Source organism: Urtica dioica, chromosome 10 (genome assembly GCF_054948205.1).
Source record: "Urtica dioica subsp. dioica isolate 48M chromosome 10, U.dioica_male_clone48M_v1_H2, whole genome shotgun sequence".
In the NCBI taxonomy this organism is placed as follows: Eukaryota; Viridiplantae; Streptophyta; class Magnoliopsida; order Rosales; family Urticaceae; genus Urtica; species Urtica dioica.
Genome location: NC_142765.1, coordinates 3,145,793 through 3,217,881, shown reverse-complemented (window position 1 = coordinate 3,217,881; position 72,089 = coordinate 3,145,793). Strand labels below are relative to the sequence as shown.

Sequence of the window (72,089 nt, the reverse complement as noted above, 5' to 3'; positions counted from 1 at the left end):
AACTTAAGTTTTTGCAAAATAAGTTTGCCAACTATAAGCAAAATAGCCATAGTAAGATTAATTCAGACTGGATTAAAATTAATTCTACCTTAAACTTATGAAAATATGAATTAAACTATTATGAACACATGATTAAAATTAGTGAAGGCATGATTAAATTTAATCCCAACGAACTATAAAGACAGAATGTAAGCTTTATGAAGGCTGGATTAAAATTAATCGAGGCAAGATTAAATTTAATAAAAACCTGGAAATCCAATTCATGAATGCAGAATACAAAACACCGTAAAATGCACAAATTCGGATAATCGAAAACCTCAATCCAGTCCATCCATGGCTTCCACTTTCGCTCTCCTCCTCTCCGCCCCTATCATCATCATCTCCTCTCCCCATCGCCGCCTCAGTCGCCGGAGGCCTCATTGCTCCCAATCTCTCTCCGCCGCTTCGGACCGAACCCTCAGTCTCCGGAGCTCCGTTTCTCTCGGCTCCGAGCCACATAGGTTCCTTCATCGTCTCCGCTCTCCTTCGTTCGAGATGCGCGCCGGGAGCTCCGTCAAAAGCTACGACAGCTCGCCGCCGTCGACCGTCGTCGGCGAAAACTCGACAGCGTTTGAATTTTGAATCGGAAGAGTGAAGAAGGAAGGGACGAAATTTTAGAACTGAAACTTATATTTTGTACTCTCAATTGGCTATTTTGCTTTACCTAATGAAACTATGGCTATTTTGCAAAAGTCATAGTTTGAATTGGCTACTTCATACTATTTTTCCTATATAATATTCGTTTTTAAAGAATATTCAGATTTTTTATTATTTTATATGTATATACTTATTATGTGTGTTTGTTCTTTGTTGTGCCTTTGTGGGCTTTAGGAAATAGGATAAAAATGGACCTTTTGGGAATCTCTCTATTCAATTGTGGAAATGTGATTGGCATATAATCGAATAAATAAAGCTGTGATAGCTTTTTATTCGCACGAAAAGAAAAAAGAATTGTGATTGCTTTAATGACTATGACCCTACTATAAGCATATTTGTTAGGTTCTTATATTCCAAAACCACTGTGTTTTATATTAAAAATTTAAAACGATTTTACTTGAGATATTTAAATTCATTTTGCTTAATCTAGGATAAAATTCTCCTAGAAGAAATCATTTTGTTTGTATAAAAGGTATTGTTAAAACTCCTTAAGAACAAAAGTGCGTGGAAAATTATTTCAAGACGAAAGAGTACTGGTAAACTTCATTAATGAACACCATGGCCATTTGAACTCAAGGGGCGTATTTGATCAAATATAAATTTTAAACAAAATCAGAAGTGTGAGAAAAAAATTACAGGGATTAACATAAAAAATCATATAATTAAAAATAAAAAATAATAATATGTAAAATGCAATTTATGAAAGTTTAAAGGGGCCCACTTTGGTCTTCACATATCTCCACCTTCGGATACAATGACAAACTCTAAGTCACCACAGCTTGTTTAAGTCAATTATAAGCCTACGTTTAGAAAGTTCATGAGCAATATTGTTGACATGAGAATCACTTGAAATAGTCTTGAACTTCCTTATATAAAAGCCCGATTTCTACTTGTGATATTCACCCTTAAAATTTTGCTGTCAGTCCAATTAGCTCGAGAAATCGAAGAAGATAATATCAAAAATAATTTAATAAGGATAAGTTGAACAACGAAATAATAATAAAGTCATTTTATTAATATTTAGAATGAGAGTATCAATTAATGGAGCAACTCGACAAAATAAATGTAAAGGAATTAATACTAGATTGCTTGTATGAAAAGTCTATCTATGTTGTAGATCTTGTGTAAATATAGGCAAAGATGATCTAGAAGCTCCGCATTCTTTCATGGACTGATGAGTATTGATTTAATCTCTACCAAAGTTTGAGTTATAGGGGTAACCGGTGAGTTACCGCTTACTGCTATATCTCGGTAACGAAACGTACAAAATCGTGAAATATTCGTAAAATCGGGGTTTACCACATCGGTATCGGTAGAGAATTTTTAATGCAACAAATCGGCCCGTTCCAATAAAAAGAACTTCATAAAACCGGAGTTTACTGTGAAAAAATCGTGGTTTACTTAAATTATAAATAAAAATATAAATAAAAAAATTTAAACAAAAAATAAAAGTGATGAAAACTTATTTTATATTTATTTATTATGAAAAATCTATCGGTTTCTTTCCCGGTAAACCTTTGGGGCAAATGGTATACCCATAAAATCTGAGTCCCGGTACGGTAACGGTAAACGGTATCTCAAACCTTGATCTCTACCATTCAGCTCGAGACATGTGCGATCCTCTTATCGGAAGAAGCATAACATTTGTAAGAGAAGCGGCATGTTCTCATCTCCATATTTCTAGGATGCTCATTGAATGGGTCTTTAGTTACTACTCTGTTTGATCGTGCTCATATTTTCAGGGGGCATGTTGAGGTACGAGGAGGCAAACTCCAAGCTCATGAGAAAGTGACCCATACCTACTAAGAAACGGGATTTAAACACAGTGGGTATGTGCTTTCAAAAACCTTTTGTCGATGTGTGTTGGACCTATCTTTCTTTTATTTGAAATTTAATAACTATAAGAGCTATTGATGATAATGTTTCGCATAAACCCCCAAACATCCAATTTGGGTGACACAACCTCTTGCCATGGCTGAAGCTATGCTCCGTACGTGGCCAAAGCTCTTGCGATCCTTCACAATGTTGCACGATGGGGTACTCAAGACTTTTTATGTAATCAAACTGTCAACGAATCATCAATAAGCGATATCGCTAGCCTATGACCAAAACGACTCGTCTATTGGTTTGATTTTCAATTATATTTTATGGAAGAAATAATTTGATTTATTATCATCGTAATCTTAATGGTATTTGTTGGGTGAGTTCATCCAAGGTCCAAAACACGCTTAAGATTGGAGAAAGGATGACGTTGTCGTGAACGCTTTCAACTCTTCTATGCATCTTTAGTTTTGAGTTTAATTTTAAAGTTTAACAAAAAAAACTCCAATATATAATTTTTTTGTTGTAGGTACGTGTGTTCATACTTAATAATTTTAAATATACATACAATTTGTTTAAGTTTAAAAATAACAATTAAAATTTTGGAAACTTAGGCTCAATAATTGATATGTGCTAATTGTTGATGTCGATTCCAACAATCTCAAATTATACTATAATATATATATTTTATTTATTTAAGTATGGGTCTGAATACCCATTCATGAAATGGTCGCATAAGAGCTGTCCTTCATCTCGTCTCCATACACATTCATGAAATGGTCTATGGACAAGTTGGGCTTTGGTCGAACTAAAGCCCAACTTAAATGGTTTTATTATTTTTTAGAAAATTGATTTTTGACCCCATACTAATTACAAGTTATATCTATAAAAGAAAACATCGCATGTATCTTTATTTTTCTAATGAAAATTTTCATAGATATATGTTTGATTATGGATCACAATCCCTTAATTATTAAGAGTTTTCAGGAATGATAAAGAACGAAAAAAAAAACAATGAATTTCAAACGTTCGAGTCTTCTTTTTTTTCCGTCATGAGTACCCTTGTCAAAACTTGTATTCGAAGAACTTTATGAAATTAAAAACCTCTCACCTCACTGGAAAACGAAGTTAATAAAAATAATGGAAACTAAACAATAAATGCAAAACTAATATTAGAAGGAAAATAAGAGAAAACTAATGAATTGATATAGGGAAAATAACACATTTATACCATGTGTTTTAGTGAAATGTCGATTTTAACATTTGGTTTTCCAAAATGTCGAGATCATACCTTCTGTTGAACTAAAATGATGAAATTATACCCTGAAATGGATAATATTGTCACAAATCTCCCTTTCATTGATATTAACTCTTATATAAGAAAAATAGAATCAAATCCAAAACAGTATCATAACTTTCAAATTTCCAATTTTGAAATAAAAATATCATTAAATTGAAATTAAATAATAAATTCATATCTCTCAAGAGATGACTTCATTCTGTGTTCGAATTGCAACTCTGAATAATGGGTTCTCTGTTCGAATCTATAATTTTGATGACTATCAACTGTCGATTTTTACCCTTTTGCCTCTTTTTGCGTTCTTCACGATTAAGAGACTGTTGTTTATTTTTTAGTTTTTAAATAAATTACATATATGGCGCGAATGAATAAAGATAATTGGTGTTTACATATAAATATTATAGTCAACGTCCATGAAAAGTCAATAAAAAGATTATTTGTGGCACTGCTGTCTATTTCAGGGTATAATTTCATCGTTTTAGTTAAATAGAGGGTATGATCTCGACATTTTTGAAAACCAAAGGTTAAACTCGATATTTCACTAAAACATAAGGTATATATGTGTCATTTTTCCATTGATATATATGACCACATGACTTCCAATTTGCAAATTTTTTTTAACTTCGACGTGATTTGGGCTTTGCTTTGATGCCCACGGGGATCATGTAAAACCATCTTTCATGGACTTAGCTTCTCTGCGAAGACCCATTATCCGACTTTTTTTTTCTTCATCTTGGTATTATTAGAGTCGTAACTATTTCTGGTAGCCATTTTCTATACTTTATCTCAAGAATAACGTGTTTAAAATTTTTATTACAAAAATAGCGATTTTTAGGTTGTAAACTGTCATTTTACTTTATTTAAACTGACGCTTATTAAAATTCAAGCTTTATTTTATGAATTGTATTTTTGGATTGCTAGCTACATTTGTAAATAACAAAACTATGAGAAAAATAATAGATGCTTATTTGGATTCGGAATTGGAAATGAAAGAAAGTTCAAACCCATCTCGTGCTTCGTGTTATTGGACAAATTCTTGATGACATGTAAATGTTTTACCAGATAAGTCAATATAGTTGAAATGAAACTTCGAGGTTCCATGTAGGGTTTAAAATATCAATATAAAGATTAAAATGAAATCGATTGCGTCGACAATAACAGATATTCGGACGAAACGAAGCTTCGTTGGAGACTTTCGCATCCTATGTTGAAGACGACCAGAACCGGCGATTTTCGGTGACTTTCTTCCTCAGTCGACGATTTTCAGACGCACTCAATGTGATTATCACAATTTATCGACAGCGACTGAAGAATTTCGACGACTTTTAGGTTAAAAGAATTTTTTTGAAATCCATATTTTGTACTTCTTCAGTTTGATCTGTAATTCGATATTTTTTTAATATAATTTTGTTCATTAAAGTTGTTTATATTGCAACGATCTATGATATCCATTTTTTTCAAATTTTTCGGAGACTTCCTGCGAACCACCAAGACTTCCGGCGAGCCATCACATTTTTCGGCGAACCACCAATTTTTCCGACAATTTTTTTTTTTAGTTTTTCGTGTAAGTTTATGATTCTAAAATATATAGAAATCTCGGAAGTGTGATTGTGTGAGTTTTTCAAGTTAGTTTTTTCGACGACGGATTTTGAAACGAAATGAAATTGATTGAAATAAAATTGTTTGGAATGTTGATATGAAATTATTGGAATTGAAATTAATTGAAATGTAATTGTGATTGTGTGAAATTAATTGAAATATTGATATAGAAATCTCGGAATTGTGATTGTGTGAGTTTTCCAAGTTGGTTTTTTCGACATTGGATTTCGAAACGAAATGAAATTGATTGAAACAAAATTGTTTGAAATGTTGATATGAAATTGTTGGAATTGTAATCAATTGAAATGTAATTGTGATTGAGTGAGGTTAATTGTAATGTTGATAGCCTGATATGAAATTGTTGGAATTGAAATGTAATTGATTGAAAAATTGAAATGAAATTGTAGAACATTATGTGTGTAGAACACATATATTTCATGAACGAATTGGTGGTATATCATTCAGTATGGAACATTTATTATATATATGTATGATTTGAGGTGTTTTAAATTTGGACTATATTTAGACACACACACATATATATATATATATATATATATATATATATATATATATATATATGTATATTCGTTTGTTTTGCAACTTTATTTCTATTCGATTTTCCATCGACGCGTCGGTTTTTCATCAAAAATGGTATTTGAAAACGGTATTTTTATTTGACATTTGCCACATTATTTATGTTCGGTTTTCCGTCGGCGTGTCAATTTCCGTAAATCAGGAGGTTCGAAGCGACAACGAAAACGGCATTTAAATCCTTGAAACTTCCATTGCATGGCACCTAAAAAAATACGTCTATAATTTAATTATTCGGTCCGTTCTTGAATTTTGGTCCTCAAATATTCTAAAATGTAATGGCTTAATGATCATTGAGACGACAGTTTTAATAACAGATGATTCGTTCGAATACTCATAATTTTCTTTGTCCAATGCTTATCTAAGGCTCGATTCGGATAAGTTTAAGATTAAGATTATTGTCTCCTAATTGACCTATTGATCTCAAAGTCTACGTATGTTGTTCATCCGAACATGTTTAACGCCTTCCTTAAGGCTCCGTTTGGAACCCGGAAAATATGAGGAAAATGAAAATGTAAATCCCTCCGATTCTCCTTAGATTGTTTGGATTGAGGAAAATAAGGTGGAAACAAAATATGATGGAAAATGCGAGAGAAAGTGTATAGCTAAAATGATGATTTTATTTTCCTTCGAAAATCTAATGGAAAATGAGAATCTCTCCAAATTTATCTATGAGGGGATCACATTTGTGTGTCTCGTCCAGGGACCGAGCCAGAAAAGCTCAATAGGGGGGCTTCTTTGAAAAGAAAATTACGGTCGGCTAATTAAAAAAAATTAATGGTAAAAAAGAAATTTTTAAAAAAAATTGGTCAAAAGTGTAAATTTTTTAGGGTAAAAAATGTAAAACTTTTTTAAAATGAGCAAAAAATGTAAATAAAAAATATTTGAGGGGGCTAATTAAAAACAATTTATGGTAAAAATGAATGTTTTTTTTAAAAAAAAATGGATCAAAAGTGTAAATTTTTGAAAAAAATGGGAAGTAGCCAATTCAAATTATTACTTTTGCAAAATAGCCATAGTTTCATTAGGTATAGCAAAATAGTCAATTGAGAGTACAGGTTTTCATTAAATTTAATCCTGCATCGATTAATTTTAATTCAGCCTTCATAAAGCTTACATTCTGTCTTTATAGTTCGTTGGGATTAAATTTAATCCAGCCTAGATTAATCTTACTTGGGCTAGTTTGCTTATAGTTGACAAACTATGACTATTTTGCAAAAGATTAAGCTCTATTGAGCTATATAGCCGTTGGACCCTAAATTTTTTAGGGTAAAAAATGTAAAATTTTTAAAAATGAGCAAAAAATGTAAATAAAAAAAAATTAGGAGGACTAATTAAAATAAATTCATGATAAAATGAAAATTTTAAAAAAATGGGTCAAAAATGTAAAACTTTTTTAAAATGGGCAAAAAATGTAAATAAAAAAATTGAGGGGGCTAATTAAAAAAGAATTCATGGTAAAAATAAAAAAAAATTAAAAAATGAGTTAAAAGTATAAATTTTTAAGGTAAAAAATGTAAAACTTTTTTAAAAATTGGCGAAAAATGTAAATAATTTTTTTTTTGAAGGGGGGCTGGACCTTACCCTGGACCTGAGCTAGCTCCGTCCTTGGTCTCATCGTTACAGCTTTTTCCTGAATTTTCTCTAATATTTTCCATGACTTCTAAACATAATTAAAATTTTGATTTTTCTTATTGTTTTCTCTCACATTTTCATTTTCTCTATTATTTTTACTTTCTCTCTTATTTTCCGGGTTTCAAACAGAGCCTAAGTTAAAGAAAGAACGTGCTTTGATCACCGATGCCAAACATCGTAACTCACATCTTTTTGCATATTTACGAACAAAATCTGCTACGTCACTGCATCATTATGGCCACTTCATTATTGTCAAATTTACAGCGACAATTGTTTTGATCATATAATTTTTGTGGGGGCCAGGGTGGGCCAATGCCCCCCCTCAATTTTTGAAAATTATTTTTTTAACCCTAAATTTTTATACTTTTTTATAATTCTACCCCTAAATTTTACTAATAATTATGTTTTGACCCAAATTTGTAATTTTTTTTTCAATAATGCCCCTCCTAAAAAAAATTTCTCAAATTTGCCCCCCCTTGATTGAAATCCTGGCTCCGTCACTGTGTATATATATATATATATATATATATATATATATATATATTATGGTAATTAAATATTTGAAGGCGGCAAAGAGTGAACAACATAGAGGACAACACAGATAATAATAACAAATATACGATGTAATAAAATTCATTTGCACTTGTTTGTTTCAACTTCATCATGGCCTTTTAACTAATTCTATTTTATATTTTTTGCTTTTTGCTCTATTCGTTTTATAAATTCAATTTTTTTGTTTGAAAAAGAAAAGAAGGAATGCAACACCGAGGTTTAAATAAAGAAAAATTACTCAGACTAAGGTAATTGAAACGTTGATATTGCAATCTAATCAATGTTTCATTTAATTCATGATATACTAACTATATAACTATATGATATGATCTATGAACAATATATATTTTTTAAAATATTGGACTTAGTTGGACATTCAATGATATGATAATACACGCTGATATAATATTTATCAATGATTCATAATTATCCATTATGATATAGTTGGTTTTTATATATATATATATATATATAAAGATCTCTTTTAAAAAAATATGTTGATAAAAGTCATAGGCTTATATTACAAAATTAGCGCAAAGAAAATTCAAAAACTTCTATAAGAAGAAGATGAAATATGGACCACAAACAATCATAAATACAACAAAATAATCTGAATGTTGTCTATCTATACAGAAAACCAGTCATTATCAAATTACTATACAAATCACGAGCGGAAACGTTGGTCATCGTCTGTTGTAGAATGCGGTTTTAGAATTTTTGTCCGGTTAAGATCCACGACCACAGAAGAAATTCATACCAAAGATTTGAGATTTAGATCTAAAAAAAAATTCAAAACCACTTCGATTAATGATCAGACTATACAAAAGCCATATTTTATAATTCTGGACATAATCAAAACAAATAGTAAAACATAAAAAATATAACAAATAAAAATTACATTTCCTTCCTAGGTCAAGAGTCTCCCAATGATTGAAATCATCGGGGTCTTCTTATTCTTGGGAAAGAGGCGACACCGAAGATTGAAAACACAAACTTTGATTTTTGAGAGAAGGAAGAGCTAAGTTTTTTTTTCCTCTCTTTTCCAAAACAGTTATCAAACTATCACTAATCTTAGTTGGTTTATATATAATATTACACTCAACCTCATTTTACGTGTCGTTTGTGTTTTTTTATAGGGTGATGCAGCTAAATGACCAATTTCAAGTTATGAATTGGCAAAATAGTCAAAGTTTGTCTTAATTTAGCGAAATAACCAAAATGTGCAGTTGGTTGGCTTAAAAAAAAATTATAACCAAGATTAATTTTTTTTAAGTGATAAATTACTTATAATAATCATCAAAAAAATTAATTTTAACTGTCAAAAAAATTTTGAAAACGTAAATTTGGTTATTTTGCTGAAAAGTTGAAACTTTGGCTATTTTATTAATCAATAAGTTTCAAATGACTATTTTGTACAATTTTTCTTTTTTTATATGAGCTTATCAAAGTCAAAATACCATCCATATTCAAACTTATATTTTTCAAACTTCCTACCCAAGCAAGTGATTAATCTTAAATTTATCATTCAAGTCATAAATATGGTGAAAATAATGAATATAACATTGAATACGCATGAAACAATAAATAATTTTAATGGGTTAAGAATACACAACCTAAAAATAAAAGATATAGTAAATACTTTGGTGAACTCAAATTGAACGTTGAAATATTTATAGCTTTGAAGGTGGGAACAGTATTTTAAGAGCATTTAATAGCTCCATATATATATATATAATGCATTCCCTTCTAACAGCTCCGAATCAACGCAACAGTCAATTGGTGTTTTTTTTTTTTTTTCAAATCAAACATTGAATATATACCAAGAATACAGTTGTATATGATCATGTATGCATTTATAATTTTAGTCCATAGTTTCAAGCTCTCACACAATAACTACACGTTTAGTCGGTCAAGCCCTTAAAGGATTTTTCTTGCGTGGCTTTTATTATTATTTGAATTGAGTAGAGAAGATCAACATCATAATTTTACACGTGAAACAAAACCTAAATGTAAACGCGAGTAAATAGCGACGATCGGTAAATCATAGGATATGAATGAATCATAACAAGCACTTATATAGTAGACCTTCTGGTAGGAAATTTATAACGATCATATATACACATAGACAAAGCCAAGATTATTTATGAGGGTGGGCTAAAAATTATCCCAACTCTATGTATCAATAATGCATATAATTAGGCAAGTGTTTTATTGTTCATAAAATAATCAATGACAATAATATTTGACTTAATTAATAAAAAAAATGTAAATAATTTAAAAAATTGAAAATTAATGACAATATGTCTATTGTTAAAGCTCTACTCGACACGAATCCGTAAGATTTGGAATCACTCAATTTTGAGTTCATATGAGAAATATATGAATTTTTAAAGTTTTGACGAGGAAAAAAAAAAAAAAAAAAAAAAACTCTGTACGGCAGAGTGTGTGTGACGAACTGTAGCAAAAAAAATTTGTTGAAAAAAAAGACAAAATGAAAAATCAAATTAATTATTCAAGTATCACTTTATCTGTTTGACTATTTTTCTTAAAATTGTTAAACGTTGGTTATATCTCAAACGTTATGTTTATAATGGCTTATTTAGTTATAAATTTCTAAAAATAATGATTCGATAAATAAATAAATAAAGTTCCAAAATTATTTCACATAGCAGATTTACTATTATGTCAGTCAAAAAATGTATACTAATAAAATGTATTGATCCCTATCTAGATAAATAATAATAATAATAATAATAATAATAAAAATAAAATGTATTGATCCCTATACATATATGAGTCTACTTCGTTTTTAATTAATTATTTTAAGGATTTCTGGAATTTTAAAATTCTTCAAATCAATTGAACTACGAATACTTTCATAATACCACATAAATAAATCATTTGGTCTTAACGAAATTAACGTCACCCAGGTCATCACCAACATGAGATCCAGTCTAAAACTGTGATATTCAATGACTGTTATACAAAAATAAAATCAAAAATAAAAAAAGGTCAATCTTTTATAACTCATATAATTCAATTATTATGAATGCTAATTAATCTCAACACATTTTTTTTGTATAATTTATCTTGTAGCATGTACGTGCACGACTCAATTTCAGTTATCTTAAACAATTTGTATTATATATATATATATAATATTCTTTTGAAAGATTATAAATGTATAATTATATTGTCCAGCTTTTCTATATTATATTTTCGTTGTATTAATGATAATAGTTGTATATACTATATATGTATAACGCGTACATTAAAGAACGAAACTACGAAAAACCAACTCATGTTCATTGAGTTTTCTTTAAAATATGTCTATTTAGGTATATAATATATTCATGTATAAATTAACAAAAGAGTTGAATATTATGCTCAAAGCGCCATTGAATTTGACAATTAAACTGTCCTATAAGAGGCAATAGGAAAAAGAGCATTAATTCACGAGTTGAATATATTACCTGCCAAAATAAAGATTGAATATTTAATGTTCATCTGCAATATATATGATTCATTTTCCTCTTTTTTCTGTTTTTTATTAATTACACTCAATTAATTCAGTTTTCTGGTTTGTTGCACTAGGCAGCATAAATATCCATTAATTAAGAGCGTCATAGTTTGGTCATCTCAAGAGGCTTTCCCTATACAAATTAAATGTCGCATTGAAAACTTTGTGGTTGGTCATAAATATATATATATATATATATATATATATATATATATATATATATATATATATAATATAGATAATAAAGAGGAGAGCATTTTCAACTTTCATCCACACGCCGCCACGTGGCGGGTTTTTTTTTTTTTTTTGCCCTATGCCTTTTCGTTTTTTTTTTTTGCCCTGTGCCTTTCCGGTTTGTTTGTTTTTTTTTTTCCAATCTATTTTGTGAATCCTTTTTTAATGTTTTTTTTTTCTCTCTCTCATCAATATATTTTGTATAATTTGTTTTATGTATTTTATAATCATAATTACTAATGTTATATTATACTTTCTTTTTCTCTTTAATATTTATTTCCTTTCACCTTATATGTGTCTCCATATTTCATTGGTTTTTTTTTTTAATTTTTTTTCAATCTATTTTGTAAAAAAAAAATTTATGTATATTGGTTTTTTCCTCTCTCTCTTATCGATATATTTTGTATAATTTTTTTATGTTATTTTATAATCACTAATGCTATATTATAATATGGCCCCGTTTGACATAGCTTTGTTTTTAAAAAAATTGATTTTATAAAAAACTGTTTTTTCAAAAAATGACAAAGTGTTTGGTAAACTATTTATAAAACAGTTGTTTCTGGTAACAAAAACTGATTTAGCGTTTGGTAAAATAAATATATTATAGTAAAAAAATTAAAATAGTTATGTTCTTAATAATTAAATAATAATTATTGATATGCTTATTTATATACATATATATAAATAATATTTTTTACGATGATATTACAGTAATTTATATAGCAAACTTAAAAACACTTTTTCTAAAAGTTAAGAATCTTAGTTTTTCTATCTCATGTACAAAATCTAAAAACGTTTTTGAAATTTTTTGTAAAAACAGTTTTGTCAATCACCAAACAGTTTTGTTTTTTCTAAAAACAAAAACAAGGCTTTTTAATCCCAAACAAACGTAGCCTATATCAATAACATACATTCTTTTGAGTGTATGTTAGTTTTTGTTGTCGGTCCATTCCGGGTCGACGGCGCCCGCGGGCGCCTGCGGGGTCCCATGGCCGAGGGGCCAAAGACCGGTCTCATGAGCTCGGCCTCGGCCTCATGAGTTCGGCCTCGGCCTCAGCTCGACCTCGGCCTCATGAGTTCGGCCTCAGCCTCAGCTCGACCTCGGCCTCAGCCTCATGAGCTCGGCCTCAGCTCGACCTCGGCCTCATGAGCTCGGCCTCGGCCTCAGCTCGACCTCGGCCTCATGAGCTCGACCTCGGCCTCAGCTCGACCTCGACCTCATGAACTCGACTTCGGCCTCATGAGCTCGACCTCGGCCTCACGAGCTCGACCTCGGCCTCACGAGCTCGACCTCGGCCTCAGCTCGACCTCGGCCTCATAAGTTCGGCCTCGGCCTCATGAGCTCGACTTCGGTCTCATGAGCTCGGCCTCGGCCTCAGCTCGACCTCGGCCTCATGAGCTCGACCTCGGCCTTAGCTCGACCTCGGCCTCACGAGCTCGACCTCGGCCATCCTATGCTATCCTCGGCCAATGGCCGAGCCTATGTTATCCTCGGCCAAGGGCCCCACCAATGACCCCTTGGTCGCCTATAAATACAAGAAGCCCACCCTCTTCAAAAGGTAACCCATTTTTGAGTCCCGAAACACTGTAGAACTCATACTTCTCTCGTTTCACTCATCTTTGGCCTCTCACCCTCTAAATCCTCTATACGCCACCTCAATCCCACTAATGTTGAGCGTCGGAGAGGTAAACAGAGGCACCCCCTCTGTTTTCCCTTCTTAGCTCACGGTTCTCTCATCTTTTCCAGGTGGGCCGGCGAGCTCAAACACCACTGACAGCTAAGGGAAGACTCGGGACACCGAGTCCGACACGCTCGAGTCGAGGCGAGACCACTTGGTCCGGCCTTGGGTCTAACCGCCTGCGACTCCTAAATCGTTGTCCGAAAAACAGCGACAACAGTTTTATATTTTATTTATTAGTTTCTCTTTGATATTTATTTTCATTCACCTTATATGTGTCTCCATATTTCATTGGAAAGCAAACGCAAGTCTTATTTACCCATGAAAGTCTAATCAATGTACAAAATAAATTTTTTGCATTTTATTATTCGTTTATTATTTTTAAGGATTTTTTCTTAATTGCCGATTTCTTTGGTGTCCATTGTTTACAAATCTTGATAACACAAATTAACCTCTACAAATTTTACTTGTTATTATCATTATAATATGTTAAAATCATTCGCGCGTAGCGCGATGCTAAAAAACTAGTATATTTGTATATGACTCTGCGTGGAATGGAAGAACAATAATAACTCAACACAAATACACTACTCACCTAATATATAAACGGAAATAAAAATAAATTATTAATGACACGATCGTACTATAATCCATTTATGAAATGGTAAATAATGAATGGTTTAATGGCATTTAATGTGAAACTTCGATATTGCTGCTAGTTTTTTTTTTTTAAGAAGATATATAGCTTCCCTCGTGAATTTATTATATCACATAAATTTAAAAATTATATTTGATACACTTTTCATTTTTACACATTACGTAAACTTATAAATGTCTAAATAAATGCTTAGGCAACTTTTTTTTTAAGTGTTCAATGTTGATATTTATTGATAGTCTTAAACTATAAACATTCAATACCATTAAATCACGCGAATGCGCAAAAGCCCTTCCTATATTTATTTAATTTTCGGTCTACTCTTGGCATTAAATTCATTCACGACTAATAGTGAGATTGTGATACGTACTTATCTACAAACATAACCTAATAATATTTCTATATTAATTACCATTTTGATTTATCATTCAAATCTTCAGATGACCGTCAGTCTTTTTTTTTTTTTTTTTCTTCTTTTTTGCACTATCCTTATATGTAAATAGTTTTTTTTTTTAAGAAAGTAAATAGTTGGTGAATAAGATCTAATTCTAATGCGTATGATTTACTAGTATGATTAGTGTGTACATAAATTGCAGTGGCGATGTGCACTTTCAGGGCTTATTTTCAGGAAAAAGTAGTGAGGCTTTTTTTTATCGAATTTTTGGAATATGCATTTTTAGTTTAAACTGAGATTTAGTTTTTGCCGTGATGATTATTGCATTTTTAAACCGAGATTTCAACTTTTTCTCCGGCTGTTTAAAATTTTGAGCTCGAATATGCAGATTTATTGAATTCCTTGTGACCGTTTCAGACGAATGTTTTGAACACATATCATGCGTGGATTGAGAATCCGATTTTAAAAATTTGAAAGACGACACATCGTGGAACTCAATGAAGAAGTATTTTTAATTCCTCTTTGTCTTCTTTGTAGCTCTGCTCGTCAATAAGGCTAGAATGTTAAAGTGACTTTCAATACATCTTTTGTTATGAATGGATATACTTAGTTATGATGCAAACAAAAATTGCTCAATTAATAATATTTCATCACTCTATAAAAAGTATTTTTAATATTTAATTATTTACATCATATAATTATGGTATATATACATATACATTCACAATTAAGCACAATTTACAAAACAAAACAAAAAATGGTTTAAACTTCAAGACGAATAGCTTTTGAACCGTAGTCTTCTCTACCTTATAAAATTAAGGTCTTGCCACCGAGACGGAGACTAAGCCATTGAGTATTTATATTAAGTTTATTAGTTGCTCCTCAAATCCGTTTAAGGACACGACCTGGATTGACATTTTATTATTATTTTAAAAGAAAAATAGTTGAACATGTATAAGTTCATAAATGCTTAGCCTACTGTATTAACAACCACAGTTGATTTTCAACTTTCATGCACGCGTGGAACAGATGCATCGTATTCGTGCATATGAAAGTGCCACTAGTAAATTTGAGATAGAAAATAATAAGAATAATAATAACAAATAGTCAACGAGATTGAGATATTACATAACGGTATAGAAAAATATTCATACGTAAAATACTACAAATAATTCTATCTGACAAATACTTTAGTCAGAAGTTATAAAATAACTCATTCTATAATGTACTGTAAGAAGTTGAGTGTGTTACAGTGTTAGTTAGAAAGTTTGTCTGCAAATTTTTGTTGTTGTTAAATCTAGCTAACAAATATAAATTTCAACCTTATATTATTAGTCATTATAATGACTTTTTTTCTACTTATAAATGTGTGTGTATCTAAACACATATATATTAATGAATAAATAAAATTATACACTTATATAGGCACCTATAATTTTTTTCATTAAGTATAATTCTTTTATTAATTACTTTTCTAATGCTCATCCACATAATAATATGCCACTTATACGTCCATAGACACTACAACAAATAGAGCCATTACCGACGATTTTTTTCGTCGGTAATAACCCCTTAATCGTCGCTAAATCTTTTTAGCGACGATTTTTATCGTTGCTAAATGTCCGTGCCTAAATATATTTAGCGACGAAATAGTCGTCGCTAAATATTTACCGACGACATTAGCGACGATAATGTCGTCCCTAAATATATAAACGAAAAGTTTTTTTTAATTTTTTGAAATATATTTAGCGACGATTTTATTGTCGCTAATAACTTCGCTCTTTATTAAATTGTTATTTTTTCGTTTTTGAAATTATTAATTTTTTTCGTCGTTGATTATTATTATTTTTTTTTTTTTTTAGTTTTTGAGAAACCTAGAAAACACTAAAACCGAAAAATTAAACGTTAAATTAAAGCTGAATTTTAAATCCCAAAACTCATAAACGAGTCTAAATCACAAAACCATAAAGTCATGCGCCAGCTTACAACGAGCGAAGTAATTTTGATCAAACAACTCAAATCCATTATAAAATCATACTATCCCAAATCAAATTTTCCAATTCTGAAACTCGAACAAAAGAAAACGGAATCAAAGATTCCTTGCCTTAACGTGGTCTCCGACGGTCTTCTTTACAATCCTCGGGTCGCTTTTCTTCTTCTCTGCCTCTAAGTCACGCCGTCGAGGCCTTGACGAACAAGCATTACCAAAACTGAAATCAGATTCAATACATAACAAAATCATTCTGAATCCTCAGTTCAGTTAAGGAAATCCAAAATTAACATCATCTCAAGCTAACCACACGGAAACATCAACGTTCACAAACCCAAGCAAAACACGTTCCAAAACTCAGAATCCAAATTCATAAATTAAATTCTAAAACGATTCCTTGAAACCTAATCTCAGCCATGGAAATCAACCATAAAACCAACACACGGCCAGCCACAAACTCACAGCCAAACGCCAAAATTTTTAAACCAAACCCGTCAAAAATCTGAAAACCATACCAAACTCGTCCAAAAATCCATAACAATCACAAATTTAATCATAAACCAACCCAAGAATCACTAATACACGTCCGGGACTAAAACCCCCAAATAAAAAATCCACATAAACCCTAACTTGTTGTAAATTCGGCCAAAATCTCAAGAAAAACTCCAAACAATGTTCTTAATCCATGAATCCGAGTAACAACATCACAATCAAACTCAATCAATCATGTAAATATAACTATTTATACTAAATTATGTAAATATAACTAATTCCTTTTTATTTATAACTAATATATATATATATATATATATATATATATATATATATAAACTTACCATGCAGGCGGAGGAAGAGCCGGACCGGGGAGGACGAGGTCGAGGACGGCGTCGGCGGTGGAGCGGCGGAGGAACGGCGGAGACGCTACAGGCAGGAGAGAGAGAAGTGAGGAGCGAGAGACTAACCGGGGAGGACGAGGACGAGGACGGCGTCGGCGGCACACGGCGGAGGACGGCGGACGACGGGAGAGGAGGAAATGGGCGAGAATTCGGCGGACGAGAGGAGGAAAATCGGATTTAGGTCGCGAAATGAAATGGAGGAAACTGATACGCGACCTGGTATTTAAAGACATTTACCGATGATAAAATCGTCGCTAAATGGTTAACTTTCGTAGCTAAATGAACTTACCTTTTCAGTTCATAACCATGCATTTAGTGACGATTAAATTGTCGCTAATAGTTTTAAATCGTCGCTAAATCATTTCGTTTTAATTAAATTGGAGGGATTTTTCCCTCTTCAAAATTCGTCAAAATTTAAAATGATTTAACGACGATAATATCGTCGCTAAATCATTTCGTTTTAATTAAATTGGAGGGATTTTTCCCTCTTCAAAATTCGTAAAAATTTAAAATGATTTAGCGACGATAATATCGTCGCTAAATCATTTCGTTTTAATTAAATTGGAGGGATTTTCCCTCTTTAAAATTCGTAAAAATTCTAAATTAATTCAAAACAATTTAGCGACGATATTATCGTCGCTAAATATATTCCCGCGAACTTAGCGACGACAAGAAATAATTAGCGACGAAATTATCGTCAATAATTATCTTTGGCGCCAAACTTTAAAAGTTTTGGCACCAAATAATTAGCGACGCTAATTTCATCGCTAAAAGCATGATTAGCGACGATTAAGTCGTCCTTAATAGTTTCGTAGCTAAATGTCATATTTCTTGTAGTGACACTTGTAGATCCTAAAGACCGCTCATAATGTTATTAAATGCTATCATTAAAGACTTATATAAAGGAACTAGCACATTTTCCTTTTGGTAATGAGCATAATATTTCGGATATAAACCACCCTTTCATCCTTATCTGAAAATAGGTGTTATTATTCTGCATGTTTGCTACCAAAAAAAAAATAGTTTACACACAGCTGAAAATATATGCATAGTACACCCCTCGCAGCTTTTTTGTTATAAGAAGAAGTTTACTATTAAAAACGGTCCATTAAATAAATAGTCAACTTAAACGATTGAAGTTGCTAAATAGTTAACATTTCATAAATCTTTGGTAAATAGCCACAAAGATGACGTGAGCCTGTAAAAAAATTATATGTTTTCTAAGTTTGTCTCTCCTTTTTATTTCTGAATTTTCATTATTAATTCCAGAATTTATTTAAGGTAATTTTTTTTTAAATTGAATTTTAAATTCTCTCTCTTATATTTTCAAAATACATAAAGCAATTATTTCTACATTATTTCGTGGATTCCTGATAGCATATCAATGCCCAAATTATACGTAACAGTTATTTTTCTAATTTTGTGTTCTTTAAAATTGTAGTTCACATTTATACGTATTTATAGCTATTTACAGAATATTTACAATTATTGACAATATTAACATATATTAACACATTTATTCTACGTTTTTATTTGAATATTTTTGTGAGTCATTCATTTAAATTTGAATTGTGTTATGTGTTTAAATTTAGAAATTAATTATTTAGTTGACTTAATGGTGTTAAGAGGGGCGATTTATCAAATTCATTTAAATAGTCAACGTTTTGACGAGAATGATATGTATGAGTATTCTTGTAAAACTGCGCCTGTAAATAAAAGACAGTGGCTATCCACCTAAGATTTACGAAACGTTGGCTATTTAGCAATGTCAAACATTTTAAGTTGGCTATTTTCCTAATTAATTGTTAAAAAAATTATAAGGATTAACCTTGAAATATTCACCGTAGAAGTTTTATTATGTTACTTAAGGATTGAAATCTCGTCATTTCGCATAGGTCAAGTCACGCAAAAAAATTTGTCACCTAAACTAATTAGTTGTTGAAGATCTCCGATTGCTATATTACACTAAAATGTTCTAGTTTATCATACTGGATAGGTATATGAATAAATTTGTAATATATATAAAAACAAAATATTTTTCCTCGTAATCAGGGGAGGGGTCCCGCCACCTAAGTGATGGTTTTAATATAGTCTTCCCGTGGTGCCGACCACGTTTTCAAAAAAAAAAAATCAGGGGAGGGGTCGAGGACAATCGACAATGTTCATTATTATCCTAAATGTTCACTTGGCCTCGTCGTAGATCAACAACTTATTTGGAAACTGTGCAATTGTTAGATCTCGACCAATAATTTTCAATTCAAATGGAAGGTAGTCACAAAGTGTATTTTTCCCCCTCCATATTGTAGTGTCTTTATTTCATGTCACTTGAACATGTCCCGACGCCTATGCTTTTAGTCGCTGATCAATTATGAGCACATTTCAACTAGTTTAGTGCCCCATACACTTTTAACTTCCTCTCAACTATAATGCAAAGCTTAATGCCGACTAAGTGCATTCTTCATCGTGCTCAAGTGGATAAGATACATAATCGAGTTATGCAAAATAGTCATAGGCTTGATCTCGCTTCCTTATTGACTAGCATAAATTTCCTTAAAATTCACATGTTATATAACTTGATAATGCCTCTCCTAATGTAATGTATGTTGCTATTCTCTTATTAAAGGATTGGATTTCCTTGAAAAATATGTCGACTAGGTAATGTGATATAGTAATATTAAATACATCATAAAAATATATGGTACCATGACAATATTGATAATCTCAATCACGACTAAAGATTTTGCCTCGATGAAGTCAATATCGAGTAACATGATTATGCAATTTTCATAGGCTCACACTTGACTTTGGAGGATTACGACTCAAGATACAACTGATGCTCGAGCTTAATTATCTCGAAGATCTCGAATTGCATGAGATGGGCACAATTGGTGTTAGCATCTCTCAAAGTTGATGTTAGGATTTCTCATTCTCTTTGGTGACTCTTTTATTCAAGTTGCTTGAAAAAAGTGTAAATTGTCAAAGATATTGAGTGTTCATTGAGTATTAATTTACGCCAAAATTAAGTTATCATAGTTAGGAAGCTTTTCATCTAGATTGGTGTTTGTTTTCACTTATTTGTTAAATCAATATTAAAAAAAAAAAAAAAAAAACTCTAAGAAGAAGAAGAAAGATAGATGCTAATAAGGCAAGTATGAGTATGTCCCAAAAGAGGAATAAACAAGACCATTGAGGGGTAACATTTGATAAATGAATAAAGGTTAAATATTAAAACTAAATAGTTGGAGGGCCAAATGAATAAGTGTTGTGTATTACTAATAGTATTCTCCCAAAAAGCATTTATTGTCGCCATAACTTTAGGTGCCTCCTTTTATTGAATTCTCCTCCCCCACTCCTCCACAACTCCTTTCAATAAATAATCCAACCCGACATTAAATGTCCACGATTAATCCAAAATATATTAATGACAAAAAAAAAAAAAAAAAAAAAAAAACTCACCTTGTATTTCATATAATGACACTAAGTAATACTTAATAATATAATTTACTTCTCTTTCCAAATATGAATAATTATTTATTACTTATTATTTTCCACCACCACTATATATAGGTCCATTCAATCTCAATTGGATTTCATTTCAACTTTCACGCTCTCTCTCTCTCCCTATCTCTCTTTTTCTCTCTGCTTAGAATAATAAGAAGAAAAGAACAGAGAAATGGCTGCTGACGTAAGCTCTCTGGTCCGAGTTCTGAACGGTTACAAGGACGATCACGGTCACGATTCCGACAAATCAACGGCTCTGATCACGCGAGACTTGCTCGGTGGATCACCGTCCAAGTTTGTGAGCGACGCACAGGAATTGGACCTCGATTTGCAAGTGCCGTGTGGCTGGGAAAAACGATTGGACTTGAAGGTAATTTAATCAATCTTTATTCATGAATTGCAATCCAGAAAATTAAATATTTATCAACAATCTCTTTTTTATTCTGTGAATTACTTTTTTTACATCTTTTCAGTTTTGTTCTCTGCGTTCTACAGCTTTTTCACGCGCACATATATTATCCATTCAATGTTGACATTTCAGTTTTTAATTTACTTTGTTGAGGACAACTATGTTATAAAGTCAAATTTTGAGGGGGTTTTTTGTAATATTTTTTTCAGTCAGGGAAAGTGTACCTTCAAAGATGCAACGCACAGCAAAACTCGAATCCCCCAAAATCGCAAGACCTAAACCTTAACTTCCCATCCGGAGCTTCTTCGACGAAGAAATTCTCCGGCGGAAATTCCGGCGGAGGCGCGTTGAGTCTCTTCGACGATTCGAGTCTGGACCTGAAGCTGGTCTCCACCTCCGGCTCCGGCTCCGGTTCCGGATCCGGCGGCGCGTACCAGAGCGTGTGCACGCTCGACAAGGTCAAATCGGCGCTGGAGCGAGCCGATTCGAGGAGACGCACCGTCACCGGCGCGTGGAAGTCGAGCTCTCCGTCGCCTTCGTACTCTTCGTCGTCGTCGTCGATGAAGGAGGAGAATTCCGGCGAGGATAGGGTTTCGTACAACTCTCCGGTGGCGGCGGGTTGTCCGGGGTGTTTATCGTACGTTTTGATTATGAAGAACAATCCGAAATGTCCGAGATGTAATACCAGTATTCCTTTGGCCAAAAAGCCAAGGATTGATCTCAACATCACTATCTGATCGATCATCTGAATCACCGGATCTTCAAATTCATATAGTTTTGTATATGATATGATAGAAACAAATTTCTAGATTTTTTTTATTTTTTTTTTATTTTTTTATTTTGCTTCTTTTATTTTTAGTTAGTTAATAGGATAGAATCATAGTATGTGTACATTTCTAAAGGCAAACTTGGCTTTTTTAAGGCGGAAAAAAAATATGTTTTCTTTTTTCTGGATTACATGATAATTATACTTTATAGATAGATGTTTGATTATGAATAATTTTGTTACGTTGTGGTTTGTTGGCATGTCCGTTTACAATTAAAAATGTTTAATAATAAATTAATTTTTTTTCCGATAATCCACTTGAGTTGAGTCTTAGGGGTTTATCAAAAGAACATATTTATGAACCAATGACGGCTTAATAAAGGTGGATTTAATATTCTTAGAATTTTAATAAACTTCTTAGAATGCATAATCAAATTTAAGCATTCAATAGCTACGTTAAGCTTAACTCGTTGAAAATTTGGAGTGTATGCCATAATGTTAGCGATGAATATGAATAAATAGTTTTCTAATGAAATAGTGTAAGAGATATTATTATTACTAGTAATGGAATTTAAACAATAAGCAAAATTTAAAATAAGGTCCTATACCTTTTTCTTTTTTTTTTGGTCGGAATAACGTAGTTTTTTTTTTTTTTTTTTTTTTTATTACATTTGTATTTATGAAAATGCCATTTTCTCACGCATTTGGTAACAAAATCAAATCAAAAACCTAATCCCACTTAACCTCCCATTGACTCTAAAAGATATGAATTAATAAATTAAAAAAAGTCTCCATCCACGAAGCATTTAATGCATAGTAAGTACGTAGTTAATTTTCAAGGCAGTTGATTTCCATAAAGAGAACAAAAATAGTTCCAAAGATATAAAAACACGTTTTCTATATAATACGTGTCTCAATTAGGCTCATTTTGTTTTAATGCAAAAATGTATGAAAATAGCTACACATCTACTACTTCTTTTTTTTTTTTTTTTTTTTTTTATACATTTCATCAAACTGGATCATTTACTATTTCGTACATGTCAAATTTCATGTGAATCTAACCAACAATAAATTTTATTTATTTATTGTTATTTAGGACTGTACAATAACTGAGCAACCTATATTGATCATAATTATATACATTATTATATCAATCCTTCCTATATTACAAAAGAAAATAAGCGTTTTCTTTGTTTTTTATTGTTGGAAATATATTTAATTTGTATTACAAACTATGTTATATTACATATACTACTATCAACCTTGCTATACTACACACGTAAATACGCATTTTTTTATAATAAATTAAATCACTCACACTACATCTATATATATATATATATATATATATATATATATATATATATATATCAATGGAAAATTAACTTAAGTTGATTATTTGTGATTTTTTAGATATAAATAATACAAATACACGCAGAGACATAAATGCCTAAATCTAGCTATAAGCCATAAGTCACATGGTAGGGTTTATCGTACTAGTTTTTGTGTCCATCTCTCTAGGGACTTTTTCGCAAAAAAAAAAAAATAGAAAATTAGGAAAATGATATACAAAATAATAAATATATAGTTGTGTCCTATAAATGTTGAAAAGAGCATTCAACCATACTTAATGGTTGCTGCATGAAACTAATTATGGCCATTTACTAGACATATTCATTAATATACCTAACAGACATTTAATGAGAATTTAATATTATCATAGTTTTTAAAGGTTACCCTACCTACCTTCTTTTATATGTAGTTTAATGTTTTTCAATCCTGTTGACTCTTTCACATATCAATGATAAAAATAAAACTAAAATTAAAAACGAAAATAAATATAGTTTGAAAAAAGATTTGATGAATTATTATCCGATTCGTACGTGGTTATCAATGTGACTTACATAATTACTACGTCATTCAATTTTATTTATTTTCCTAAATAATTAAGATTTGACGTTATATGAGTATCCTCTACGATAAGAATACTTACACCTTCTTCCAATCAGTAGGTTAATTAAACATTTAATACCAAAATATATATACATAGAAACGAAAACATTACATACATTTATTTTCTGTTATGACACTGTTTACTATACGACCAATAGGATGTATATACCACACTATTAATACTAAATTTATTTATTAGAATTTATTATTCTCACCAACACAATAGCTCTCGATTCCTCTGATGTATAATTTATTTTATATACGCATTTATCAGAATTGTTAGATTGCACTTAAATGCCGTTGTTAATGTTTTTGCAGTGTGTAATGAAATCGACAATATATCATACGTGATAGATATCTACAAATAAAACTAAAAATAAAATAAAATATAGATTTAATTCTTTATGTTAGATAGAGTAACATAATTGCTAGCTATACACAGCACCAAACTAATAAATATGACTGAATTTCAGAAAAAAATAATAATAATAATAATAATAGTATGCTAAATATGTATATGTACGTACTTGTAAGACGAGTATATGTCCGATTCAATGAGTGTTAATGTGGGAACCACATAATTGAATGAATGAAATTGAGTAGTCACGAGTGTGACTCCTACCAAAATTATGACCGACTTAATTCATGTGCATTATATTCATATTCTTATTTATTTATGGACACTCGTGTAATTCACGCAACAATATGTATATAAAAATGAGTTTTTTTGTTTTTGTTTTTGTTTTCAGTTAACTGCATGGTTGCTGATAATTGGGATCTGTGACAGACTTGAGAGCAGTACTAATTCAGATTTCAGAGCTCGTATTAATAATATATGATCATATTTCAAGTTTGTAAATATTACGTGTAAAAAAGAGTTTTAAGTGACACAGCTAGACTTAGATTTCGTCCAGCTATTCATGTACTATGTTTAACAATCAGACAGAACCTAATTGAATAATAGCCTGCAATGCTAACATTAAATCATAGGAAGCAAATTATTACCAAACTTTTATTTTGTATTTTGTATTTTTTTTTTTATGAATATTCGTTTTTTATAGTGTAATTTACACGCGCACACACAAATACTATATAGCATATAAATAAATATTCAACTTCAACGTGAAGTTTTTTCTACAGATGAAAATTGAATATTAAATTCTAAACTGGAATTTACCCATCGTTTAATTTTAATCGAAATTGCGACGATTAAAAAAAATAACCAACTAAATAATTCATTACACTTTATTTGATAATAATAAATTAGTATAATTATGATATTTATAATTATTATTATTTTGAACTTATTCTATTGTAAACATATAATAATTGCTTATCATTAAGAAAAGAAAGGTACTCATATAGTCCATTTAAACCACTTACGTTTTTTTTATTCGAATTATCTAAAAATTAAGAAAATAATTCAAACTTGTTTTTTTTGGAAATAATAGCTCGAGGCATTTAATAAATAAATGGCATAATACCCAAAGGTACAAGGCAATAAACATCTTACAACATAGAAGAAATAATGATCCAATACCATAATCCAATGAACGCACATCGTGTGAGAACTTCCGATGACCGAATAATAGACCACACTGATAATCGAGCAACTAATTGACTCTTTCATAATACCCTCTGGGATTAATGAATGAACCAAAACACTCGAGGACCACCAACTGTGGAGAAAGACGTTCGAATGCTTGCATTGTCAAGACACCGACAAGAAACGATCAAATTCCAAACCCGAAAGAGAATTAAATCATCTTCGGCACCTAAAAACCACCCAAAAATAGTGGACAAACCTCCAAAGTCTAGACATATTAAATGTAATTACCAAAAAAATAAAACCACAAAATTCAGAAAATAGAAACCTAACTAACGCTACATGATTAGACCACCCATCTGAGAATCACCCTCCAAAACCTATCATGAACCCACATACCACTAACCACCCCAATCAATACCGACCCCCAAGAGCCGATAGTCCATTATCATAAAAGAGATCAAACTAAAGCAAGATGCATGCGTCATACTATAGAGGATAGGCTTTTATTGAGCTTTTTCTTTAAAATTTGAATAGTTTAGCTATAATTTTAATAGAAAATAGTTATTTGGATAATTACAATAGTTTTTTCATTAAGGAATTATCATTTACTTGATATGATATAAGGTTGGAAATACAAAATAAAGAAATTATGGTCATTCTAGCAAACTTTGAGATATTTTTTTACCCGTGCTCTAAAATGTCCCAAACAACCTGAGAGAGGAAACGACTCTTATCGTAATTCTGGTGATTCACATAATTTTTCGGCTGTTGTTAATATATTAAAAAACTGAATCAATGATATTTGTCGATGTCGACATTGAAAGAACCAATTAACAAAAAAAATGTAGCTTTTACCATAAATTACCGCTTTTATTTTCTTAACATAAAGTTATATTAATTTTTAAAATTTGTCCCCCCTACTTCCGCTACTGAATATTGGTATTTTTTCAAACATTTAAAAAAATATTAAACACATAATTCAAGAAAACTTATTGAAGTAGTGAAAAGTCATTAATGAGAATTCAAAATAACTATGATTTTTAGTTTTTTCTTTAATAATTTATCTTTGGATGTGTATACAAAATTGTCAATATAGATATTCATTGCTTATGCTACTAAAAAAACTCACATATGTGGCTAAGATTTATGACAAGCTTTTCATAGTCGTGTTGGATATTTGTTGGAAATAAATAACACATAATGGGTGGGTATAATTCTGGGAGAAGAATATGACCCTTCTATTTCCTTCAGAGTCTACAGTGGAGACCGAATTGGTAACTCATTGAACAAACGAATTTAAAGAAAGATCCGGACATACGTGTAGTTGACGACCTCATAGCTTTCTCTTAAATGATTTATATATACATTAGGTATTGTACCAAACACAACATTTAGGAAGGTAAAAATAAATATTATATTTACTAACTAAAATATCTTGTTAATATTATAAAACCAACTCACAAAATCATACTTTGACTTTTATTTTTAAAAAAATTATTATATTTTGATAAGGACCAAACTAAAAGAGCTACTAAAGCAATTGGTTAGAGTAGACCAGAAAAAAAGAAGAAGTTAGTAGAGAACTTGTAAATAAAATAAACAATTAAAATTACAAATAAGTGATTAACAGATAATGTATAAAACTGAGCAAGGGAGGTGATGTATGTTCATGAAAATAATATACGTTTTATTTATTGGTTTTTTTTATAAAAATAATTAACTTCTTCTTAGTATAACTAATATTTTACCTATCTTAATACAAGGAGAAGCCAGCGACTATTTTCATAGTATGATAAAAAAAAAAAATAGATGATTTCTAAAGTGATTATTATTCCGGTGAAATGTGATTGCTAAAAATTTCCTACCTTCAAGCCAAGAAAAAAGATTAAGATGACGATGCTTGGAAGTAAAAATAGATTTTTAGTAAAAAAAAAAAATACATATGCCTTATTTTCACCAGAACTAAGCGGTTGAAATCCATCAAACGGTTAATTTTGGTGAAATTTAATCGTTCGATTAATTTAATCAGTTAAGTTAAAATGAATTATTAATTTTAATATATATATAAATTAATTATTTATCAAATTAACTTAAATTTATTTGAATTAAATTAAAAGTAAAATTATTTATAACCAAATTTAAGACTAATGGGAATTTTCTAAGACTCTTTGCTCTTGCTTGCTATTTTTGCTATAAGATGAGTAATTGCTCATTTTCAACGAAATGATAGTTTTTGAAATATTTGTGCTTTCTTAAATGTGTAATAAATCATAATGGATATTCGACTTTATAACTTCAACTACTACTCTCAAACATCAAATTTGGGTGATACTACCTCTTGCTGTGAGGTCTCCTAGTGCATGAGGACATGAGTTCAATCTTCCCGAAATAGCGATTTGTATCAATTATTTGATCTTTACAAGTTTTTTTTTTGTAATATGAACTTAAATATTTTATGTAATCAAATATATAAAAAGACACGAATGAAAATATAGTAAACAAATAATAACCTCAACTACTAAATATAGATATTTGGTACCTTTATTAGAATCATTATTGTTAATGGAAATTTATTAGTAGCATGTCTAAACAAGCTAATAATGTTCAATTTATTAGCATTTTAATTTGTTAAACATATATATATATATATATATATATATATATATAGATATATTCACTTTTAATAGAATTAACTATCAGAAACATGTGTTTATTACAGATACAGATATAAAATATTCTCAAGTTATTTTTCCCTTGAAAAATAAAATCAAGTTAAGGTTTTTTTATAGCAATTTAGCGCATTCATTCAAGCGTTGAAGTTGATCTACGAGGCTACAACTAATAAGAATAAGAGGCCATTTTAAATGACATTGTAATTGGTCAGCATCATAATTAAGAATACTTCAACTAAATAAACCTGTAAATATTTATGAGGCGCGTGGAATTTATGATCCAAATAAAAGGCCACATTTAATGGCGAAGTTGAAAGGTCCAATGCAAGGTTAAATGACATTAAATGCCTCACGGGACCATTAGGCTTTCCCACGTATTCTTGGCTTCTTGAAGTTGGACATGAAATTTACAATTATAAAAGTCATATATATGCGTATTGTGTATACATTTTTCCAAAGTATAATTTTATTATAAATTAAATTTTAATATTCGCTTATTATTATCTCATATAATCTTTTTAGAACAAATTATAATAAATATAAATTTGGACACAAATATTATTAAGTTCCTCTTACTTTACCAAAATAACCTAAAACTTAAAATTTGACAATTCTAACTGTGAAAAAACTATAATATATATATATATATATATATATATATATATATATATATATTATAGTTTTTTCACATAAAAATATTATAGCTTTGCTACAAATTCGTCAAGAATTACATACTTTCTTGACAGATCGATCATTAAGTATATTCCGTGATTTTAAAATTTTGTGATTGGTCGGTGACGAAATAAGAAAATGGTCAAGAATGATATTTTTGTAAGAAATTAATTCTCTCTTTATTTTAGCATTAGAATTTTCAAATTTTAAATTTTAATTAATTTTAATAAAAATAATATGAGTTTAATAATATGAAGGTCTTGATATAATTGAGAAAAAAAATATAGTCTCAACTCTCAAGTGGATTTTAAAATTTCGATAGCTTCAATTTTTCTAATATTGATGAAAAAAATGCACATATATACGTACAGTAAACGTAATAATTCGGTATAGGTCGATAGATCAATCAATCCAAATTATTATATAAAATTTTTAATTCACACGTAAGTATATGATATTAAATATGTGGAAGAAGAGTAGTGCGATAGGTATAGAGTCAAAAGGACTCCTCAACACACTAGCCGCCATTTTTTTATTGTACTATTCTACGCTTTGCATTTATACCACAAAATACAAATTATAATTCAAAAACATAAATAAGATCATATACTGTCCACATAAGTTTTGTTTTATGCTATATTTCGTGGGTTAGAACCTTTAAACTTCTGCAAATTGCAAGGAAGTCCCCATTAGATAAGTATTTCATCCTTTTTGCACGTGTGCGCGTTCAAATGACACATGAATGTCCCCAATAAAGTAGAATATGTATGGAAATAACGTGGAAGAAGGACATGCATGCAATAGAGATATGTTATAGGTTTATGTGTGTATATGTATATGTATTTGGGTGTAGTAGCAGCTGATGTATGATGTATATATATTTGTTAATGCTACTTTTGGCTGACCAAAACAGCAAGATATTCTATTTCTATTTCGCTATCTCACCAATAAATTGTATGTGAATGCATGTTGAACACCGCGTGAGAGTACGACGTTTGCATATGAGAAATAATATTATTTTGCCTGAAAGTAAATCTCTTGAACAAGCAAAACCCTAGCTATCATATATTCACATTTGAAACATGGTTGATGGCTCAATAAAGTACCATAACATAATACAATATCATATAATGAATTTCATATCCAAATATTTAAGAGGGCAAACCTACTCTTACTTGGTTCATGATCCAAAGTGCGAGAGACATCCGGATCTAATATGTGTTTGACTTTGAAGATTAATTAAGATAAATTTTCTATTTGAGTATTGCAATCCAATAATAGTTTTCTTATCTTGATAAAATTAACTCCAAAAAGACAAAAAAAATAAATAAATCATGAGATACTTAAAAAAAATAAAACATAGTTAGTAGCTCATTCTTTGTACATACAAAATTGCAGATTGGCCTAAATTGATGGATTTAGGATTAAGTTATTTAAAAAATTGTAATTATTTTATTTAGACGGTTTTAGCATATCTTTTATTTTCTATGTCGTCAATTTTTTATATTCGAAACAATTTAAATCTATTATACATTTCTCTCTCCACGGGAAAAAAGACATGTTACCTTCGTGTGCAATGAAAAGTTGAATATTATATTTTCTACAAAAATAGAGGATTATTAAAACCCTAGTCACCGGCCCATCTTCCTCCCACTGATCTCGAGATGGGGACGCGAAACGAGGAAAACGTTTTTTAAGAAAGATTTGTTGAACATGAGACATCAAGTCAGAAAAGGCGAATGGTAGCAGTTCACAAACCGTGCTTACTTTGCCAATCTCTCAGAACGGGTTCGCGAGAAGAATTTGCAACTTTGCGCTCATTAAATTTTAAGTACCTTTTTGCAGTATTGGAAAGGGATGTAGACGATTATTGTTTATGAATTAATCATGATCTCAAGATCGTGTAATATTCGAGTATCTTGAGATCCAAGATCTTTGAGATAAGGTCAAGAGAGACTCTATGACGTTAAAGTTTCTCAAACTTTAAATTTGAATTCGTGATTAGCTCATGAGTTAAAAACAATATTATTTGAATGTAAACATTTCCAATTTGATTACAAGAGTATATAACTACATTTGAATTTGTATGTAGTTTTTATGTTTATCCTTAAGAAGGATTTTACGTGTGGCTATATAAGGTAAGCAGGCATTGAATACCACATAAATACAATGTCTATGTCCCAATCCAATATTCATTGGTCTTTTATTGATTCAACCAAATAGGCCTATCATATTAATGACTCACTTGGAATTTGACTCGATGATTTCAAAGCAAATTATCTATGTGCTCTCTTTCTTAACATGATTGGGAAGTCATCTATATCAAATAAATGGGGACCATCAATACCAATATATACACACACGTATATGCACGCACAAACACACTAAGCATGTATATATAGTACGTTTGTATTCTTTTGCTGTGGACCATTTAGTGCACGTGTGGGTGAAAGAGTAAATTTTTTTATTTTATTTTTTATTTTTAATCTAACTCAGATTGTACTTGAATAAATAAATGTGGAGAGATCAAAGTCACAACTCCATAAATTTTCAGTTATATTGTAATTGCTCTGATAGCCTTTGACATACAATAACAGAGCCTACAAATTTGACCATTGAATCAAACAGCCTTCAAGGATGGTTAAATGTTGAGGCTAGGATAGAGAAATTGGCTCCAACCTCGTGTCCGTGTTTTTTATTTTTTTATTTTATATATATATATCTATATATATATAATATATATATATATATATATATATATATATATATATATATAAATATTAATTTTCAAAGACTACTACAAGGTTTAAAGAACTAGATGAAAATGTTATGTAGTAAATAAAAAGTTATAATATCAAGGGTGTTTAAAAAATTGAGGCCAGGATAGGGAAATTGGCTCTAACCTCGTGTTCGTGTTTTTTTAATTTTTTATGTATCAACTTTCGAAGACTACTACAAGGTTTGAAGAACTAGATGAAAATGTAATGTAGTAAAAAAATAGAGAATAAAGTTCTAATATCAAGGTTTTCTAAAGCTTGAGGCTAGGATCGGGAAATTGGCTCCAACCTCGTGTTCGTGTTTTTTTTTTTTTTTTATATTTTTTGTATATCAACTTTCAAAGATTGCTACAATGTTTAAACTTTAAAGAATTAGATGAAAATGTAATGTCACTAGTACAAAATATAGCATCAGGTGCGACTTTTTTCGTACCTGAAAGTGCAAAAGTCGCACCTGAAAGTACTTTCAGGTGCGACTTTAGATGCGACAAAGTCGCACCCGAAAGTCCGCACCTGATAATCCTCTTGATTATCAGGTGCGACAAGTCGCACCTGAAAGTCTTATACTATCAGGTGCGACTAGTCGCACCTGAAAATCTTGACTATCAGGTGCGATTAGTCGCACCTGATGCTCTTTATCTTTTTTAAAAAAAATTAATATGCTGATTATATATTACAATATATAATCAGCATATTAAAACTAAAATTTGAAGAACCATATCGGGTTCCATATAGGGAGTTATTCTATGATTTAAAAACTAAAATTTAAAAGTTATATCCAAGTCTATTAACATAAATATGAATAATACAAATGTTCATATTTATTAGATTTAAAGATTTTAACTATTAAAGTATCCAATAAATTACTTAAAAAAAAAAGGAAAAAAAATATTCATTCATTTTTCAGGAAAATTTAAACTTAAACTAATCATACAAATAACCTAAACTTAATTTTAACCTAAACTAATCACATTAATATTCATACAAATAACCTAAACTTAATTTTAACCTAAACTAATCACATTATTATAACCTAAACTTAATTTTAACCTAAACTAATTTTAACCTAAACTTAATTTTAACCTAAACTAATAATTATATAAATAATTTAATAGAAACACTAACCTAAACATATTACAAAACATTAACATGTTATCAAATTAATTACAATTACAATTACAATTAACATAAACTAATCAAAATTAAATTAAACAAACTAATCAAAATTAAATTACTATCTAATTAACATTTACAATTATTAACATATATTAACTTACATATTTCACATTAATTAACTAACCTAACATATTAACTAACATATTATATATACACTAACCTAACTAACTAATATATACACTAATATATATTTATACACTAATATATATTTATCAACCTAACTAACCTAGCTAACTAACTAATATATGATTATATAAAAAAAACTAATATATACACTAACCTAGGACGGCCGGCCGGGGACTCGGGGACAGCGGCTCGGTGGCTGGGACTCGGAGGCAGCGGGGCCGGGGCTGAGTGCACGGCGAGGTTCGAATCGAGGCCAAAACCTTCAAGGTTCGCGCCGTCCCGCTGCCGAAACAGCAGCGTCGTCGTAGCCCCCGTACAGCGCATACCAAGAGTAGGCACCTCAGCGTCAACAAAACAACATGCACACCAAGAGACACTCACACACACACACGTTAATTTCTCATAACCCACTTCATCCAAATAAATTTCTAGAAATTAGACAAACGATTCTCATATTCACGTCCCAAAACCGATTCAAATCAAACAAGGCCACTCCTATAATTTCAACATCACAAACAGTCAAAATGAATCACATAGCCAAAACAAGTGTCACGGCCAATGAATCACAGCAAAATCACAAACTCATTTCAGCCAAGTCAAAAGAATTCCCGACAGCCTGACCCACTAGCGCTTAAGCCATCGTAACTCGAGCTACAAAACTTGAAATCGATTGATTCTAGCGGCAAATGAAAGTAGACTCATGTAGCTTTCTAACGAGATATTACAAGCATATATACGACAAGAATAGCTATCTAAAAAACAGCCCGTAATTCACTGTTACAATTCTGGAAATCCCGTTTTACTGCTGCGAAACACAAACTTTGGAAATTCATAACTCATTCAATACTCCATGGATTTACATGTTCTTGGTCATTTTAGAAAGCTCATACAGTCTACTATCCATGAAAAATATCCACAAAAATTATCTCAGACCATATCGGACTGTCTACGTCCGTTTACAGAGGCTCTTCAAACAGTTTATCAAATCAAACGAAAATTCGAGAAATCATCACAACTCATCATTAATCCAAGTACAACCACCAAGAATTCGAGTCCAATCACATAAAAAACACATCAAAACAGCTCGGAGAAGGAAAGCCCCAATTCAAAAATAAGAACCCTAATTTTCGGATTCAAAATTTGGGAAAAAAATCAATTCCTCACCTTGAATTGAAGATGGTAATACGAGCTTAAATCCTTCTCCTTCGACCTTGTACCACTCCGAGAAGCTTCAAGGACAGCAAAACCGAGAGAGAGAAAAAGAAAGAGATTCAAACCCTTGATCTTCATGTATGGGTTTTGAAGATGAAGAGCAAAGAAGTAGACAAGATGGAGAAGATGACGAACATACACTTACCTCGAAACCAAGATCCGGTCTTCGTTTCTTCTTCCCCGAGCTCTCTCTCTCTCTCTCTCTCTCTATCTCTCTCTCTCTCTCTCTCTCTCTCTCTCTCTCTCTCTCTCTCTCTTTCACTTCTAATCTCCCTCTACCTCTCTCTTCTGCGTTTTTTTTAAACCGAGAGAGAGGAGTTGTTGTTTTTAAAACTGAATGAAAAAATGAGGGGGAGAATTGGCCCGGTTAAAATTTTGAACAATCAGGTGCGACTTTGTCGCACCAGATAGTAATTTTAAACTATCAGATGCGACTAGTCGCACCTGATACTCAAAAGCAAAAAAAAAATTAGCGAAATTTTTTATACTTCGGGTTGACAATCTGGTGCGACTAGTCGCACCCGAAAGTCATTTAGATGCGACTTTTAGGTGCGACTAGTCGCACCTGATAGTCATGCGCATCAGAAAACCAAATTTGTAGTAGTGTGTAGTAAAAAAAAAGTTGTAAATATCAAGGTTGTTTGAAGGTTGAGGCTAGGGTCGGGAAATCGGCTCCAATTTCTTGTTCGTGCTTTTTATGTTTTATTTTTCATAGAGTAAATGCCGGTAAAAATACCTATTGTTTTCGTGTACATCCAGTTTGCTACCTAAACTTTTTTTTCCGCGGAAAAACTACCTAATGTCTTGTTTTTGTGTTGCCGTTACTACAAGCACCGTTTTTATGGTCAAAAGTTAACGGAAAGTTTAAATTGACTTCCAAACCAGCCTCAGATTCGCCGCTCTCTTCCACCATCGCAACCCGATTCCGACGATGCCCTCGCCGATCGAACCGACCTCGCTGTCGCTGTCTACGTCCCTGTACTTGTCGAGCAACGGAGGAGGCTCGTCGTTATTCCCGGAGCAGAGCTGCTCCATTCGTCGCCGGCGGCCATGTCCGCCACCGCGCTGCTCCAGAAAGCCGCCCGAGCCCGGTCTCGGGATTTCAGACCACCATAATTCGGGCATGACCATGGTTCATAGCCCGAGGCCGAGCCCGGTCTCGGTCTTGACTTGATGTGGTTCATAGCCGGCGTGGAAGTGGTCAAGCCGAAGCTGCAGAGCAGAGAGGCGTTCGAGGCCGCCGCGGCGCCCATTTGGGCGGCTTTCTGGAGCAGCGCGGTGGCGGACATGGCCGCCGGCGACGAATGGAGCAGCTCTGCTCCGGGAAGAACGACGAGCCTCCTCCGTTGCTCGACAAGTACAGGGACGTCGACAGCGACAGCGAGGTCGGTTCGATCGGCGAGGGCATCGTCGGAATCGGGTTGCGATGGTGGAAGAGAGCGGCGAATCTGAGGCTGGTTAGGAAGTCAATTTAAACTTTCCGTTAACTTTTGACCATAAAAACGGTGCTTGTAGTAACGGCAACACAAAAACAAGACATTAGGTAGTTTTTCCGCGGAAAAAAAAGTTTAGGTAGCAAACCGGATGTACATGAAAACAATAGGTATTTTTACCGGCATTTACTCTTTTTCATATATCGACTTTCAAAGACTACTACAAATACCAGTTTTTAAAATTTGAAACTGTATGCAAGATCCTTATTATAAACGAAACTGTAAACATTACCAAAAAAACAAAGAAAGAAGAAGAACTAGATAAAAATGTAATGTAGTAAAAAAAGGAAAAAAAAAAGTCGTAAACATTAAGACAAATTGTTGTCTGAATTTTGAAAAGTTGAAGATACTTGGTATTTTATGAGATTATAAAACTGATCGATGTATGTGGAATAAGTTTTGAAAAGTTTCTTCATCAATTAATTGCGCATATTTAGGCTCCAGCTCAAAACTCGGCGACTAAGTTTAAGGTTGAGTTTTAGGTCCCAAACTTATTTTTATTGGGAAATATTATAGATACCTCGTTTAAAATGATAATTTTAAGAATAACTCACATTTTCAAGCATTTCATGAATACTTCATTTTTATAAAAAGTTAGATGAATTTTTTTTATTATAATGAAACTACACAAAAAATAAGTAAAATAAAAACGTAATCAACAAGAAGAATGTTGTAAAAAGAGATATTTTTTTAAAATAAATCATTTGTAATTATTATATTAGTTTACTGTTAAACAACTAAAAGATTAAATAAAATTATAATTTGAAAATAAAATCAAATAGAATTTTATTATTATTATTATTATTATTATTATTATTATTATTATTATTATTATTATTATTATTGTTATTTTGAGAGAAAATCAAATAGAACTTTAAACAACAAGGAAAAGCTGTAAAAAATATGAGATATTCTCAAAATTAGAAATAATAATAAGAGTGACATACTTTCAGATTTCTTTAAAGTAAAATAGCTTAGTTTATTATGGATTCAAGTAGCATGAAATGAAACTCATATAGAATTTCGGAAAAAATAACACATATACACCTGTGTTTTAGTGATATATCGAGTTTAACTTTTGGTTTTAAAAAATGCCGAGTTTATATTGTCTGTTTAACTAAAATGACGAAACCCTAGAAATAGACAACAGTGCCACAAATCTTCTTTTTATTGAATTTTTATTGATTTTTTATTTACGTTGATTATAATATTTATATGTAAACACCAATTATTCATTCGCGCCATATATGTAATTTATTTAAAAACTAAAAAATAAACAATAATTTCTTAATCGTCCAAAACACAAGGTATATATATGTCATTTTTCCTAGAAGTTTTATGTCAATTTCTTATTTTTCATCCCTTATAAATTGCTATCTTAAACAGGACTACTTCGGAAGTTTGTAAACAAAACAAAAATTGCTATCTCTTTTATTTTTCTCATTAAATATTAAATTAGGATATTTAGAAAAACAATTAATATTGGATTGGGGAATTAGTTTGGTAAGAAAAATAAAGGGGGACAAAAGAGCACCACTTTATTAAAATGGGGCAAGTCTATCGGAAATCCCATTTTACTATTTATAAACCAACACTTACCTTCTATAATTTCATTAGGAAATGACACAAGTGGGCGAAGACGCAATTTAATAAAAAAACGATAATATTGGAAATAAACGACATCTCTTTAATAAAACATGTCATTTGTTTATGATTTTGTCGTTTGTAATTAAATTGTGCCGTTTGTAATCACGGTCAATGCCGTTATTTAAATAGAAAAATAAGATATGTCATTTGTTTCTGATTTTGTCGTTTGTAGTTATATTGTGTCATTTTTTAAATAGCAAAATAAGAAATGTCGTTTGTTTCCAATAATCAAGGTTGATGTCATCTTTTAAATAGAAAAATAAATTATGTCGTTTGTATTTAAAGTGTATTGTTTGTAAGTCAATGTCGTTTTTTTAATAGAAAATAAAGAGATGTCGTTTGTTTCCAATTGTGTCGTTTGTAATTAAAATTTTAACAGAAAAATAAGAGGATGTCGCTTGTTCCCAATAATCAAGGTTAATGTCGTTTTTTAAATAGAAAAATAAGAGATGTCATTTGTGTTTGTAGTGTATCGTTTGTAGGTCAATGTCGTTTTTTGAATAGAAAATAAAAAGATGTCGTTTGTTTCCATTTGTGTCGTTTGTAATTAAACTATGTCTTTTTTTTAAGACAAATAAGAGATGTCGTTTGTTTCTGATTTCGTCGTTTGTAATTAAACCGTGTCGTTATTGGATTTGGTCCTTTTCAGAGTGGCTAAAACCCTAAATACTAAAACGAAGGAAGGAAGAGAAAGAGAGGGGTTTTGGACTGAGAAAATGGGGGCAAAGAGAAAGGGTCAGAAGCAGAAGGTAATTCTGCCGCCGGAGCTTCCACCGGATGTGACTGAGGACGAAATCGAAGTCTCCGACGAGGACTTGCAGTTCGTTCACCAGAACCGAGACTACGCCGGCTTCGTCTCTGGCTTAGATACCAAATCCATCACCAAGTTCGTATCTTCTAGTTCCTTCTTACGTATTTGAACCAGTAATTGATTGTGAAGGCTTAGGGTTTAAATTCGTTATATTTGGATTTTATAAATGGGAAATGAAGCAGTTGAAGACTAGTGGTAACTTCGATATTCTTTTTTAATCTCGACTATTAATTGTTGATTTGTGAGAATAGTGTATGTAATGTAAATTGAGTTTTCGATTACGAGATCAATGTTGGAATGTTTTAGGAGATTAGTACGGATGATAGACAATCAATACCGTCCTCAAAATGGTCGAGATTAGCAATCCAGCAATTTTTTTTTTTTAATATATTTGGTCCACGGTGTTGAATATGGTATTTGATACTGTCATAGTGTAGTAATGGATATAAATTATTTTATTTTTCGGTTCTTAAAGGCATGTTACTCGCGTTGCCGATGTAAAAGAAGACGCTCTCGAAGCTCTGTATGAGAAGCGCTTAAAGAAGAAGCAATTGAAGAAGGAGCAAGAAGATTCCAAGCTTGAAGTTCATCGAGTTGATGCTCTTCCAGTGAAAACATTGGATGGGAAGCTCGAATACCGATCAGGTATTTTTTTACTTGCTTTCTTGCTCTGCTGATTTTTAGTGCTGTACTTCTTTCCGAGTTTTGAGCGTAAATATTCTCATTCTTGGCCAGTTCTGAATACCCCAAAGCAATCAGAGGACATTCCTAGTGAAGAAGAAACTGGTGGGGATGATAACACGGGTGTTATTAAGCTCACAAAGCCGGAAAAAAGAGCAAAGGCTAAAAAGATCAGGAAAGAGGCAAAGAAACAAGGGAAGACCTTAGCCAATACTGAAGAGGCAGAAGAAGAAGAAGAAGAACAAACCACACGAGACAAAGTGCTGGTATTGTATTTATGTTGAACAAAATATGGTTGTTTCGTTCTCGGTTAGGCCTATTTTTACTTAAGGGTAATTTTGTCATGGTTTATTTAAGGGCAGTTTATTCTTTGTTTATAGCTTGGAATTTCTCAGTAAATAAATTGGAGAGTATGTTAAGTAGAGATTGGCCTATCTCTCGAATTATAGGCCCCGTTGTTATCGAATTGGGTTATTCGTGAATAAATGATCAAGCTGTCAATTTTAATTCTATTATAATTGTTTTCTCTTTTTCGCTATAGGCCGAGGTGAAAAAAGATATCACAGCTGAAGAAGCATTTGAGAGCAAGAAGTGTAAGATTGCAGAGCTTGGAACTGCTCTACTTTCTGATCCGGAGTCAAATATCAAATCTTTGAAAGAGTTCTTACAATTCTGCAAAGATGGCGACCAGGCGGTCGTCAAACTTGGACTTCTATCATTGTTGGCTATATTTAAAGATATTATACCCGGGTATGGTGATTTGACAATTAGTATGTAGGAAGTTTTTGTAATTACGCTCTTATTTTTTTCTTTGCCCCTTGTGACGTTGTTGTAATTTTCAATATTTTGATGTGTTCCACAGATACCGGATAAGGTTGCCTACTGATAAGGAGATGGAGATGAAAGTATCAAAGGACATTAAAAAGATGCGATACTATGAGTCTACACTTTTATCTTCATACAAGGTTGGTTTTTGGTTTTATTTTATCCACTTGAACTGTTTTTAGGAGTTAAAAGGGGATTTGTGCTGACTGGGTTTCTAATTTCGAACTCAATTTTGATATTCCACGGTTCTAATTTATCTAAGGTAAACAATGATTTTATCGATATCTTGTAAAATATCACAAGTCTACACTTTTATCTTCATACAAGGTTATACCGCTTCAATTATTTCTTTCAAGTTATGTGATTTTGCTTCTCATCCCATCACAACTTTGATACGCTCGAGGCACAAAATTATCCATGACGTCAATGATTTGCTAAGAATCTTCTGTATTCGTTGCTACACGATAGGAATTATAAGATAAACCTGGGAATTGAGAGACCCGGAGCTCTCCTAAAAGCCTAAGTTTCCCTCCAATCGCTTATCATTTTTCTCCTAAATGATTTGATAAGAACCTTCAATATTCTTCGATGAAACATTATGAGTTAATTATAAAGGCAAACCCGGGTGTTCTAATATCACCACTTAACTATGGACTGATTTTAAATTTGAAAGTATTCCCATTCTAAGATCTCTATAGATTCACACAATCTTCAATGTTATTTTTTGCAGGTGTACCTTCAGAAGTTGGCATTTCTCGAAAGGAAGCCTTCATACCAACAAGTGGCTGTACGATGTATCGCAACTTTGCTCGAGGCAGTTCCGCATTTCAACTTCCGAGAGAGCTTGTTGACTTTGGTAGTCAGAAACTTAAGCTCGCCCGATGATGTCGTGAGGTTTTGTTATTTCTAAATTCAACTATTTAAATTTTCAAGGTTCTGATTTTCTAACTAAAATGGTAGTAAAACTTAGAACCACGTTCCTTCGTAATTGTAGTTTCGTAAGAAGGGGAGGATAAGAACCTCTAAATTCATTGATAAACTGATACAAAATTCAAAGATAAATTGGGTACTTTTCTTCGGCCTGGCCGTGATGAGTTAATAAAGTCCCGTTGTTTCTTTAAAAAAGAAAAAAATAAATTGGGTACTCAATAGACCCGTAACTCTCCCAAAAAAAAAATTCTTCGTTTCCTTCAAATCTCATTTAAGTTTCATCCCTTAAGCCACCATAATTCTATCTGTTTCTGACTAACATATAATCAATTATTCTAAAACCACCCCATAACTAATAGCTAATTATTACAATTCCCCAGCCCCAAAATTCTTATCCGAGGAATGTAGTCCTTCTATTTAGTTGTGTCTTGCAAATTTCTCTGATATCTCTCCCTCTCCTTTTGGAAAAACGGGTTCGTGTAATTTATACTTAGTTTTTATTGCGTACTGCTTAACAGGAGACTCTGTTGCTCCACGATAAAATCACTTTTCACAAACGAGGGTAAACACGGCGGTGAAGCGACAGTAGAGGCTGTTCGAATGATTGCAAAAAAGGTCAAAACTCATAATTGTCAATTGCATCCCGACACCATAGAGGTATTCTTCTCTGCGTTGTTCTTTTCAATTAAACTAATGCCAAAATGACTCACGTCCCAGATAAAATAAAACCTTCAAGTGACTATCGAAGTGTTCATACGAATGAGTTTCTTGTTGTTTACTTTGAATTTTATTTTCTGTAACTATTCTTGTCCTAATTGTTCGAGATTCTTCTCAGGTGTTCTTGTCGTTATCATTTCCCGACGATCTTACGAGGTCTAAAGAAGCCGAGGAGAAAAAGAAAGTTAAATACAAGAAAGGCAAGAAGAGAAAAAACGCTGAAGAGCCCAATCGGTTGACGGAAAATGACAGGAAAAAAAATAAGCGAGAGCAAATGACAAAGACGAGAGATGAGGTACGTTTGTCCCAAGTTACTGAATATTTATTTAGAAAATGTGGCCAAGGTTATACTTCAGTTAGCTGGTTTCTTGAATTTCTAATTTTCAGTTGTAATTTTATTGGTTTATGGTGTTAACCATTGTGATTGTGTGGACTAGGTGGAAGCTGATTACAAGTCTGCAGCTTTTTCGACTGACGTAATGGAGCAAAGAAGAAGACAGACCGATACTCTTTCTGCTGTATTCGAAACGTATTTCCGTATCTTAAAGCATACGATGCTGCCAATTAATCCAAGGTTTACTATAGCACCATAAAATATTGTTTACATGGTATTCTTTTTACCATCTGACTAGTCATATTTCACAGGTGTAGGTAGAAAAAAATATATAATAGAAACAGACTATTTTACAAGCAGTGGAGTCGATTTTCCTAGCTTACTTGTTCCATAATTACTGCACAAACACACCTTTGACTCAGGAATGAGGATTGACAAAAATATTAATTAATTACATTAGTTTTAGATATGTTCTTATGCATTGCAAATTACCCAAGTGAGAATGTTTTTTTAATTTATTAATTTTTTTTCTTTTTGTATGAATTGGTTTTAATCTCTTTTTTTTTTTTTTTTTTTTTTTTTTTTATTTTTTATTTTATAATATTGCCTCAGCTCCGAAGCGAATTCTGGTTCACACCCTTTGCTTGCTCCGTGTCTGAGAGGTTTAGGGAAATTTTCGCACCTTATCGACTTGGATTTCATGGGTGATCTTCTAAATCATCTAAAAAGGCTCGCTTCTGGTGGTATCGGCTCAGAAAACTCTTCCGAGAAGAAAATTCTGACCGTAACTGAGAGACTACACTGCTGTATAGTTGCGTATAAAGTAATGAAGATCAACCTCGACGCCTTGAATATTGATTTACAAGAATTCTGCGTCCAGTTGTATAATATCATCCTTGAGTATAGACCCGGAAGGTCAGTGCTGAATTCTCTCCATCTTTCTCAACTCTCGCTTCCCTGGCTTGTGATCGAAAATTGATGTTTTATTGTGTTTTTTGAACAGAGATAACGGAGAAGTTTTAGCGGAGGCCCTGAAGATAATGCTGTGTGACGATAGACAACACGACATGCAAAAGGCTGCGGCGTTTGTAAAGCGCCTAGCCACTTTCTCGCTGTGTTTTGGTTCCCCAGAGTCGATGGCCGGTATATTTTTTATTACTTTTTATGTTTATTTTTTTGGGGCAAATGGTCTCTAAACTAAATTAATAAACGAGTGATGTTTTGGTCCGTAAATGATTTTTTAAAAGCAAAATTATTCTCTATACTATTGGTTTTGTAGCATTTTAGTCTGTCTGAAAAAATAGTTTAGGGACCAAAATACCACTCGCGTTTAGTTATTAACTTAGGGTTTGACCTGCTTTATCTTCTAATTTTTGTACTTCTCTTGTCGATTCATATTAAAAGATTCTTAATTATTCCCTTTCATAAACTTTTGCAGCCTTGGTCACACTAAAGCATCTTCTTCAGAAGAACGTCAAGTGTCGGAATCTTCTGGAAAACGACGCCGGAGGCGGCTCCGTTTCCGGTTCCGTCGCGGTAAGCCACAATTTCTTTCGGCTCCACGTATGGATCAGCTTAATTAATAAATTAAATTAATCTAAATTATTAACTTTTTATACTATATTTTCTTGTCAGAAATATCACCCATACGCCACGGACCCGAATCTGAGCGGAGCTCTCGCTTCCGTTCTCTGGGAACTCAACCTCCTCTCTAAGCATTACAACCCTTCGATCTCGAACATGGCTACGAGTATCATAGGCTTGAACAGCGCTCAAAACCAGGTGTATCTCTACAACATTACGCCTATACAAGCCTTCAACGACTCGTCGCTCGATCAACAGTCTCTCGTCCCTCCGGCCGATCTCGGAAAAGCCAACGGCAAGAGGAAAAAGGGAAGCTTGGGGCCCAAGAAATCGGCGGTCAGAGAAATCGAGGCCGTCTCGATTGACGAAGAGGAGGAGTTAAGGAAGAAACTCTCGGCCAGTTTCGAGGTTCTTCGGAACGTCAAGGAGAATCTGAGATTGAGAAGAAATTTGGACGGAGTACATTCGTCTATAAGGCTGTACGAAGAGTACAAGAAGCAACAGAAGAGAAAAGGTAAAAAGGCCAAAATCCAGTGAAAGTAAAAGTAAAATTGTTATACCTCGAGTATTATCCCAACGAAGACATTCTTTGGAAAATTTTGACTGAGGTTGTATTTCTTAGAACTTATGTTCTCTCTTTCATTTTGCTATTACTCGAATTTTTTCAGTTTTTTGTTTTGTTTTTGTCTCAACTAAAAATTATAGAAAAAAATATAAAAAAGTTATCAGAAGTTCTTGGACATATGATTCTTTAAAAAGATTGAGAAAAACTATATAACACATTCCTATGTAAATGTTTGTTTGGGACTTTTACAACTGAATCACATAATGATTTCATCAGCATAGCCTAATACTATCTATATAAATAGATAAATGAACAGCACAAAAATGATTTATCTTATTTCTCGTAGAGCCACACAATATACGAGTGGAAGCTAATAAATTTCCCAGCCTCTATCTATTTGTAAAATTCTGCCACGTGGCAAAACGCTTATCTACTCTCTCAGCACACTTTCCCAAGTCCTCATGTTCCAAATCAATAACAGACACTAAAACACCTTGGTTACTCTTTCTTTCTTTCTTTCTTGATTCCATTTAACAAAAAGAAAAAGAAAAAAAAGGATAAAAAAGAAGATCAAAAGCATTATCACAATGGAGACTGGCATGGCTTGTTATGCTCGTGGGACTTTCGTCCCAAATGCGTCGTCTCAACATTCCATGTCTTTTGTCGCTCCCTCCTCAATCTCACCATCTTTCAACTCCAAGGTATTTACCATATTTATCTTAATATTATTTTGATCATAGTAAGAAAAGAAAAGGAAAAAAAATTAATAATTGAATGTTTGAAGGAAACCAGTGAAACAGTGAGCTCTAGATGATATTGCAAGTGCTATCACTATAATCTCTTCGCTCAGGACAATACTGAAGAATTGAATATTTATTTATATATCAATACCAATGCTCATAATTTGTTGACAAGCTATAAAATTAAAAGGGCATGCTTATTTTTAGTGAATTACTTGAATTAATGAGCGCAGGTTCTGAAGACAACCTCGCTATTCGGAGAATCCCTGCGAACGGCTGCGAAATCGTCCGTGAAAGTGTTGAAATCGAAGAACGCCTTGCCGGTCACAAAATGCGAAGTCGGCGATAGTTTGGTATGAAATCCACGGATTGGCTTTAAACAAAATATTAAATAAAAATTGATGAATTTTTTTTTTTTTTTTTTTTTTTTTTTTTTTTTTTTTTTCATTTTTAGGAAGAGTTTCTTATGAAGGCGACCCCGGATAAAGGGCTAAGGGCATTGTTGGTGTCAATGGGAGAGGCTTTGAGGACGATCGCCTTCAAAGTCCGCACGGCTTCTTGCGGTGGCACCGCTTGTGTCAACTCCTTCGGAGATGAACAACTCGCCGTCGATATGCTCGCCGACAAGCTTCTCTTCGAGGTATAACAACAATCTTTAATCAATCACATGCTACTTTTTCAATGTAAAAAAGAATACTAATCACATTTCAAATAACCCCATTTGAGTATTCTATAGGCATTAATGTTTCTATCTAGTTAAACGCGTTTTCGCTAAATATTTCTATTCCCATTTGAAGAGGCTATATTAATTGGATGTTTAAAGGCTATGACATGTTAAGTAAAAAATATGGGACACTCAAATGGCCAATTTTAGTATTCTATTCGCATGTTTTGTTCGAATATTTCTGTTCGAATTGATTCATTGAGTTTGATGCACTTAATTCAGGCCCTGCAATACTCACACTTCTGCAAGTATGCTTGCTCCGAAGAGGTGCCTGAACTACAAGACATGGGAGGCCCGGTCGAAGGTAAAAAAATAAAGAAATAAAACAGAACATATCTAACTCAATTCATCAAAACACTTATCGTACTCCACTAAATCATGTTCATGTTGAGTTGAGCAACATGATAATGAGATATTACATGATAATGAGCAGGTGGATTTAGCGTAGCGTTTGACCCGTTGGATGGGTCGAGCATCGTGGACACGAACTTCACGGTGGGGACGATCTTCGGGGTGTGGCCCGGGGACAAGCTGACCGGGGTCACGGGAAGAGACCAAGTCGCTGCCGCGATGGGGATTTATGGCCCGAGAACCACTTACGTTCTTGCCCTCAAGGACATTCCCGGGACACATGAATTCCTTCTCCTCGACGAAGGTTTGGTCTATACATCTCTGACTAAATATCGATGGGTTTAAGGGGCCTAAGTTTATTTTTGTTGGGTTAGGGAAATGGGTGCACGTTAAGGACACGACCGAGATCGGGGAAGGAAAGCTTTTCTCTCCCGGGAATTTGAGGGCCACTTTCGACAACCCCGAATACAACACGGTGATCATTCCTTAATTTTATTTTTCTCGGTGCTTAACCATCATTCAAATTTCTTTCCCCGAGTTGCCTTCTACAATGACAACTTGTTTCTCAAGGCATCGTCAGTTCATCATTTAAAATTGTTCTTGTTGCCCTTGTCATCAACATAACTTGTTTTATAAAGCAATGTTTATTCGTCATTCAAAACTTATTGTTAGTGGGTGTCGTTGTTAGATAACTTGTTTTACAAGGCAACAATCATTGGTCATTCAAAACTTGTTCTTGGTCATACTACCAAGATAACTTGTTTTTACAAGGCATCGTTCATTCGTCATTCAAACCTAATTATAATTGTCCTTGCTACTAAGATAACTTGTTTCTCAAGGCATCGTTGTTTGTGTTTCTTTCAACAGTTGATTGACTACTACTTGAAGGCAAAGTACACTCTCCGATACACTGGAGGAATGGTCCCAGATGTTAACCAAGTAAAATCTAATTAGCCCCAACCAAATCATAAACACATTTCATCAAGATAATTAGCAAACATCATCAACTATTACTCTTATTATTCGCAGATCATTGTGAAAGAGAAGGGGATTTTCACGAACGTGATTTCTCCCTCGGCCAAGGCAAAGCTGAGGCTGTTGTTCGAGGTGGCGCCACTAGGTTTCTTGGTCGAGAAGGCAGGCGGTCACAGCAGCGATGGTCACATATCAGTGCTCGACAAAGTCATCGAGAACCTTGATGATCGGACCCAAGTCGCGTTTGGGTCAAAGAACGAGATCATCCGATTTGAAGAGACGCTCTACGGATCATCTAGGCTCAACGCTGCTCTGCCGGTTGGAGCTTCCGCTTGATTATTATTTTTTCGACATAATTTTTTTTCCTATATTTTTTGTTTCTATATTTTGTTTTTGTTGATCTTTGAAAAGTCTATGGCGTTAATTTGACTTTTGGAATCATCATCATAATTAAGGTTATATATTTACTTAATGATATCCTATAGACTTTGATATTTTCTTAAATAATACTGAGTATAATTAATTATTGTATACAATATCAGTTTGAAATTGCATGAGAGCTCAAAATTGACTACATATCAATCATTAGAGGGAAGTCTTGTATTTTATTCTAAACAAAAGTGAGACGTGTTTGAATAAAAATTATCAAATAGAAAAATTCCAACTCGTACTTCCAAAGTGTAATATTCAAATAAGTCAGTTCCATCAAATTTGTAAGTTGGTGTTTGGAATTTAGAGCTATATGAGCCTTTAATCAATGAGCGAAAGTGACCTAAAATAAAATTGACTATGTGATACAGGTATTTAGAGTGGTCAAAAGTCGCCACGGGATGAACACGATGAACAATGAACATGACACGACTTATGACACTAACGATAAATATTAATAGAGTTGACTAACAAAGTATTATTATACAAGTCAACACTTGAATCTAGTGATGATTATATAACCTCAACATGACGTGTCCTAATCATGAGACGATATCTCACGACCAACTTGCTTTAGATCACAACCCCTTGTATGCTCGTGCTCGCTCGCTTGTTTTGAGCCTTACAATGAACCGTCGAGGTCAGCTGATCAAGTTTGAATATTCAATTGCATATTCGCAATCTTTTTTAATTTTGTTCTCTTTGTTTAGGCAAAGACACAAACCAAACTCCTTGTTTAAAGCGTTTTCTATCAACGATTTTGTTCGACACGACCAAATTTAGTTATAATTTTATCGAGATTCGTTTTTGCTTTACATATGAGGACTTGTTAGAGTATACTAAGTATTCTAGTTCATAGTATAGACAACGTTTACAATTTTATTATTAAGTAACTAGAATACTTAGTTATACTCTAACAAGTCCTCATATGTAAAGCAAAAACGAATCTCGATAAAATTATAACTAAATTTTGTCGTGTCGAATAAAATCGTTGATAGAAAACGCTTTAAACAAGGAGTTTGGTTTGTGTCTCTGCCAGAACAATGATAACAAAATTAAATAAGATCGAGAATATGCAGTTGAAAGTATTTAGTTCAATTCCTTAAATATGAAGTCCTTCCTATAGACAAAATCGAGGCAAAGAACTTGAAATTCAGAGCTGCTCGGTACACTCTGCAAGATGATTCACTATACAAACGGAGATTCTCCATACCGCTCATGAAGTGCGTAAACGAAGAAGATGCCTACTATATCATTAGATGGGTACACAGAGGAATCTGTGGAAATCACAACAGTGGCATGGCTCTCGCTCAAAAAATCCCGAGACAAGGTCTAGTCCACTCTAAAGGCAAATGCCAAAAATATTTGTTTGAAAATACAAAGCCAGCCAAAGATTTGCCAATATCCCGAGGAACAGAGTTTGACTGTAAACAATTCAAATGGTTCTGTGAAAGGTACGTAATCAACAAGGCATTCTCCACACAATCAGACCCCAAGCGAATGGCTTGGTTGAAGCGGTTAACAAATCAATCAAGCATGGTCAGAAGTCAAGGCTAGGCGACGATAAAGGTGCATGGGTTGATGAAGTTCCGGGCGTATTGTGGGCATATTGAACATCAAGGAACTCCTTGACAGGGGAGACCCCTTTTGCTTTGGAATTCGGAACAGAAGCCACGGTGCCTGTTGACATCGGCATCAATAATCCTGCCTGGGAAAATTATTCCGAAGAGGTAAATAACATCAATCTGAGTGCAAATCTCGATTTTTTAGAATAAAAAAGAGAAGTGCAAGAGAAAATTATATCCTAAATAAGATATAGCGAATAAGACTATGTATGATCATATATATAATAAAATATACTATACTTATATTGACTGAATATTTTTTAATGATACAAAAAAGATAATGATGTTATAATTTAAATAATAACTTAATCTAGGCTAATACCATATACTTGTTCTAATCGATAATTCATTATAAAATGATTGTATTAATTAATCCGTGGAAATTAACCTCCCAAATAGCTTAGATATACCATATGACTAATGTCAGGCATGCATGTGACGCGTATAGTCGTATCTACATTCACATGTGATTTTTTTATTTTTTTTTAAATAATTTTTTCCAAGAATTGAAGCATGTTATCACTTCAAGGCTTAAGCCCTTTTTCCACTCGGATTCTCATTTTTTTTTTTTAAATCATATTGCATTTAATGAAGATTCTTACTCATTATTAGAAGAGCATACATACCTTTGCTTTTTCGAAGCTCGCCCTAAAACAGCAAACATTGCAATATAATCAAACCATTATTCTAACCATATATATATATATATATATATATATATATATATATATATATATATATATATATAATTATATGTTATTATATTAACGTGGGTACAAGTGATAAAACCCTAAGTACCATGTGCAACCAAGTTGCTCTTATTACCAATTAAGTTAAGCTATTTTCGATTAAAAAACAAATTAAGTTAAGCTTTTCCATTATTACTACTATACCCTTATTGGTAACAATTATTTCTAATTACATCTTAATTTTACTATTAATGTGCATTTTTCGCCTTGCATTATTGATATTAAAATGATCACGAAACTTAAGTCTCACACGTGTTTATTTTAGTGTATGTGGTAGCAATTATTTCTAATTACACCTTGTTTTGTCCTATATATATATATATATTGGTGTCTGTGTGTGTGAATATATATATATATATATATATATATATATATATATATATATATATATATATATATATATATATATATTGGCCTTGGATATCACAAAACTAAATCTCGTTGGCCAAGTTTACGTATGAAAAGAATTTTGGCCCGGGCTACAAAAAGCACTAAAAATCAAACCTTAATGCCAAATTTTATGGTTTTGTCTTTACACTCGAACAGATAAACAGATAAGTATGCATTCACTTTTTGCTCAAGTCCATACTCCATAGATATACTTGACCCTTTGACTTCTAGAAATACATGTCTAACTGGACCTCAAATTTACGTTAGATCTCAAAAAAATCGGTATGGGATACTACAATAGATCGCATCTTTATATTGTATATTACAACTTTCATATATAGTAAAATTTAATTAATTTCTTGAAATTCTCTGAATCGATATGGTATGGGGCTATTTAAATTTTGAAAATCTAATGAAAAAAAAATCCCGGCTTAAATCAAGAAAATATATTGTGAAAGTTTAAAAAATAGGATCATAAGTGATAGAAATAGGATTTTTCTCCAAACTTCTCATTTTTTTTTTGGAAGAACAATATATTCTTATAGTTATTAAATTTATTTTGGTTAAACGAGTCATATTTTTTAAAATTTTGACATTATTGGATAAAAAATTTAATTTCAATTTCATGACTAATAAGTCATTTTTTTATGAGAGATTTGCATCAAAGTCACAAATTCGGCTCCAAATTGCAAATGAGTCACGACGAAAAAATGTGTTGCATAGGTGTCACTTTGATAAAAAAATAGGACCAAAATACCCTTACGCAGATTTCAAAGTAGACTCGCAGTCAAATATTTCGAAAAAAAGTAGACTCACAGAAGAAATTACAAAAAGTAGACTCGCAGTCAAATATTTCGAAAAAAAAAAGACTCACAGAAAAAATTACAAAAAGTAGACTCGCAGTCAAATATTTCAAAAAAAAAAAAAGAAGACTCCTTTCGAACACGAGACCGCCGTCGCTACTTCCGAGCAGGATGTCCATCGTCATCGCGTTCCGGGCCAGCATCACGCTCGCCGCCGCCGCCGCCACTCCGACGTCCCTCAGGGACGCCTTCACGGCCGAGCACGGCTTCGTCGCCGCCTCCTCCTCGCGATTCTTAGATCTAGATCTAAGAATCGCGCCGGATTCCGGGTTCACGCTCGACGAGGTCGCACGGTTCTGCAAATCCACTCCATCTCCGACTGCCGCCGCCTTCGCTCGCACCCCTGGACGCTCCAGCGCGACTCGGCCGCCAGCCTCCTTCTCTAGTGGGCTGGTCTGCGCGGTCTGCAGAACCCGTTCCACCATCCTCGTGAGTTGAGCGAATTTTACGTTCGAATCGCGCTGAATCTCATCGAATCTCCGCCGGAACCAGGCTCTTTTGTAGGTGAGGGTAATTTAGACTTTCTATAGGTGACAAAAATGCAAATAAGTGATATAGATGCAATTTTAGCAAATAAGTGACACAAATGCAAGAAATGGCTGAAGTTGTGACTTCAGCCGCAAATGCCACTTTTTTTTATTTAAGTATATATTCCTACTATGAGGATATCAATCAAATGAGAAAGGAAAGACACAATTTTATAATGAAATTAACTTAGATTAAGCCGTGATAAGTCATGGCTACTGTCGCGGCTGTACAGTGTTTTGTCGCGGCTATTGTAAAATCCCTAATTATTAAGCGTAAAACTTGGGGGTGCCTAAATGAAAATTTAAATTAGAAACAACCGTGACTTATTGCGGCTGTAACCTATCTCGATTTGTAGAGGCTATTCCCAAGTACAAAAATATAGGCGTTCGATATTTGTTGTAATGAATGTAATTTAATAAGTATGATAAATATATAAAACTTGACCGTTGATAAGGCTGGTGGACTTCAAATCACTTAATTAATTGGTTCATTTTTATTTCGTCAACTTTTTTTAAGCCTAAAATATCTTGTGGCTTCAAAGAAATTCATGGGCTATAATTTAATTATATGCAATCCTTTCTTCCCTAGAGTTATATAAATGATCAAGTTTAATTTTGTCGAACCATGATTTGCGCAATTGTATTCAATGATACTTTGTATTATCAATTCAAAGAATTGTGATATATTTTAGTCAAATACATTTGACTTCTTAGCTTCCAATGATCAGCGCATTCGATTTCAATGATATACTGTTACAGCTTATCCATAAAATATTTGAGAATTATTGCAACTAAAAAAAAATCAAGTTAGTTCCAGCACAGCTACAGTGTGATTCAACCAAACAATTCAATATACAAAGTACTAAACCAAGATAAGGTTCATTTCCTTTACTTAATGTGTTTGACTTTAATAAACAATTGAATTTCTACTAAAACAACGTTATCTAATCTCATGAAGAAGATTGAACTATTAATTTTAAGTTTCAAGTATATATTGTTTAATTTTTGTTAAACTTCACTATCTTACCAAATTAATTAATTCGGATGTATTAATTGGCAGTCTACTAGTAATAATTGAGTTTAATTTCCTTAATCTGATCGACCACTTTTTACGCGGCCTAGCTAGTACAAAAAAAAAAAAAAAAAAAAGGTCGAGCCAAAACCAATTTTCATGAAAAAAAAAAGTCAGTGGACAATTAACAGATTAGAGACGAGACCTAACGTAAGTGTGATCAACCTAAAACGGTTGGACTGATCAAAGTTTTGCATTTGATAAGAAAAAAATTGAAAAAAAAATAACTTGTAAGTCATGAAATTGTATATTTGTCTGAAGAATTATTATTTTAACTATAATAATTCACATCAATAAGAGCATTCTCAAAAGAAATCAAATCAAGGTCACTAATTAAACAACTGTTTCAGTTTACAATAGTTCAACTTACCATAATTGAAGTTCATTCCTAAGATTGTGGTACCAAAATTTGGAAGTGAGTTACATAATACATTGTACATGTACATTATAAACACACAGCGCACCAATCTTCTTGATGGATAATGACCTTACGATATAGACTATAGTAATTTAATCAAACTAAATCATTAATGATCAATGAATTATTAATGCAAATCCTGCTACAAGTTTGAAGCCTCTGATCTTGCCAATAATTGAGGCGAAAACTAATTATTAGTGTACTGTTGTCTTATGGTAATACTATTTTATATATGATCTTCATTTTAGTTTATTATTTTCTTCCAATCTGAAATTTCAACTTCGGAACATGTACATATTATAAATAAATCGGACTAGAACCATACATTTAAAAGTGAAATGTATTATTTGTTACACGAGATCTTACATGTGAACTCATTATGTATATATATATATATATATATATATATATATATATATATATATATATATATATATATATATAATAAGCTTAGTTAATAGATTTATTTCTCATCAACTTTGAATTAGAAAGCAGCCATATATACAAATCTTCATCATTGGCATGTGTCAAAACATGAGAAACCACTTCAGGTCATATTACTATTATTATTATTATCGGTTATTATTTCACATATATGATTAACAAATCAAGGGTGTAATTTGCTGCTTGATGAAAAACAAACAGCTACTTTGGGCTGTACAATATTATTATATATAGTCATGGATATACAAACAACAAGAAAGATCCAAAAAATATTTAAAAATGAAAAGAAAAATTCTCAATATAAAATGTTAAACTTAATTAGTATATATTTCCAGCTACATATATTATGAGCTTCATAGCTAGGCACATGTGACTCGTATCTAAAAGCTAACTTATACGGAAAAAGCTAGATGATCAAATTCGGTACTTTTACCAAATTAGTCCTAATTTGCCCTATCATATATAAATAACCAATTTTTAGTCTTGATTTTTCTTTTATTATAATATTAGTTCTTAGCCTCTCCATTACGTACCGAACAAACTAATTCCCCATTGTCTTTTGTGAACAAATCCGCAAATACATTCCTAACTTTATAGACTTTATAGTTGTAAAACGACTCACAAGAACGTGATTCCAAGTAGTATATGAAGTGCAAACACTTGAAAATGAAAATAAAAAACTGAAATTAAAAAGAAAAGAAAAAAAAAAGAGAGAAAGTAGAATGCCATGTGCCTTTGCGATAATCAAGGGAGTGCCAATTGCCATGCATGCATTTTCGCGCTTCTCTGTTTTCACGCGTTGCACTATTCTATATATACATATTTTTCAAAAATAAATATATAAACTATCGTGCATACGTACATACGTACATACATATATATAAATGAGTCTCGCCGCTAATGATTCCTATCCATGAATATATATCCATCAACCTGTCACGCGTAAATTTTGTGAACCCTTTATATAAATGTCGTACTTAATCATTGAAGATTTCCTCTCACAAGTAACAATAAGTCGATCTGATATATTATGTACGAGAATTACACTATAATTGATTCACCAATTTTTCAAACAAAATAACTATTTACAAATCAGCAATCGTGAAAGACACGTCGTGCTAAATAGTATAAAATATTAAATTAATAAAATTTTATAAAAAAATTAAAAATATCTCAAAATTAATATATCACAAATAGATAACGTTGATTTCCATATCACGAATATTTTCTTTTATTCAAACTGTGCTAAGGTTTTTTTTTTTTAAGAAAATGTTTTAATGTTCACGAAGCAAATAATTCGACAAGAATTCACCTTATATCTTGTACGAAGTATTGTATTAACTATATATGCATTGTTAAAAAAATTATACATGTAAAATATTTGGAATGCCTTGCAAGCTAATTAATAAGTTATTAAATAAATACTCAACTAATGACCAAACTCAACTTTTAAACTAGCTGCCAAACATCACTAAACAAATATTTACATTAATCAATGATCGTATACTAATTAGAAGTAATATTGTTAATTCAATTACCCGAACTTTTCAAACAAATATAATAAATAACAATATAGTCATAATGTATATTGCCTATATATACGTGTAATTATTAAATGCTTCAAGTATTAACCCATTACCACATTTATCCATTACGGTTGGAATGTAATCCAAGTTTTCATCCTGATTGTATTAGTCTTTTTTCTAAGAAGATTGTATTAGTCCTATAGGCTATGTCTAATAAATATTTATTGTTACTTTAAATCTATGCAAAATTGTTAGTTTTGAAAATTTGGGGGTGACCTGGCCACCCCCACCCACATTTAGCTTTTGTATATTCTTTATATTTAAGTAAAATTTCGAGTTTAACATTTGGTTTTAAAAATATCGAATGTTTATTTCTGTTTAATTAAAATAGCAAAAGTATACCCTAAAATAAATAATTGTGCCAAAAGCTACTTTTTATTGACTTTTCATCAATGTTGATTCCTATTTTTATATGTAAATCTCATTTTACTTTTATTTATATTTAATGTTGCCTCGCGTCTAGATCACATCCACGAAAATAATTTCACGTGTAGACCTTTCAGGAGTGCAATCACTAGCTTATACTTGACTTCTAGCAAATGAATAACGGTAAACTGGGGTTCAAATATAAATATCAGTCAATATTAATAAAAAAAATCAATAAAAAGAAGATTTGTGACATAATTATTTATATTAGGGTAAATTTTCGTCGTATTAAATTTTTAATTAAACAGAGGGTACAAATTTGACATTTTTTAAAACCAAGCGTTAAACTCAACATTTCACTTAAATACGGAGTATATATTTGTCATTTTCCCAATATTATACATTGTAGCTAGCTTGTGTACTATTAATTAATTAATTTATTAATCCATATATTTATATATACATATTATATATATGTAACATTGTATATTTTATTGCTAGCCTGGCTTTTGATATATATATATATATATATATATATATATATAAGTAACATTGTAATTTTATTGCTAGCCTGGCTTTTGATACAAAGCTGTACACAGCTTTGTATTTATATTCTCCTACCACCACTCTTGCATTTCATCTAATTTATTTGGATTATATAACATAATTTATTTTCATTTTAGTTCTGAAAAGAATATAAATAGTTATAAATTATTACACCTATATTATTCATACAGGTGCCATTTCTTAATTAAAAAACAAAATTTACTTATCAATTTCATCAAGAATTTATTAAAAAAATAAACTGCATTAGTCTTTATACAGGTTCATATAAAATTAAAGCCAATCAATTGGTAAGATCGGCATTGGCGATATTATTCTTGTTTACTAATACATTAAATTCATATTATAGTTCTAAATTTCTAATATAGCACTCTTTAGTGTGTACCAAAAATGAAAATGAGAGAAGAGTAGAAGACTAAATAGTCTCTGTCAACCCTTGCAATTTTTATTATATAATTAAAATTAAAAATCGGAACTTTCCAAGGCATTGGTAACAGACTTGTTAAAGTATAAACGAGTTGAATATCTGCGAGAGAATATCACATGAAGATGGAAGAAGAATAATCTATGTACTATATTTCGGTTATTATAAGTCATTTCGACTTGCTTTTAAAATAATTAATCTAGTTCTACGCAGACTCATATAAACTAACTATGTTCAGTGTCAGAAGAACCATATATATATATATATACGTATTATATTAATTTATGTATCTTAATCTATCTTACAAATATATCTGAACCTACAAAATATTCCATTAATACTATATGTACAAGGATTGCATTACCAAGCAGTATTTTGTACAGAATATTAGGGTCGAAGGAGATAAGCCAATAAAATATTATATAATGAACTGATAAAAAGGAGTGAGTCATCGAATATTCCAAAAATTGCCAAGATCAGAGTCAATGCAATTCAGAGCATATATCTATGTTTGTCAAAGTAGAGTCAGAGAGAATTGGTCATATATAACGGCAGATATTTATTTTCCCCTCACAAATCTGACTTTTCATTATAGGTTGAAAATAAGTTCCTCACAATATTCAAGGCTGAAGAAATTTGGGATAAATCCAACCCATAAATTATTGAATATTATCACAGGTAATGAGGTAATAATACAAAATGTAACGTTTATTTGAAAGTAATAATATATCTATGGAGAAGGAAAAAAAAAAACGTCTCTTGTTCTTGTGACGCTTTATCTTATAAAATAACTAGTGATAGTGCACTGTTTTGATATGATCTTGCATATCTATCTTTATATAATGATTTGATTTCGGACATTTTTCGGTTCTCAAATTGGCCTTATCTTATCTAATTGAGGCTTAGAATTAATCGGCAGTTTACGTAATTAATTAACTTCCCTTCCGTTTAGTGCTTTTCAAGCTTTGATGAATGGTTATATGTGGGTCCTTAAGGGAGTTTAGTTGACCATAATTTGATTAAATATGTGTTGTTTATATATATATATATATATATATATATATATGTATTCTTAATTATTATACATTCTTGGAGTTTTGTTGTGTGAGTCATATTCAATTTTAGCCAAATAAAATTTGGTGGGGGTCTTTATATAAATTGCAAAATGTTATAGAACCAAAGAAAAGGACGATTCTCCCACTAGTTATTGTCTATGATTTGTTTCAATTATACTAATCTACATCTATATATACAAACAAATATTAATATATATTTATGTAAAATTCTAGCCTTTGCCTACTCACGATGGCATTATTTATTTATTTTTTTAAATGTCATTATCTAATTTAAGAGAATCAATATATATATATATATATATTTGCTCACTCTAGCTCCCAAAATACTTTAATTAAGCTCACACTTCACATTTGCGTCCCTACAGATTTGGACTTATGTAGTATTAATATTGGCAACTACATAATTTCATCAATGATTTTTAATCAAGGACGGTTTGTTAGTTTCTTTAAAAGTAATGTATGATGATACTTGCAAGAGAAAAACACTTGGATGTTTATACATGATCAAAGAAATCAATCAATGAGAACTTGTAGTCTTCATTTGTCATGATTAATTGGAGCATAATAACAAGGTTTTATATAATTGGGGATTTTATATCCCTTTATATAATTAGAGAAAAGAGATTGTATTTTATTTGTTACCATCAAATGAATTTTATGTTATTTCTTCACCCACTTTATTAATTATATACTGAATCTTTAATTTATTGATAAATCACATCCTAGCATCAGTAATTTGATAAGGACTTTGAACTAGTTATGATTTTTTTATTTTTTTTTATTATTATTTATGTTAGGGATACCTATAAATATATGATTAAATGTATTGGTTGGTATAATATTAATCGATCAAACTATATAATTGTCTAGTCTAAGATATGATAAGCAAGCTGATCAATAACACTATTCTATTGCTGTGGACACCCAAAACACAAAAAATATTAAGGGTTTCAACAACAAAATGTGTTTTTTTTAAAACCGTTGGCGGAACCACGAATTTTTTTATTGATAACCTTCGTTTGTGGCGGAGGAATACCGTTGGTTACAACTTTATTAGAAAACAATTATATATATATATATATACATATATATATATATAAGATCACATAATAGCAAATGAAGATTGCATGAGGTGTAGATTACTAAAAAAAATTGTGATATCTAACATTGCATTGCAGTTTTTTACAATTATCGAAAGAATATAAGTCGGTAACTCTTCATACGTTACTAAACCTCGTTGCTGAATTCTGTGTCCAAACTTGCTAAGCGCATCCGCCGCAAAATTATCCTCACGATACACATGTGTGATTTGGATGCCTTTTATGGCTTCTGAAATACATTTCCATTTGGTGCTTATAATGCTTATAATCGAAGGAGGGTTCGTACTTTCCTTCATAGAATCAACAAGCATTTTCGAATCACTTTCAATTACTCTAATTCTGTTCCATATATCTCTCAAGTTGAGCATGCTAAAGATCATGCTCTCTAGCTCAGTAGCGAAGCTCGAATCAGGAGCAACCTTCCCAGCAAAACATTTGATAAGCTTACCACTAACATCCTTAACAGTACCACTAATAGAGCCATGCGCATTTATGAAACAGCCGTCGATATTGAGCTTATAGCCATGTTCCTGAAGTCTCCAAGATAACTACATAGTTCTATATTAGTTCCATTAACCGATTCTGAATTGCTGCTAAGTAGGGCTGATAAGTCACAAAGAAAAGAAATAGCATCTTTAACTCTTTATTTCTATGCTCATAGTGTTCATTTTACACTCGTGCATCTACCTTTCCATATTTCTCACAGAATATAACAAAGATATTGGATCTTTCTCTTAACCATGTCTTTTTTAATATCACCAGCAAACCAATTGTGGAATAAGTGTGTAATAATCAGCTCCTTCTTAAGGTGGATAAGAATGCCACATAATATACACCAAGTTTCTTTTAGTAATTTATCCAAGGAAGAACACATGAGAGAAACTCTCTATCACATTACCAGAGCAACATTAACACTTAGAAACACATGAGATTCCAAGTTTAGAGATACGATCATCAGAAGGAATAACCTTATACGCTTCCAAATGAAAAAAGTAAATTTGTAATGGGACTTTAGACCTCCAAAGTTTAACATTCCACTCGAAATAATCATTTTCGGTTTCATTAAAAAAGTTTCCACGGATAATATTGAGAAGTAGTAAACGTACCAGTGTTGCTAGGGGCCCATAGAAGTTGATCGTTTCTATCGCCCACGGTCGTGCATGCGATTTGTTGTTGAATGTCATAAGGGAGCTGATTCTTAAGACGATTCATGAGATAGGGATTATCAAAGCCTTCCTTAACGGACATCAACAATATATCATCACCAACATTAGAAAGTTGGTTTAAAATTATGCCGCACCAGTTATCAGCCCAAAAGGAGATTTTTCCAATCCAATTTTCCATTGCGAGTGCTCAAGAAGATCATGGATTATAGACTTAATTATTTTCCAAAAGATTGAGCCGCTGATTTTGAGATTGGAGACACCATCGACATGGTTTATCAAAACATATTTATCCTTCAAGAATCTTGTCCAGAGATTATCTACAGTAAGTGATTTCCATGCCATTTTAGTGAGTATAGCTCGAGCTATATCACTAGTAAGACTAATGTTCAATCCACCAAATGCATAAGGTCTCCATAACTTTTTTCCAAGACACCCAATGATGGCCGGAGACTTCTTTATTATTCCACACAAAATTTGCGTGAATCGTCGTGTTTATTATTCCACAACAAAAATGTCTAGAGTATAACAAGACACACATATGATAACTCGTTAAACCAAATTGATGTGAGGGAAGGCAATGTTTAAAAACCCTTTAATTAAACACAATAAGATACTTTACAAAGAGAAAAATAAAGCACACCCCAATAAGTGGGCATATCAACGGGATTAAAAGTTAATTTTTTTTTCTTTATTTTATCATAGAAAATATATAAAAGCTAGTGTTGAGCAAAGATACAGTAGACAATAAATTTCATTCTACAGTTTCAACGCAATTAAATCGAATAGTTCAATTGAAAATGGTGTAATAAAGGAATCACCGAGATCTCGCAGAGGTTTTAACTTATTTGGGATTTGCCGACACCTCGTTCTAAAGACAAAGTATGAGTCTTATAAAAATAGTTACTACGCATAATAGTACACCAAGTCCACAACGCGACTATTAAAGCAATAATTTGAGTAACTTCTCATAGATCTTTATTGGAAATTTCGGTGACTAAAATACCAAAAAAAGGGGTTGTATATCGTTGGAATTTTATAATTCATAAGTTCACACCCAAAGAAGGTAAATAATATAAATTGTGTAATTTAGGTCCAAAGACGAATTTTCGACATTTTTAAATTTCTCTTAAAATTTCAATTGAAACATTTTTTTTATAGAATCGAACTATCAACATTTCATCGACAATTAGCGATATCAACGTTGACGAGGACCAATGAAAAGATGGGCTGAAACTATTTTACTTGAAACAAAAATGAAGAAGAAGAAGAAGTCCGTACACCAAAATCACTACCAAGTCTCTTTAGTAGTAAGCACAATGATATGAATAAGCAAACCTACACCACACCTAATCCGGATTAGGTGTTAGATGTTTATGCAATTAATCATTTTGGCGTTTGCTTTAGATGTGGGGTTCATCAAATTAAAAGCACACCTTGATTTGTGCATGTTTGTTTGCCCTTTAGCTCTAATTTCAAAGACTTATTCACAAATTTTATTCAAGTTCAAACTATATTATACATTTTTATATTTTATAGTTATGTTGGTGTGTGTACGGTTCTCAACGCCCATTCTTGATGTTGCCCTATTAACTGCCTCGTTTGTATTTTTCACCGAGTCAGATTTCATATGAATAGTAAGTAGTAACTTATTTCTAATACACATTTTTTACTACTTTATTAATGGAATATGAAATTCTTGACAATCTTTAGTTTATTGTATTCAAGTGTACAGAAGAAAAATAAGTTAAGTTGGTGGATCAGTAAAATTGTTCCTCTTTCTCGAATTGGCGGAATAGGAAAGAATTCATTTCATTTCTAGAATACAATTTTACTTTTGTTTATAAACTTTATATAAGTAGAAAATATTGTTATTTTAAAAGGATTTTTTTTCTTTTCAATCCTCTAGTTTACCCGTCATATATGTATTATTACTATTCTTTAAGGAAAATTTACCCGTCATTTTAAGATGTATTATTTAATGAAGCTTTTTTAATTGATAAACAAATGACTGAAAAATTGAGGAGGGTGACAGACAGACCTCATCTTCGTCATCCTATACCACCACGTCAAACTAGCAAATCCCTCCAATATTATTATATCACGTTAGTCCGTACAAGCCACCAAAACGTAATGACACTCCTCAGATTAAAGTTACGAAACTACCCTCGTCCGATCCCACTAATCACGAAAGCTTGACACCGATGTGTTTAGTTTAGACTTTAGTGTCGATAATGAGTCATTTCATTTGACTCACTCGAGTCGAGTCGCCGAGAGAATAATCACATCCCAAAGCAAAGGAAACAGACGCATAAATTACGATTATGCCCCTCCCCGTAAGCCAATGGATGGCAGATCCGCTACGTAGACCCAATTTCGTAATTTCGCACTCTTCGTCGGAGAGACAGAAATATGAGACCGGTGACCGAGAACAGTGTCAGGTGAAATTAAAAAAAAAAAAATTGTTCGGTAGTCGAGAAGAAAATGTAAAATATTTTTTGCTAAATATCGCTCCATTTCCGGTTCTTAATTTCTCTGTATCCAAAATCTCCATAGATTTTTATTTTCTCAAGAATCAAACATAATCGTCGAAAAAACAAAAACAGTGCTAAAATAGGATAAGAAAATGGAAACTCCGTTTAAACACTGCTGTTTATGAAACTGATACAGAGAGCGAACTAGCACTACAATAAAGGAGAGAAAAGAAAGAAGTATTTTCCATTTACAGAGAGCCATCACCGGAACATTTAAATTAAGAAGAAGAAGAAAAGAAAGCTAAGAAAAATAATTAATTAAAAAAAAAACCTAAAAATCCTCGTTCCTCTTTTCTCTTTCTATACACAAAACTCGAAACCTAATAACCGCCGAGCTCGGACAGATCTCCGTCGGAGGACAGAGAGCGAGAGAGAGATCAGGCGAGTCATCATGCCGATACGACGCCGTACGTCGAGCGATCGGCGGCGAGGAGATCTCGGAGGTCCCGCGCGTGAGAAAGACGAAGCGCGTCGAGAACACGCTCGAAGACGCTGACGTGGCAGGGGATCCGAAGGACTCCTTGCTGCTGGTAGCCGTACTCTCCGGCGGAGAAGGTCTCGAGGAGCTGAACGAAGAGCGGATGGTTGAGAACCTCCGCGCTGACGACGAACCTCTCCATCTCTTCTCCGACGTAGACCGGCACGTGTCCCGACGGAACCTCCGTCGCCGCCGACGAGGCTCTTCGCCGGAGCTTCGCTCGAAACGACTCCGTCCTGCTCGCCGGCCGACCGGATTCAACCTCCGATCGGAGGACGCAGTACTGCGACGAGTCCGCAACGCGCGAGAGACGCCTTATCAACTGCTTCATCGCGACTGAGAACAAGTGTAAATCCGAAACGCGATTACGAGATTTCTGGTGAGAGAGAGAGAGAGAGAGAGAATTGTGTGAGAAACTGAGAGATTGAGAGAGAGTATATAAAGGAGGTTGAGGAATGAGAATGAGAAGTGGAATGGTGTGTGTATATATGTAAAGAAAGACATGGAAAGGTGATGATGGGAGAGAAAAAAGGTTGGGAGGTACAGGTAGGCGTACTTGGCAGGTACATTTTCTTTTTTATTATTTAATTCATTATTTCTTTGTTTTATTTTATTTTAATTTAAAAGGGAAATTTCAAAAATACTTTGATTTTTTAATTGCATGTATTGCGTCGATAATTTAGGACTTTTATCACGGGCAGGTAAAACAGGGCGTTTGGCGTTTCTCATATGTTTTTTCCTTCTTTTTTTCTTTTTATTTTTGTTTATTCTTTCACGGGAAAAATAAAATCAATTTCGATTTTCTTTTGAAAATTCGGTGGAAGAAGAAAGAGTCTATGACAAGGAGTCTATGACGACGATCTTCTTCGTTTGAATTTAATTAATGCATTAGTAGAAGATTCTAATGCCACGTTCTCTAAATTGAAGGACCATTTTATTATATCCTTGTTGTGTGGAATCATATAAATTATTAAGAGATTACAAAATTAAATTTGAAATATTATAATTTAATTGCAAGTGATATTATGACAATACTTTTAATTTTTTGCTCGAACATATTATGACGCAATTGAGAAGGACTCACCCTTAAATTAATGGGAAAATTACCAGAGCCACTTTTGTTTTTAAAAAAAATTCTAGAATACTTCCTCGCACATCGTTTTATTATGAAACTAGCTTTTTTTTATTTTTTATTTTTATACTTTCATCTTGGTTTTTACACTTACATTTTAAAAATAGAGGCAATGCTATTTGAAAATAAAAACAAATGTGATAAATAAGGAATGTTGTAAAATTCTAGGCATTCAAAGAATTACCGTATTAAATTTGAAACAATGTATATATCCAATTTCCTCTAAATTAATTATAGTAGTTTTTTTTATATCTTCGCTCTTATATATGGTGCGTCCATTTTCAAATAAACGGTTAAGATTGTAGTTGAGATTCAGATAAAAGAAAGAGAAATAGGAGTACTTAGCGAACGATTTGAAGATAAAATAGAGAGAAACAAGAGTACTAAACAAAACATTTAAACGATAGACATTGAACGTGACATATGGCTATTATCTAGTGCAATTAGCACTACTATAATCGGATGATCGTTAATATGTGAATATATGTTATATAATTAAATTTAGTTTAAAAAGTTCTAAATATATTTCGAGATAGATTATATTAAACTTAATTGCATCAAATAGCTACTTGTAAAATAAAGACATTCCATCCAAAAAATTATTAGACGTTCACACGCACATGATAATCACAAGTTCAAGACAAGAAAAACGAAAACACAGAAGTCAAATGAAAGCCTTATAAATAATAGCAAATTAGCAATAAGGTAGTATAAAAATAGAATATGCTTCTTTGTTGCAACAGAACTTCTAAACATCTTAAATTACCTTCCCACTGCTATCCTAGAAATTATCTCGAAAATAATCTCTAATTTAAAAACATTAAACTCGGTCACACTGAATTAATGTGTACTACAATAAAGAAAGAAAAATATAAATCCACAAATTATTTGAATATTGCGTCTGTTGATCGTCACAACAACAAACTAACATATCACCTTGCAACTTAATAATGCAAACGATTCTATAAAAAGATCATTATCATACTTGACTTCAAACTAATACAATAATTATATTGAAAACAATAAAACTCTTCCAGTCAAACTAATTTAGGCTATAATATTGATCCAACTTAATAAGAGTTATTATAAGAGAGAACGATCCTCTAGGTTTTCTGTTACTAAATAAAAATGTCGTTATTTATAATTTTTTTATGACAAAATAAATCTTTAATTAAGAACCAAAATATGCTAGTTAAGGCCAAACCTATATAAAAAAAATGAAAATACTATTTCACAACGATTTGCATCGTAAGAAAATTCAACAATTAAAGTCACCTAACAAAAATATATTTTACGCATAAAAACCACTCCAATGCATAAGTTAAATTTTTACACATTATTTTTTTTATTCATATACATTATCAATTATAGCACTTTACATAAAAACCACTTTAACGATGGTAGCACCAAAAAATTATTGAAGTGGATCCCACTTAAACTTAAGTAATAGTGTGTTTACTATTTTATTAATTTTTTTATAAAAAAAATATATAAATATATGTGCTAGAAAGTGGCATATTATCATAAAAAGTGATATAATATTGACACATAAATAATAAAACAATTTTAGTTGCTGAAATTGCTAAAAATAATTTTAGTTGCTTGCAGTGAAATTGCTAAGAATAAAATGGAAAGGAAAAAAAAAAGTCAACAAGTGAATAAAATCCCGAGAAATCCAAATCAATAAAAAGTTCAAAGCAATTAAATGCAAGGTACATAATCCTTCGAATATCCTCACACTAACTAATTTTCTTAAATGCCTTGCATTATTTCACTTTATTCTCACTTATTTCACTGTCGGCTTAACCAAACCAATTTCTTCCGTAATTATAGTCCGTTTATTCACACTTTGGAATGAATCATGCTTCTTTTTCTTTTTTACTTTACAATTTACATTAATTCAAATTGATTCGTGAAAGATTTTGAGTGAAATATAATGCAACCAATCCAATTCCAAACAAGGCGTTGGATTAGATTAGAATATAGGTAGATAGATAGATTAGAGGGTCCGGACAGTTCAGCTTTTTAATTTTTTAAATATATTTATTTCCGTAGTCCGTTGCAGTACAGTTTCGTAACATTAGTCATTATTATTATTATTAACGTCTCTTCTTTCTATAATTCTTTTTCTTTCCACGTGTCACTTCTACCTTCTCATGTCACTCTCCTCCCTCCCCGCGCGTTCTTCTCACGTTCTGTAATTATGAGTAAAACATATTTATGTCTGAACTTAAGCATAATACTCCGGACTTTGCAACGAAGTAAATATCATATATTTGTAATATTACTATTATGAAAAGTAAGTTGTACTATGTTAAAAGTATATAAAAACAATCGTAAATGACTTTAAAATACAACTGTGTACTTTGAAAGAAAATATGTGTAATAAAATAATAAAAGTATAAGATATAAATTATGACCTTTTATTTATTGTCATAAAATATTATTTTCATTATATATAATGAAAAAAACTAATCTATAAAATATATGACTTTTTATTTATTTTCATAAAATATAATTTTCATTAGATACTAAAAATAACAATACTGAAATTTATACATAGATTTACACATAAAGACACTTAATGTAAAGTATAAGTATTTTAATTAGCTAACTTTAATTTATGTTCATATCTATGTCCATATGAGTTATATGTGTATATATATATTCTGCACAATATACTAATATTTATGGAAGATAAAAAGGTTAAACATTTATATGAAAAATATATTTTAAGTTGATTCAGGATTTAATAACTCTGTTTATTTATTTTAAATGGAATATAACAAAATATATAGGATATTTTGGGCCTGTTAAACATAATAATATCTATATATAATATCTGAATATATACTAAAACACAATGTTAAACTGAGTATAATATAATAGTATGTGTATAAATATATATTAATTTTTTATAAAGTGTATGTGTATATATGATATAAAAAAAAACATATGTATATACATTGCAAGAACCGATATAAAAACATATAACAATCAAAGAGAATACAAAACGCCAACAAATGAAGTGAAAGAGGGGCAAGGAAAAAAGTAAACTATAATTAATATATAAAGTTATTTACGGAATTACTTTAGATTACTGTAGTTGCTACGGTTTTTTGGGGGTTTCTTTTTAGTTATATAAGATAATGTGTGTCGATACAACTTTTTATATTTTCAAGTTTTATCGAGTAGAATGTAGAATCTCTTCAAAAAAGTTTAGTGAGTAAAATGAAATAAAAAAAATTAAATATACATTGGCATAATGGCTAATAATGTTGGGTGTTAAGGTTGCTAAAAATGAAAAGAAAAGAAAAAAGAAGTTCTATAATTTTTTTGGATGATAATTAATTGAAAAAATACGGTTGTATTTAAAATAGTTTAAAAGGTTTTATTTTGTTAAAAAAAAAAGGTTAAAAGTGAGCCCTATAAACAGAACTGAAGTGCAAAGCTTCCTAAATACACTGGTTAGGACTTAGGAGCATGATTCACACATGTCACTAACCATATGTCTAGTTAGTCAAATTCGTAAATGCATTTTAAATTATCTTATCTGGAGAAAATTGGTGTAAAACTCTTCAACCACTTAATAACATTAGTGAGCTTGAAGCACGCTTAGCCAAAGTGAGCTAGGGTGTCGAGTTCGACAGATTCGAGTTTGTTTTTTCGTCACTTTTTCAAACCAATATACAACCACGTAAATCCTTATATAAGTGCATGGTCAAGCTAAATCAATTAATGTCATTTAATCTAGAGATACATAGGTGAATGCATTATTTGTAACTCACTCTATAACCTAAAGAAAAAGAAAGAAGATTTGTAAGAACGATATATTTAGTTACAAGAGAAAGAGAAATGATTGAATGAGAAGACCCAAAATTTGACGATCTCAATACTACTGCCATCAAGTGAGTTACTATTTTGTTGATTTATTGGACATACACCAAGTGAGTGTGTTTGATTCGAACATCGATCTCAGAACTCAAAGATTTTTAGTACCGTTAGTGTTGGGTTGGACCGAGAACCATCATCCGATATATATTTATCGAGGAGATATTTTTAGACCATCTCTAAGCTAAAACTTTATAAATGCAATTTTTTGAAACCCAAAATGCAATCAATACACTATTTTTTGCACAAAAAAAAAATCATAATCCAATTTTTTTTAAGGGCACACGATATATTTTGAAAATTTGTGATTTACGAGTTTGGAGTACTACACAAGTGCACCATTATACAACCACACGGAGTTAGGTGGGGACTTGTGAGGCAAATTTGTTTCATAAACTTTTGAAATTAATTGTTTAACATTTTTTATAAATTTTTACTTTTGTAGCTTAAAATTATTTAGCTTTTTTTTTTCAATCCGAGTTTTATTCTTACACATCTCTAAATTTTTTATTAATTTTTCTAATCTGATTTTACGGCCGCTTATAACAATGATCATGTATTGATCGTGACACATACCATGACCAATGAATAAAAGGGCTTATCACCATTTTCAACAATGGAAGTTCTTGTTATTGGTGGATAAATATTGATTATGTGTGTGGTTCACGAGCTTTTGAGTTGGTTAGGTATTAGTACTAAACTTTCAGAAAGCAAAAGTATACAAGTTGATATATTTCCATGTTCCTCTTTTTTCGTATGATTTTAATGAAAGAGACACAAAATAAAAAACGAAAAGTAAAAAAAAATAAAAATAAAGAAAAGACACAAAAATAAAAGGTTAGTTCCTGAAGAACAAAAAAGCTATATCGTAGTGTAGATCGCTTTCGCATTTTATGGTAAGTCGGTTATCTCATTAGTAAAGTGCCACAAAGACGTGTTTCATATAAAATTTTAAGCTACAAATTAGATTTTAAGATGTGTATTTTTCTCGTGACATTTCCATAATAGAATAATTCATGAAAATTGAACATGTGAAAATTATTTTGTAGGATCATGGGTTTGTGGCTGAGAAGAAATTTAGATCCAAGCCAATTAAAATTCGTTGCACTATTGGTCTTGAGAAAATGCTATACCATTTAGGTACGTAATTGTAACATGCTTAAAAGAAGCAATATGTGGAAGTGAAATTAGTAAACGTAGGACCTTACGTAAACGACGGTTATTTATGCAAATTATGGGGACCGTGGATTGTCCGTGATGATAGTACAAGACAAATTGTGAGAGCAATAATATATTGTACGGTTAATTAATAGCACAAAATAATATAAATATATAAAGGTACTAGCTAGCATGCTTATGTGGGGGATGAAAACATATTTTATTATTAATTATATAAATTAAAAAATCGTCCCATTATTCTATAAAATCCATATGGGTATTATATTTTTTTTTGTAACGTTTTTATATTATATATAAATATGGTTTCGTTATCCATCGTAAACTTAGCCTCTTTTTATGGGTGCTAAATGAGTCCTCTTTACACTTGATCATCACGTATACGTATCATACGTGCCGTACATTTGAACAATGTCTACCAATAAAATTAGCTTTTTAAATATAATAAAATTATGTACTTGTTACTACGGAAAAATTGGTTGGTCACATATGTTGTGTGTGTGCATATGCATTTGCACAAATTCAGGAAGAAATGTACACATGCTTAGTTCATATGCAGTTAGTAGTGTAGCTTATTAGATGGCTTTTTTCTTTGTTCCGCATATCTATATATATATATGTAAATTTATGTATATATATATATATATATATATATATATATATATATTATATTATATAAACACATAAGCACAAAATCACACACGTATATCGTGACACTTATGTATGTATATCATGTTGTGAAGATATGAGTGTATACGTGGGTTTGCATTATCAGGAAGGCGTAAGGAAGTTTGATGTACGTTACATTTTTAGCAGCATTGAATTAGAGATAATTCGAATAATTTGTGGACAATATTTCATAATTAATTTCTATTTCTTTTATTCAAGCTAAACAATATACATGTTTATATATTTATTGTAGTTGAATTTTGCTATTAAAAACGAGGATTTAAAATTTGTGCTATCGTAGTGGTTGTATTTGTGATTTACTTTTTATTGTTTATGAGTGTCCTTAGCATTTGTAAAATTTATCCTTTTTTGGGTACGTAATTGGAAGAGCAATGTATTAATTTATGATTTTTTTAATAGCAAACTATAGAATCTTAAGAGCAATGTAATAATTGATATTGTTTCTTAAATTTTGTATCAAAAGTGATGTTTGCACATGTAATATATTAAAACTTGTAGGCAAGGTATAAGATTGATTATAAATATATACATATATATATATACACATTTAAAATTTAAAAATTAATAATATAACGTATTCTAGTATGATTCAAATTGAAAACCTTAGGAGGTTGGATTCCACTATCCTCGATTTTTTCTTTTCAATGTTTGTTCATACTTCATATATTATACTGTGAGTGGGAAGTGGGTACATGAGTTAGGTCGTGGCACTAAATTAGTCCCTTTTTATACGCAATAGCTAGCAAATGGCCTTGTATCTTTTTATCAGGGCGTAATTGAAATCAAATAAAATATTTTTGGATATTCCACTTATTATTTGTCAATAGAATGATACTAGTGTACTTGAAAGAAAAAAAAATGATAGTAGTAGTGTAGAATATATGCGCTACTAGATATTTTCTTCCATATATAAATTAATCACCAATAGATAGCGGTTAATTTGGCTTGTAGTACAGCAGTGTAGACACACTACAACAAATAGGACATTTACCGATGATTTTTTTCGTCGCTAATGACCCCATAATCGTCGCTAAATCTCTTTAGCGACGATTTTAGCGACGATTTTTATTGTCGCTAAATGCCCGTGCCTAAATATATTTAGCGACGAATTAATCGTCGCTAAATATTTACCGACGATATTAGCGACGATTTTTTCGTCCCTAAATGTTTAAACTAGGAGTTTTTTTTAATTATTTAGCGACGACTTAATCGTCGCTAATTCCCGCGGGTGAATTTCGCGCGCGAATTAGCGACGATTAAGTCGTCGCTAATACATTAATTTTTTAATAATTAGCGACGATTAAGTCGTCGCTAATACGTTAATTTTTTAATAATTAGCGACGACTTTGTCGTCGCTAATTATTAATTTTTTTTTCAATTTTTAAATGATTCATTTTTTATGATCGTTAGTTATTATTTATTTTTTTTCGTGTATGAAATTCTAAAATGAAAAATCAAATAAAAATCAAATTATATTATCGAAATGAACGTATATATAAAATACTTGAAAGTGAATCGTGGTTATTAATTAAATTCTCGAACGTTATTAAATAAATAATCATAATTTATTTATTTAAATAAATGAAATACATTTCAATAACCAAATGAGAGTATTTAAACGCTATAAGCGATTTAAAAAACTCATGAGTTAATCGAGCTTTAATTTGGATAACTCTTTCTTGAAAACTTCAAAAATCCGGCTTCGTCACCTTTGACTCGTCCGGTTCCCGCTCGTCCGCCCAAATCTGTCATCAAACCGCGAAAATCCGACATCGAGTTAATTTCTTAAACCCAAACTCTTATCAATATCCAAAATTCCAAATCCGACATCTCGACTCAAAAACCCGAGCCCAACCAAGTCAACAACCAAACACGAATCCAAACTAACTTGTCACAAAATTCGTAACCTTGTCATTAAATCCACATTTTAAATTCAAACCAAAAACCCGTAACGTACAATCTCATCTCAAATCACAAATCATAACTTTCAACTCCAAACTTCAAAAATTCCCGAGGCTCTGACTTTCATCATCACAAAACAGTCTCAATGCCACAAATATCACAATATGGCTCACGGCCAAAAATCACAGGGTCAAATAAAAATTTCAAGACCAAAACAACTCACGGCCATAACCATTTCCAAACCAAATTACATAACATTCCAAAAATCCTCATAGCCTCCTAATTCAACCAGAAATTCCTTCACAAATATGAGCATCAACTTAACCATAACAAATCACAATCAACCCCTTAGAACACACGGCAGAAGAACAAGACACACGGCCAAATGAATCTCACGGCCAAAGAAAAACACAATCCAACTCAAGAAATTTCATAAATCCAAGAGATCATCATCATAGCCTCAAACAAAATCAATACATCACAAACCCAAAATCTCAACTCACACCACACAGCTGAGCAAACAAACACACGGCCAAAACACGTTCCACACATAAAACCCGTCCAAACCACAATCAAAACAAGAATTCAGTCCAAAATCAACACTCCCATAAGTAATCAACACTAAACCGAGCACAAATCACATCACAAAGCATCAACCACGTTCAGATGTAAAACCCCCAAATCAATTTCATCAAAACCCTAATTTTCGGATCTTTCACTTTAGCCCAAGAAATC

The 72,089-nt window shown here is 31.7% G+C and overlaps 4 protein-coding genes across 4 annotated transcripts; 3 read left to right on the top strand and 1 right to left on the bottom strand.

The window, feature by feature from the left end:
* The first annotated feature begins 21,148 nt into the window (after positions 1-21,148).
* Positions 21,149-22,454, top strand: LOC149383073 (filamentous hemagglutinin transporter). Its single transcript, XM_089628112.1, has 2 exons — positions 21,149-21,436; positions 21,685-22,454. The coding sequence occupies exons 1-2, from the start codon at positions 21,239-21,241 to the stop codon at positions 22,210-22,212; spliced, it is 726 nt and encodes a 241-aa protein (XP_089484238.1). The 5' UTR covers positions 21,149-21,238; the 3' UTR covers positions 22,213-22,454.
* Positions 22,455-38,172: 15,718 nt separating this feature from the next.
* LOC149383072 (binding protein) lies at positions 38,173-44,050 on the top strand. The gene is made up of 13 exons (XM_089628263.1): positions 38,173-38,404; positions 38,805-38,974; positions 39,065-39,276; positions 39,552-39,760; positions 39,873-39,975; positions 40,566-40,729; positions 41,284-41,422; positions 41,601-41,777; positions 41,920-42,056; positions 42,429-42,731; positions 42,820-42,959; positions 43,255-43,352; positions 43,452-44,050. The coding sequence occupies exons 1-13, from the start codon at positions 38,235-38,237 to the stop codon at positions 43,935-43,937; spliced, it is 2,508 nt and encodes an 835-aa protein (XP_089484389.1). The 5' UTR covers positions 38,173-38,234; the 3' UTR covers positions 43,938-44,050.
* A 357-nt stretch (positions 44,051-44,407) lies between these two features.
* On the top strand, positions 44,408-47,227 carry SBPASE (sedoheptulose-bisphosphatase). Its single transcript, XM_089628264.1, has 8 exons — positions 44,408-44,666; positions 44,939-45,058; positions 45,160-45,345; positions 45,652-45,733; positions 45,863-46,084; positions 46,155-46,255; positions 46,648-46,719; positions 46,810-47,227. The coding sequence occupies exons 1-8, from the start codon at positions 44,553-44,555 to the stop codon at positions 47,089-47,091; spliced, it is 1,179 nt and encodes a 392-aa protein (XP_089484390.1). The 5' UTR covers positions 44,408-44,552; the 3' UTR covers positions 47,092-47,227.
* Positions 47,228-62,170: 14,943 nt separating this feature from the next.
* Positions 62,171-63,088, bottom strand: LOC149383070 (SAUR-like auxin-responsive protein family). Its single transcript, XM_089628254.1, has one exon. It carries the CDS (start codon positions 62,892-62,894, stop codon positions 62,475-62,477), a length of 420 nt encoding a protein of 139 aa, XP_089484380.1. The 5' UTR covers positions 62,895-63,088; the 3' UTR covers positions 62,171-62,474.
* Between the last annotated feature and the right edge of the window lie 9,001 nt (positions 63,089-72,089).

Excerpts from the sequence above, each read along its gene's own strand:
- SBPASE (XM_089628264.1), top strand. The coding sequence starts at position 44,553 with ATGGAGACTGGCATGGCTTGTTATGCTCGTGGGACTTTCGTCCCAAAT. Across the intron at positions 45,346-45,651 it reads CCGACAAGCTTCTCTTCGAG|GCCCTGCAATACTCACACTT; the intron begins GTATAACAACAA and ends CACTTAATTCAG. Across the intron at positions 46,085-46,154 it reads ATTCCTTCTCCTCGACGAAG|GGAAATGGGTGCACGTTAAG; the intron begins GTTTGGTCTATA and ends TTGTTGGGTTAG.
- LOC149383072 (XM_089628263.1), top strand. The coding sequence starts at position 38,235 with ATGGGGGCAAAGAGAAAGGGTCAGAAGCAGAAGGTAATTCTGCCGCCG. Across the intron at positions 38,975-39,064 it reads GAAGCTCGAATACCGATCAG|TTCTGAATACCCCAAAGCAA; the intron begins GTATTTTTTTAC and ends ATTCTTGGCCAG. Across the intron at positions 42,057-42,428 it reads ATGCTGCCAATTAATCCAAG|CTCCGAAGCGAATTCTGGTT; the intron begins GTTTACTATAGC and ends ATATTGCCTCAG.
- LOC149383073 (XM_089628112.1), top strand. The coding sequence starts at position 21,239 with ATGGCTGCTGACGTAAGCTCTCTGGTCCGAGTTCTGAACGGTTACAAG. Across the intron at positions 21,437-21,684 it reads AAAAACGATTGGACTTGAAG|TCAGGGAAAGTGTACCTTCA; the intron begins GTAATTTAATCA and ends TATTTTTTTCAG.
- LOC149383070 (XM_089628254.1), bottom strand. The coding sequence starts at position 62,894 with ATGAAGCAGTTGATAAGGCGTCTCTCGCGCGTTGCGGACTCGTCGCAG.